This window comes from Haemaphysalis longicornis, unplaced genomic scaffold (genome assembly GCF_048455015.1).
Source record: "Haemaphysalis longicornis isolate Haplotype H1 unplaced genomic scaffold, Haemaphysalis longicornis Haplotype H1 scaffold_2, whole genome shotgun sequence".
NCBI classification, from domain to species: Eukaryota; Metazoa; Arthropoda; class Arachnida; order Ixodida; family Ixodidae; genus Haemaphysalis; species Haemaphysalis longicornis.
Genome location: NW_027526295.1, coordinates 142,938,522 through 143,010,610, shown reverse-complemented (window position 1 = coordinate 143,010,610; position 72,089 = coordinate 142,938,522).

The window sequence follows — 72,089 nt, the reverse complement described above, 5'->3', positions numbered from 1 at the left end:
TGTGCCATATACTCCACTACAGTACTTTATCTTGAAACTTTTTCATGACTCATCTGTTCACTGTAGCATTTAAACTTGCATTGTCATATTGTATGTGTTGTGTGCATGTGTTTTTGTACGATAATGAAAACGCTTCCAGATTTTTGGCTGTATTACTCTCTCTTTTTTATGCTTTGTCTCGTGCACGCATGGCCAAGTTGTGTTATGCTTCTTATTTCGTTTGTGTTTTACTGCTCTTGTACCACAACCCCTCACTAATGGCCCTGGGGCCATGAGGGTATCTAGAATAAATAAATAATATATAAATTGAAGACACGACGGATACATCCGCGAAAGGGAACGTGTGCCCAAGAAAAACCTTTTTTTCTCAGACATTTATAGCCCTTGTGCAATTTTCCTGATGAGTACGACAAGTGACGCTATTAGCTAATAATGAAAGCGGCCACTAGATCTAAAAAGCAATACTATATTAAAAGGGATACCTAATAGGAATGATAGGAATGGTTGCAGGCCTACCGAAGATGACAAGAATACTCATGGAAGAGTACCATGAAGTAGCTTGTGTCACTTGCATTCTTTTATTGGTGTGGGTCACCCTCTCCTCATTCCTAAACAAAGATATATAAACCGAGGATGAGAACTCGCATTCGGAGACGATAGGCAGCACGTGTCCCCTCGTTAATGCACGAAGAACGTGACCTATCCGCGAAAGCGCATGCAGGGGTAACGCCCAACCAAGCGAAAAGGGTTCTCCGGATCTCTGAAATGTCAACCAAGCTCTAGGAGCACCGAAGAAGTCGCGAGCCATTCGGGCGTTTTTTAAGCAGCGCGCTAGAGGTCGAGCGTTCCCGTTCGCATCAAGGAAGGTCCTTGTGCTCAGCCGCTGGGATGATGCAGTGGTGCCACGACTGCCAGGAAATAGATGTCTGCAATACAGGTAGCCGGCCAAGTGAAAGAAGTGCGTTAGCTAACGAGATCTTTCTTCCTGCTCTCCTTCGGACCAAGAGTACCAGAACAAGGAAGGAGACTCAAGAGAGTAAAGTGCTTCGGTGCTTGGACAATTTATCAGGTTGCTTCGCTTTCAGGACCCTGAGACCTAGAAAGCGAGCACAGGTGGTCAACCCAGTCCATTTTTGCGTGCTCCTTGTTTGTGTGCAGCCCTAACGCTGTCTTCAAGACGTCATAAACTAGGAAATAGAAAGCAACACGGAATCGTTGGTTCGTAAGCAATTTTATGGGAGAGTAGTGACTTATGCTCCGTTTTTTGTCAGGCTCAAGGAAGGATGGCTTGCCTGCGAGCTTAGATAGCGGGGCCCACCCCATGATTGATCGCCATGAAGACGGCTTCCATAGGTGCAACCAAGGTAGATGGTTTGTAGCAGAGTAAGGATAAATAGCGTCCTAGCATTTCACTGCAATCACTGTGCGAGCAAACATATTGCTGTCATATAGACTCTTAGGAGCACCGACAAGTGGGCAAGTCGGTATGCAAACATCTTTTTCTACCAAGGCGCTTGTCTTCATTTCATCGAGAACAATTCACCACAGTTCTATGGCGGGTTTTAAGTTCTATTCTGGGTACAAGACTACAGACGCTAACATGTTTTCTAAATATTCAATTCTGAACTGATCAGGGTCCTTCCCCGTTCATTCGACAGCCTATTAAGTGCTTGTATTCAAGACGAAAACCAGTTTCTTTCACATCTACAATTATATATGGCATACTGTAACGCCCCACCACAGCTTGTTAGCAACAGCGGCTTGTATTCTAGCAAACACTATAAAATCAATTGTCTATGAACGGCATCACATCTTGACTATATGTCGAAGTTAAAATGTTCTTGTAACTTCCTTCATGTATAGATAATTCTTTCAGCATGATAAAAGCGCGAAGTGATGAAGTTCAAACTACTTACTGTAAGTCCCTAAATCAAACAAATTGTTTATTGTGACGCAATCAATCATTTTACCAGTGCAACATATGGTTAGTGTCATCAGGTGTTATTGCCGCAGAGATTTTTAAAGCAAAGCTTTTTACCTCTACCCCCCAAGAGTTCTTTCGCGACCGTTGGTGTCACCAGAAAACTCCAGCGAACAAATAAAAGAATCTATTGGCACCGCCGGGAATCGAACCTGGAACTAATAGACTAACAAAGTGAGAGCCCGTTGTCTTACCCATTTAGCTACGAGCCTACGCGAAGAATGGGAAGACAGGTGGTGTACTCACGAAGCACATCTACGGGTTTACCCCCTGCGTTCTCGCTGAATGCCACGTGAAAGCGTCATGCGACCACTCACGCCCGTCTAGCGGCCCTGTGCGCACCTTTGTCATGTGCTAAGAGTTAAGAAAAATTAAAGGAAGCTCACACCAATGCATGGCATCTCACTTCTATTACGCCAATGTGCTAATGCCTGTGGCCTCCAGTGTTCACGTTAACAATCACAGCTGCTTGTCGTCCGCCCTCACGCCAAACCAAGGAATACATTCAAATACTCCTTGATGACCAGGCCATGACTCCAAGCCCCAGCATCAAGATCCTGGGCCTACATCTCGAGGCTAACACCAAGAGTGACGTCTCCTTGCAGCGCCTTAAAAACAGCATTAATCAAATCATACACATGATCAGGCGAGTTGCCACAAAGAATCGAGACCTAAAGGAATCCGGTACCTTTCGATTAATTGAGGCTTTTGTCCTCTCGAGATTTAGTTACGTCAACCCTCCTGTCTTCTTCTCGACAAGGAAGACATATACATGCTTTATATAAAGATTAGAAAGGTGGTCGAGCAGGCTATTGGTCTTTTCATGAGTGCGTCCACACAGAGGCTGCTTAGCACGGGGCTCCACAACAAGGTGGAAAAGCTGATAGAAGGCCATCTTTCTAACCAGAAGGTCCGACCGACGGGTAACCGCATGCTTCACCAGATCGGCTGGGCAGCCCAGAATGTCACTTCGCTTGACGTACTCCCATACTCCTGGCGACAAAAACTAAAGATACTCCATTTGCTTAGAAATATGAGCACCTCACATGACGAGGGTAACCGAAAGGCACGGGCTAAAGCGCTAAACACCTCCCTCGGTGGGGATCATGCAGTTATCTACACAGACGCCTCCAAACATCGAGGGCAGCAATACGCCATCATCGTGGCTACCTCCAGAGCCAACCTCCTTGCGTGTACCTCGCTTAGGACCCAAGAAATGACGGCAGCAGAATAGGCAGCCATCACCTTGGCTTTCGCTCAATCAGGGGTTCGGAGGGTAGACATCCACTCCCAGCAAGCCTACTGGAATTACCAGTAGGGTTGGGTGTCTTGACCTGCACTGCGCGTGCTAAAAAACCTCTCCCCAAACGGTTCCATTCAGCTCATCTGGACACCCCCTCACGCTTCTATGGAGGGCAACAAATACGCCCACCCAACAAGCCTGCGCTTTTACCTCCCGTGCTATGGAGCTGCACGAGGACAGTCACCCGCCTGTCACCTTCAGGGAGATAACCCAGCATTACCGCCTTCTGAGACAGACCGTACCTTCGCCTTACCCTGACCTTTCCAGTGAACAATAAACTACATTACGGCTCATACAAACCGGGCTCCTTCCCACAGCCTACGCGTCTTCACTTATTGTATCCGAATCGCTACGACGCGGAATGTCAATTTTGCTCAGAAGTAGGAACACTCCGTCCGGTAATCGGGGTGTGCGACTTTAGCCCTGAGCACCCTCCTCTCTTTCCGTCAACTACCCAACAAGAGCAATGGGAGATGCCTCTGTCCAGGCCCTCTCTGCCTACCCAGCCTCAGCGGGTGGACAGAACACAGGCTGCGCGGACTGCATATGGGCCCCACAGAAGAAGGAATCACTTCCCAGGGCTGCACTCTGGGCCGTTCAGAAATCTGAACAGAAGTAATTCTTTCTCGTCCTCCTCCTTCTCTGCCGCAAATCTCGTCGCCTCCGTCCGCGGCGCAGGAACGCAGAAGTCAGATCGTCTTACACCGGGTTAGAGCTTACATTAATTTTATAAAAAAAAGTTTCCACGCTTGTGCTACACCAATACAACTCAACCAAACACCGTTTATGCATCGGGCTTTGATTTAACCTAACCAAGAATACCTCTTTGAAGTAATAAATGGTGTGGTTAGGTTCATTTCACTTCTGTCTGGTTTTGTTATTTGTAGAGCGATGTGATTGAATTTAAGTGACGTGGCATGGGTAATCGTTATCACTGCCGTTTACAGCTTTGCTTTCCAACCACATTCACGGGGTGGATTGCGCGATTTTTTTTTCATACCAGATAAATTCACAGAACCTGCAGTAGCTACGGCAGACGGAGCTTTTAGGACACAAACTCGCAAACTAGCGCAGAAAACAAACGAACTAATTGCGAAATGTAAGAACATGAAAGTGTCGAATACGGCGAAATAAATTAACTTAGCCTACCTGTGGAAATTGATGAAGCGCCGTAAAACAAATGACAATGGGGCGTACACCAAAGGCAGGGATTAAAGAATGCTGAAAGAGCAGGAAGCTTACGAGGGACTAAAAAGAAGCTAGCTATTCGCAAAGACAGACCGTACGCACTCAGACACGAGCAGGGTAATACTACACACAACATGGACGAGATAACAAAAGTAGCGGATTGATTTTACACCAGCATAAATGCAAGCGTCGTTAGACCAGGGGAAACTACAAAGAGTACAAGCTTAGTTCGCGAAGCCCCACTAGTAAAAAAAGACGAAACAGATAGGGCTCTCAAGGGAATGGAAAGAAAAGCATCTGCAGCTGAGCACGACATAACCGGGGATATTTTAAAGAGCTGTGACGTATGGCACTCGAAAAGCTTGCTTAAGGACTCTAAAAGTATCATATTCTGGAAATACGCCGATTTAATTCTCATCATCAAAAATGGGGACAGGAAAGACCCTATGAACTACAGACACATGAACATACACCCAGTTTTATGCAACCTGTTTACCAAAGTAGTAGTTAACCGATTACGTTACAGCCTAGATTTCCAACAACCCCAAGAGCAGCCTAGGTTTAAGAAAGGATACTCAACAACGAACACATCCTTGTCGTCAATCAAGAGATAGAAAAATCGGCAGAGTATAATTAACCCCCTTTACGTGGAATTTATGGGGTACCAAAAAACGCTTCATTCAGTAAGCACCACACCACTGCTTGAAGCACTCAAATACCAGGAAATAGAGGAGAGCCTACATAAGACTCCTAGACGACATATACAGAGGATGTCCGGGCAGGATAATTCCTCACAAGGAAAGCGACTACTTCTGGATCTGAAAGGGCGTACGACAGGGAGACGTCATCTCGCCAAAACCGTTCGCAGCATGTCTGGAGCGAGGTATTTAGCATGCGTGGCTGGGAAAACACAGGATTACGGATAAGCGGAGAATGCTTGAGGCATTTAAAATTTGCAGATGTCATATGAAGTTTACAGACGACGGCAGACGGCTAAGCGAATTTTCAGAACACCTGGAAAAAATGTTTAGGTGCTAAAATAAGAACGCATGGCCGTAGCGGTAAAAGTATAATAATAAATCGAAAGTAAAGATCCGTAAACATCCCGACAGCGTCCTATGCAGCATATGTAAGGAATTTTCAGAACAAGTAGAAGATTACAACTACCTCATTTGGGTTGTATGTGCTGATCCCAGCCACAAGAAAGAAATTCGGCGCAGCTTATGTATGGCCTGTGGTGCAGCGGCCAACACTCCCAAACAAAAGAAAAGCCAACTACCGCTATCACTGAAAACAATAATATACAACCAATGCGTCTTGGCGGAGATGACATATAAAACAGACACTTGGCGCCTTACTTAACAACTTGAAAGCACACTACGACGGGCCATGAAAAAAGAATAATCGGATTAACGTTAAGGGAGAGAAAACGACATCCCTGGATCAGAGTACAGTGGAAATCATTGTTCAAATAAAGAAAATGAAATTGTCTTGGGATGGCCACGTAGTTAGGCGAAATGACAACCGGTAGACACGCAGGGGAACAGAGTGGCTACCGAAAGACGGTTCCAGGAGAGGGCGATGAACAGTGACTCGATGGAGGGACAAAATAACTCATAAGCGAATTCGGAGGCTAAGAGTGGGTTCGAACAGCGCAGGACAAGAGCGGTTAGAGGTTGATGGCTGAAGCCTTCGTCCTGCTGTATACCCAGTAGCGTGTTGATGATGATGAGAATGTGTGATTTCCCTTGTAGGGACCGGCATTAACGACATTTATGTTCCCCGCTAAGGCTAGGGATACCAGGCAAGATTAGGTATCTTTACTGAGCATTCTTGCATTCGCGATGGCAGAAAACGTTCACTCAAATCCTAAAGCTATTCGAATCAGGATAGTGCGCGGCACAAATTTTAAGTGTCTTAAAACCACCCACGCAAACCTGCCTGCACAGCCTAAAAAATTCAAACGGCTAAAACGCATACTATGTCTAAAAGCATTAATTTGCGGAGGCTGCGCTTCACGGGCAGGGATTTATTGAAGCTGCATATTTGAGCAAAAATACTGTTTCAGAAAAATTTCAAAAATGCTGGAATACAAGTTTTAAATAGGGACGCTAACAGATTCGTGATTGTTATGATCAAAGGGCGCACGTAACACCGACAGCAAGAAAACTCCTACGCCACCTAAGCACTTTCCACGACCTCTGAATGCGAAAGCAATAAGTCCAATCGAAGACCGCTGTTTGCTCCTTCCAGTTTAGCTGTTGCACTACTTAGAGCCGTTGCGCCACTGTGCCAGATCTGCACGCGACCATGATTGATTATCAGCGAAACCCTGCACTAACAGCCACACTTGCAACTCTCTGCTTTTGTTTTGCAGGTGGCCCATCGTCGTCTAGCAGCGCGGTTCTTAACTCGTGTTCCTATTTCAGTTCGCGCTGTACTGCTCGCTCATCACGGCACCACCACGCTTTCGCTTTCTTGTGCGTCACTGGGGGCATCTCCGCGCTGCTTGAGATAAGAAGGGCAGTTAGGTTCGCAGCCTTAATGTCAAATAAGTTCGTAGTTCATTGGATCATATTTCAGGGGTAGTGTAACCCTACAAATTGCAGCCAAACAATCAGAGGGTGTGACGTATATGAACGAGAGCGCATGTTTTGTGTTCTAAAAGACCTTAACACGTTTGGATATTACATTACGTTTTGTATTTAGGACTTGTCGACGTAATAGTTCTTCCAATTTCCAATGCAGGAAAAGCCGACGAAGTTTGTCACCATCCATTTAGTCTTCGTGTTAGTTTTACACTAGAATAGTCTCAGTTCTCGGCCAAAATATTAAGGAGTATTTCTTGTTATCTTGTAGCCCTTTTTAAATGTTTGTATGATGGGTTTAAAAGCCCTATTATTACAGTTTGTGAATACCAAATATTGTGGCGACCTTTGAACAGCTGCTCTCAATGTGAAAAAAATAACACCCGCGGGAGGGATGTATGGCCTCACTGCATGTGAACAATTGGGGCTCACAAAGGCCGCGCCTCGGCGGGCTCACTTGCACTACCACAAACGTTTTCGGCTTATATTTGAAACAAGGCATGTGTCGGGAACTTGTCAAGGATCAGCCATGGCTGGGTACTTATACAATGTAATTTCACGCTATCTTAAGTAATTTTCACCATGTCCTGCTCATTTACGATGCGAACCTTGTTCTAGAGTTTTTCTTTCTTGGAAAATCTTCCCATCCCAGCCCCAGGCATACTCCCATGGGAGTATGCCTGGTGCTGGGATTGAAGCTGGCTGCAACCAGCTTGCCAGCTTGCTTTTTTGGGGCACTGTCATGCAAATCAGTCGTTTCAACGGAGGGAAAAGATATTCATTGAAGAACACCGGAGCTTTTTCAGTGAACCCGATTTCAACTTCGGGGATTCGCGCTTCCCCTGTTTTTCACAAATCGAGCTGGCTAGGATCGATGTTCCAGTTGTGAGGCGATGTTAAGCTGGATGGGACGTTTTTCCTTGGTACACGGTGACATATTTCAATATACCCAGAATTGACCGGTTCCGCAATGGCCTTTCTTTTCAAGCAAGCTAGGGAGGTTTTCACTTCGCAATGGAAATGTCCGTTGGGCATTGTATTTATTTGTCTACTATACAAAACTACGAATGTAGGTTAAATTAAAAAAAAACGCAAAAATATATTTACCGTACCCACAGCAACTTGTTAAAATCAATGAATTTGTGGGTAACTATAAATATTGCAACACCTGCTTTCCTCATTTTTTCTCGCAGGTACTGGGATGAGCGGAAAGGAAGTGTATTGCATTGCTTTGTTATATTAATAATCCACGATGAGATGAAACGGTATAGTGAAGCCTACACACCAAATGAATTGCGTGGGCCTCTTTGATCAGCCAGCCAATCAATTTTCTGCAGTAATATAAGCGCGTGCCGATATTTGAAATAACGCAGGGCCGCATATGCTGTTGTTTATGAAATAGTGGTGGCTTCACACCAAGCAGCAGAAATTGCCAATTTGAAACGATAGTGTTGTGCGTAACGTCGGAGCATCTCAACATCAGCAGCTGAACTCCGCGGAACAGATTATGGCCAATTGCTGAATGAAGTAAATCTGGTTGGTATGGAGAAGAGCCGTAGCAAATACGCAGCTTCATGTGCAAAAGTGCTAACGAGGCCAGCGGGTATTGTTCGTAATGAAGGCGCGCACTCTCTTGTCATGATCAAACAGATATTCGTTCTTGCAACAGCTTGTTCGAAGGGGGGGTAAGCGTATGTGTCATACTCAGTTGAGTTGGAAGCTTGTTTCGGCGCCGCGGGCGCTGCGAATTCTCGGTATAATTTGGCATCACAGCATTCATTCTGTATAAGCACACTGCGTCCCTGATGCATTGATATGAAGTAATATTATTCCCTCAGAGTGTGGTGGTTGTTAGAAAAAAAAACGTCTCGCTTACTGGGGAACCCAATTTTAAGTTGTGGGCATGCCTTCAAAGAAAGAAAATTTCATACCACGCAGGAAACATGCATCAATAGCACCAGATGCTGTTGCCTTTTGGAAGGGCTGCGAGAAAGTTAGGCAACCCTGTGGTCTAATGTCCGGAAACATCGGCACCAGGGGAGGTGCGCAAAAACGCTATTCATCTGTTATTTACATAACAACCAATCACATATTAAGGCAGCCCTTGGTGGGCGGTCACCGCATGTGGTTGTTCTGTTTTGTGCACCAAGGGGTTCTTTACGTATTCAAATTTTAGCGATGCTGCATTTATCACCCAGGGTCGGCATCGTATTCCTAGCCCAGTAAGGACGTGGTGTTTGTGACATAGCGCTGAACATTTTTAGAGTTTTTCACCTACGTAACATAGTGTCCGATGCTGTGGAAGGTCTCTAGCTTTTCGAGCAATCTTTCACCCCTTCCTAGCGAAACATTTTCTTTTTATTTGAAAATTAACCCACACGGCTGGGAAAGTTAGGCGTGCGGTGACTGCGGCTTGTCTATATCGCGTTTCGATGAGCGTTGTAATTATTCGACCCTTCCTTGCTTCTAATCATCTGCTTGATGCAGCGGAAGCGTTTTTAAACCTATTTCAACTGTTTAAAAGCCTCACCGGATGGATTTCTCACTTACTCGGTGATTTGCACTGGCGGCTTCGCCGATCCGGGCTATCGCGACTGTGGTTGTTCAGAGTCGGGCCTGTAGTTTTGCATGAAGTTTTACCAAAAATGGCCTAGCGAGCTCATTTAACTTCCTAATAATTGTATCGGAACACCTCCGAGAGCGTGCCAGTATGCACTTTAAGGGGCCACTTTCGCGCGGAAGTTAGCTAGGTTTGTTTTACTTGCATTGACACCTAACTCGACGCGGCCACGCCAACGCGACAAAAGAGAACGTTCATAAGTGTAAATGTATTGGTGCCAGGAGCTTCAAATTTCATATAAAGTGCTCTAGAACAGTATGAAAGAGGAGTGCGAAAGGATTGCATGGCAACATCGTCCGCTGTGAACTTCTCGCTCTCCTTCACTCTTTTTCGTCTGGCTCTGGCACCCCAACCATGGCATGCAGGTAAGGAGTGCTGCTTGCTTTGGAAATAACCATCATGCCGGATACCTTCGCGGCTACACCAGGAGGGTTCAATCATGCTAGAAAGGCTCTTGGGGACACAAGCAGCACTGCCTCACCAGAGAAGGATCTCGCCACCTTGGTGAAGTGGTTGGCCACCACATCCCATGATTAACCGAGGCAACTCTCGGCTCTCAGTCCCCAGCAGCTATAGAACACCTGCCCACGGCGGCGGTCAGAACTGTGACACAGCAGAGGTTGCTAATACCCTCTGTGTCCGGACAGGACGCGATTGGAGCTTGACCCTGCAGTTGTTCCACGCTCGCACCCTTTCAAGCGAATGAAGCTTAACGGTACTTCTCGAGGAGCTCTCGGAGAATAAGCGGGCTATAATAGGGTTAAGCGATGTTTTAAGGACGGGAGGAGGCTTCATGGAGCTCACTAGCGGGCATATTCTGCGCTGCGGTGTAACCCAAAGGAAGCGAGAGCACGGGGTAGGATTTTAAATCCACAGTGAAGTAGCGGGAAACGTTGAGGAGATATTCCGCATTAGCGAGAGAGTCGCGGCTGTTGTGATCAAACTAAAGAAGCAATAGAAGTGAACGATAGTGCAGGCTTATGCACCAACAACACGGTATGATGATGAAGCCGTAGACAGATTCTACGAGGTCGCAGAATCAGCAATAAAGACGGCAACAACAAAGTTCACGATTGTGATGAGAGACTGTAACTCAAAGGTCTCTAAGAAGCAAATCGGAGAAAGGTCCGTGGCAAACTTCGGTGTACACAATCGCAAGAGTCGAGGAGATATACTGGTGGGATTCGCAGGGAGGAATAACCTGAGGTTGATGAACACCTGCTTTTACAAACGAAAGAATAGGACATGAACATGGAGAAGTCGTGATGGTACACAAAAAGCGAAATTGACTTCAGTTTAGGTGACAACCTAGGTACTGGGCCAATGTATATATGCTAAGTAATAATCAGAGCAGCGGTCGCAAGATAGTTATATACAAGCTAAGGCCGCATCTCAAAAGAGAAAAGTGGAAACTCGTAAAAACTAAGAAACCGGGCATGGAGTCAGTCAGAGCCAGATCGCAGTTGGTTTAAAATGACTATTCAAAACAAATTTTCATCGTAGACGAGCAGAACGAGGTCAGTGCAGACAGGCTAAATAACCACCTAGCATTGGTCGTTACTGAATCAGCAGCTGCTGTGGGAAAAGCAACATGCAGACAACAACAAAAAACTAAGAAAACGAAGGAAATAATTGCTAGCATGAGAATATGAAAGCGCCAAGTACGGCAGATCAGATTGAATTAGCCGAACTGTCGAAAATGATTAAGTAAAACATGCGATACTCGTTTATATAAGATGGCAGTGATGGAGGAAACGCTGCAAAGACTGGGGCGCTTAAAAGCAACTAAGAGAAAGGTAGCCATCGGCAAGTACAGTATGTGAGCACATATAGATGAGCACGGTAACATTACGCCCAAGACGGACGAAATAATAAAGGTAGGAGAACAATTCTACAGCAGGCTTTATGCCAGCTACTTTCGACCAGGGGAAACTACTGAGATTACAAGCGCACCCTGCATTATCCCAGTAGTAACTAAAGAAGAGGAAGAAAGGCTCTCAAAGAATTGAAAGAGCAAACGCTGCTGGGAAGACGGCATAGCCATGGCTGTTTTGAAGGATGGAGGAGATGTTGTACGGGTAAAGCTTTCTGTACAATTTTCGGAATGCTTGAAGACTCAAGTAAAGTACGTTGTTGGGCTAGTTGGTCGATCATTATTACCAGATGTATAGCGCAAAAAAGACGAAGGACAAAGAATGCACGATGACGAAGCGCTAACTTGCAACTACTGGTTTATTGAAAGAAGCACACATTTATAACAGCGTACATGATAACAGACAACCTACGCGACACATATCGGAAGCAAGAAAATTTGATACCCCACTACACAATCTTATCGCCCCCTTCCCGAGCCACGGACTTCAAAATAAGCAATCTCTTTTGCCGATAAAGCAATTGATGCTCGACTAATGCATCCGTCTCTGGCTTTGTGGGTTTCGAGCACTTCCACTATTCCCCTGGCCGTTTGGTTCTTGCTTTTGAACAAAATCTTGCACTGTGAAAAGAAAGGCACGCATACACAATCGCGACAGTGCTGCCCAATGTGGCCTTGTTTCTGCCGCACATTATAGTTGTGCTCCCTCAACCTGCAATTTATGCATCGACCGGTTTAGCCTATGTATTTCTTGCCACACCGAGTCGGAAAGGAGTACACCTTACCTTCTGCGCATGGTACGAAGTGGTTTTCGTGCTCTATCGAGCACCCTTTCGGTTTTTGGCCAACTGGATTAGTCTGTTTGCAGAGCCGCAAAAATTTCTAGATCTGAGGATCCGTTTTTACCAAGATTATGTTTGCTGACTGTACGAACCGCGTGCCAAGAAGGCCCTTTTACCATTTAACTCTGCGCATTCGAAGCTTGTTAAGACAGGTATTGTGCGGCTGTGCTTCAGCAACGCTCTAGAAAAACCGTGCGCACACACGATAAAAGAAAGTTTCACTAAGCAAGAGGAACGTCTCTCTGCCCCGGGGTATCCAAAACCTTTACTTATCTCAGTGGGTGAAGGGTTGGCCGCAAAACTTAAACATGACGCTAAAACCCAAGCGCACGCAGAAAACGCTGACGAACCACGTAATAAGAGAGTGGCAATACCATATTTGCACAGGATATCCCATAACATTATAAAGATTGGGAAGCGCGCGAAGGTCGACGTTTTGTATACCGCGCCAAATAAGCTATCGCGGCTCTGCAAACAGACTAATCCAGTTGGCCGAAAACCGAAAGGGTGCTGGATAAAGCACGAAAACCAGTTCGTAGAATGCGCAGAAGGTGTAGTGTACTCTTTTCCGACTCGGTGTGGCAAGAAATACATAGGCCAAACCGGTCGATGCATAAATTGCAGGTTGAGGGAGTACAACTATAATGTGCGGCAGAAACAGGGCCACATTGGGCAGCACTGTCGCGATTGTGGATGCGTGCCTTTGTTTTCACAGTGCAAGATTTTGTTCAAAAGCAAAAACCAAACGACCAGAGAAATAGTGGAAGCGCTCCAAATCCACAAAGCCAGAGACGGATGCATTAGTCGAGCATCAATTGCTTTATCGGCAAAAGAGATTGCTTATTTGGAAGTCCGTGGCTCAGGAAGGGGGCGATAAGATTGTGTAGTGGGGTATGAAATTTTCTTGTTGCCGATATGTGTCGCGTAGGTTGTCTATTATCATGTACGCTGTTGTTATAAATGTCTGCTTCTTTCAATAAACCGGTAGTTGCAAGTTAGCGCTTCTTCCTCGTGCATTCTTTGTCCTTCGTCTTTTTTGCGCTATACATCTGTTAATATTGAAGACTCAAAAAGCGCCCATAGATTTAAAACGCCCACGTCATTCTGATTAATCACAAGGATGACCTCAAGAATTACAGAGTTATCCGCCTATACTCTCAGTAGTTTACAAGCTGTATGCCAAAGTTATAGTTAGCCGTATAGGTGACAGCCTCGATTTCCAACAACCCGGAGAGAGGGTGGGTTTATGAGAAGGTACTGGGCTATGGATTACATCCTCATTGTTAATAAAGTGATAGCAAAATCCGGAGAATACCAAAAAGCCCAATACATTTCACTTATAGGCTATGAGAAAACGTTTGATTGCGCACTTACCGCAGCCGCGGTAGAAGCACTCAATCACAAGGGAATAAAGAAACGCTACATGACACTTTGAAAAAACATTTATAAGGTATGCATGGGCAGGATAACCCTCCACAAGCAAAGCGATAAATTTCCAATCCGAAAGAAGTAATACAGGAAGATGCCATCTCGCCAAAACTATTGCGTGTCTGGAGGGAGTATATTTAAATCTTGACTGGGAAAGATAAGAATAAAGATAAACGGAGAATACTCAAGTCATTTGAGGTTTGGCTAAATATTCTTGCTGAGTGGGACCGCAGAACTGGGAAACAATGCTTAAGAAACTACAATCATAACGCATGGCCATGGGGATGAAGTAAATATGAATAAATCTAACGTAACGAAGAGTAAACATGCCAAAAACACCTTCTTCAACTTAGGAAACGCACCCCTAAAAGAAGTAGCAGGATAAAAGTATCTCGGAGAGATGGTGAGTGCTGCCCACACTTACGAGATAGAAATCCGGCGCAGAATAGGTATGGGTTGGGGAGCTGTCGCGAAATTCATGTCCCTCCTTGACGGGTTTTCTTGCCGCTCGCCATTTTTGGGCCGAGAGGAGGCGTACCGCGTAGCGAAGGAATGTTTTCGCCGCCATTTTAGAACCAGGGTCGGCTTGCCATGTGTTTCGGGGAGAGAGGTCGGGGAGACTGCCGCGGCCTATGAAAGGCTGCGCCCCGCGAATTCTCGGAAGACGCGCGGCCCGGTTGACTGTGTGCGTGGTGCAGCGCGCGATTTGCGGGGAGAAAGGGCTGAGAACTGGCGGTGGCTGGACGGACGGCCGGGACGCGGCGTCGGCCTTGAGGGCTGTGCTGGGGAGGCCGAGCCACGACGGCGGTGAACTCAGGGCCCCCGAAGATCGCCTCGAGGGGGTGAAAGTGCGCTGCCGAAGTTCGCCCGGATTGCGTCGCTGATGAGCGGCACCCCACCACAGACGACCGTCAGTCTCCGTCACCGCGGCGAGACCATCAGCCAGACCGCAGCTAAGATGTTCTCCCATTCTCCACCCTTCTTCGGACTCTTTCTACTCGTCTTCTCTGTTGTATTTCTCTAAGTAGAGTGCACGGGTTTCTTATCCGCCTCCTTCAGTGCACCACGCTGTATGTGTTCTTCGCGGGCCTATGTTAGCAGTTGGGGGAAGCCTCCAACACCGGCTACTGTACACTCTACTATCCGCTTCATTTACTGTCGCCTCCTTCTTGAGCTCGTAAAGGCGAGTACCGTTTCATTCATTCTCATCAGTGTGCTCAATGTCGGTCTCTTGGCAGCTCTGGCCCCGACGGTGTGTCAACTGCGGTGTGTTATTAAGTTGTCAAACATTCTGTCTGTCTGTTCCGGAATTCCTGGGTGTGGGGATAAAGTAAATCTGCCTTGTTTTGAGACTGTTAGCCCGTGCCTCGTCTTGTGCCTCACGCCAGTGGCCAAACAGGCGTGGACCCATCGCCGGTTAGCAGGTCCGAACCACATCCTGTATTTGTATCCAGGGGTAGTTGTTTGTCGCTCCTCCCGTCCGAGACATCGGCCACTAAATTACTTCTCAATTCTGTGGCAGGAGCACTTGGAAAGCACTCCCAAATAATAAAAATAAGCCACCTCTGCAACCAAAAAAAAATGTAAAACCAGTGCATACTGCCGGTTAAGACAGAAGGAGCCTAAACTATGCGCCTTACTAAGAAACAGAAAGCAAACTTATGAGGAAAAAAGCGTGCTACCTGGATAAGAAAACAAACTAGAATTAACGATATGCTAGTTCGGATAACACAAAAAATGTACTTCGGCTGGTCATGTAGTGAGACGAGCCGACAACCGGTGGACAATTAGGTTAAAACAGCGGATAATAAGAGGTGGGTTTAGAAAAATGGGAAGGCCATTAATTCAACGGACGGGTGAAATAAAAATATGGGTGCCATGGCCAGGTGTCTGGGACGTAGTTGGGGAACCACGAAGAGAAAGAGAACACTCTTGGTACGAGGAACGACGCCGCGAGCAGCGGCTGGAGTAAGAGCGCTGCCTGCATGGCACCAAGGGAACGACGGCGCACCCGTGCCGATTAATGTAACCGGCCACATCGGGACCATTCCGAGGGCTCGGAAGGAGTACGGGGCCACGGCGCCGAGCCAACCTCAACGTCGCGCCGTTCCGTCGCTACAGGAAGTAGGGAGGACTGGCTGGCCAAACGCAAGAGACGGCGTCCAGACGGCCACAGTGTACGACCAAGAAAAACTAGTCTAAAATGTGACTCGAATATAGTCGCACTTTCGTACCGTCGTTCCGCTAATACAGCTTCACTCGTCAGCCACCTTCACGGAGTGGAACTAGCTACAACATTTTACGAACTATTTACTTCTGAATCACGCTCTACTCACAGACAGCCGTGTCCTGCCACTGACCGTGGTTGTTCCGGTTTTCTTACCTAAAGAACTGAGAATTGTAACTGCAGCTTCGTCGCAATGCAACCTTGGCGTTTTCTCCTGATTATCTCATGTGGCAGTACATACGATCTACCCCCACCAACCTTTCTGAAAAACGTAGAGAGTTGGCACAGCTTCATATTCAAGCAGCACGACAAATGGATGACTGCATGAGCGCTCACTCTAGAAGATTGAGTGTTCGAAGGGTATGTTGACGGACAGCAGATTTTGTGGTGCAGATTTTTGTGAGTTACTGTTTTGGTGGTGCTTATAATACCTGTTTACCGGAACTATGCCGACGTAAAGAACATCTCTCCCACAATATAGTTTGTGCCCATAATTTTTTGGTGCGTAAAACTAAATATTGTCTTTACCTACAGTCGTACGGGCAGCTTTTTTATCTAAAATAGTTTGACATAGTTGTAGTGCTCGGCGTTTCTCAGAAAACTGAAAACACATTTTCGGTGAATTTGCTTGTTTGAGCAAATATAAGCAGCTGTTTATAAAACGCCAAACAGTACGAAACAATAAAAAGTAGGCAAAATGTTGCACATGATACCTAGTTTAAATTTTGAGATGTGGGACACGATAGCTTTACCGAAATTTCGACGGAGCGTTTGGTTACGGAGTTGCTGCTGTTACCACGTAAGCTTTTCGAGCGTTCAAGGTCTGCTGAGAGTGCGGTACTAGTTCCAACAGCTTTTAATTGCCGTGGCACAAAAAAAGGAGGGTATTGCGCGTGTGTAGCGTAAGATGTGGGTGCGAAAGGCCACAGCGGCGGGATGACGGACAGTTTGGGCGGGAAGGAAACTGTGTCAGTGTTTCAAAGTGTAACTTTATTGGTGGTGAGATGTTTGAGTGGCGCCCCCTGGCTGTGACGTCGGCTTAGAGACTCGCGCCGCTGTCGTCTGCTACCCTCCGCTAGTATTACACGTATTTCTAGTAATTCAGCTATTTTTGACCGCTTCTGAATAACTTCAAACTGTATCCCGCACAAGTGTTTGCAACACACGAGTTGAGAGAGCACTTTCTTGAGAGCATCGGCCAGAATATCGTCTCTAACTCGTGTTTTCTAGCTTATTTGCGTGATTTAGTGCTTAGAACTCCTAGGTAAGCATTAAAAATGCGTAGGCTTCCCTGCAGCATTTTTGGGATGCTCTTATAAAGACTCAATAGTCTAATGCTGCGCACCAAGCAGCGGGCCCATACATGCGCATCGCACAGCAGGAATTCAAGCGGCCGTATTCGATTTCTTTCTTTGTTGTTGACTTGTATCAGATGAATGTTTTTTTTTCTTCTGTGCCCAACGCATTAATTTTTCTGCACCATCACAAACCCCTCCTTGGGAGGTTTGGGGGTGTTTGGGAGGCCCACAAGGATCGTGGGGATAGTTTCTTCAGATTGTATGGCATACAATCCCTTCTTCACAAATTGGGTTTCGTTATGGCTGCGTGCAAGGCGGTGCATATCCACAGCGTGCGTTGTGTATTCGCATGCAAATACAATGAGGTCTGTGCTACGCCACCGCGATCGCGCCTCAGACAACGTTGTCCAGAGTACTCTAAGGCGGCTTTTGTGCTTTAATTTCTGTCGTCACCATCGTTATCATAACAAACTGTCTGTCAAGTCGAACGGGTATGTCATGACGTGGTGTTGAAGAATGGATATACTCGCTAATGAACTCCGTAAATAGTTTACGTGCGGGTTTCCAGAACAACAAAAAACAAAACCGATGACTATGTCCAAGCAGCTCTTTACTGTTTTCCAACCCTCCCAGAACAAACCCTGGCTTATTGTCGGGATAACGTTCTAGAAAGAAAATTACTCTTACTCCCTTGTCCTGGACTGAGGACCCCGCCCCCTAACCAGCTCGATTTTACTGATAAATAGTCTGTACTCCTCCTCTTCCTCCTCCGCCTGCCCTTGAGTGCAGTTTTATTATTACGCATATCTGAATATTGTGAGCATATGGCTGTAGGGAATGTAAAAAAAAATATCCCTCCAGGCTTAAACACACATAGTGTTACTGTATCTTTGCCGTAGACGTGACTCGTTTTGGTCAATAAGCCTCCATATTGGTTAGAAGCCTGCAGTTTTTGCGGCCCATAGTACATGTCGGCATACTTTGATGCCATAACAACGTAAACTGATGTGATACGATACTTTCGAGCGTTCGGCAAGGTTTCAAAAACTGTTTTACCTTACATAAGATTACTGGGAGTCGTAATGCCTTCTTTCAAAGCCGACAGCCCTTTAAGCCTAAAATTTGTTTTGGTCTTGCATTTCGTTAGTTGTTTTGTCGGTTGTTAGCAGCTGGCTGTCCCCTTTATTCGAAAGATTGTTTAATACAGAATCTGACGCTTAGCCTTCGCGCTCCGCACAGGACGGGCTTCGCAAGGAATGGAGCGACGCCGGCAATGTTTCTTCCGCAGCGGAATGCGAAATTACACTTCAAATCACGCCTTGAGCTGGTATATGCCATTTTTAAGTCCATTCATATGATAAAAAGCAAAAGGGTGTCCATATATCGCTCAAAAGTGGGAGGCGCGTTATAAAGCCCGAAAGGAATTACTTTGAATTCGTAAAAACCGTCTGGCGTTAAAAAGTCTGTCTTTTCCTTGTCGGCTGAATTAACAGCAATTTTCCAATAACCCGACCGCAAGTCGATTGAGGAAAAGTAGGAAGCGGGGTGGAAGCAGTCGATGGCGTCTTCAATGCGGAGAAGTTTGCACACATCTTTCTTGGTAATAGCATTTATTCGACGATAATCAACACAAAACCGAAATTACCGGAGCTGCCCATGGACTGCATGATTACTGTAGGACACCCTTTCCCAACATGTCTTGTACTTGTTCATTGATCAACTTGCGTTCAGATGTAGACACTCGCTACGGCTTCTGTCGAATCTGTTGGACGCTCCCGATGTTGATGGAGTGAGCAATGCGGAAGGGTGGAATCGGTGACAGACCTTCTTTGCATGAGAAATCGAGCACTGATGCGCACTTAGCACTGACATTAAACACTGCAGATCGTTCACACCAGGTCAGGCTCTCATTGATCATGTGTAAAAACAGCATGTCGCCGGGGGAAGGGTGCACCGACTGATCAGCGTGTTCGCCTAAAGAAGCTTCTGAACTCGTCACGTATTCTTCAAAGTGGGCGGGTTTCAACCCACACGGTATAGATGCCAGCTGAGGTGAGTAATTTGCCCCCCACAGCGCAGGCTATTCTTGTTCAACGGAAACAATGCAGCGAGGCACAACGATGTTTTTCGTAGCGCAGGACACGGCAACAACTTCAATATTAGCGTCGAATTCATTAGCAGTGGCATTTGGTGCGCGTACTGGGACAAACCCAGTGCAGAGCACCGGAATAATAGCGTCATTTAATAGGGACAACGTGCCGGACATTGCACTCTGACAGTCCTCCACAAGTTCCGACAAAAGAGATCCATTGATACATGTACTTCACCACTTTCACAATCAACAGTTACGTCACACTGATCTTAAAAGTTTATATCCAACATCACGTCATGAGTGGACCTCGGGAGCACAGTAAACACAGCTTTAAATTTAAAAACAGTGCAAAGGCCGTGCGGACGTACACATTCGCTGTCAACACAATGAAAAGTTACTGGACGGTCCCAGTCTAACATCACTTTGCGTCCCAGTTGATTTTTAAAAGCTAGACTCATAACAGAAACCGTCGCGCCACTGTCTACTAACGCCAATGTAGTGACGCCGTCAATAACCAGTTCAACTTTGTTTTTTAGCCTCACTACAGGTGGAGGCACATTGTATAGGTGCTGAATAGCGGCCTCACCCCCTTCGGCCGCGCCAACTAGTTTTCCGGAGGCGCAGAACGGCGTCGTGGTGGCAGAAGAAGGTGGCAGACAGGCAGTGTAACACTTAGGTCGGACGCTGGAGACCCAGTGCCGGAGGTTCAGGCGTAGAAAGAAGATTTTTCCGAGACCGGCCCTACGGCAACCGGAAATCAATGTAGTAATAGTTAGCGTTAGGGCGAGTAAACGGTGTTGGCGGGTCATATTGCAGAGCTGGTTGGCGTCGTCTACAATATCGGGAAATGCGCCCAATCACGCCGCAATGATAACAAACCGAACCGTCGTAACTTGCTCCAAATCCCTCTCTCGGTCGAAGTTGTAGAATCTAGAGGTGCTGTTGCGGTTGGTAAAACGTCGATCCAAGTTCGAGTTTTCTGGACGGATTGGCCTGTACGGAAGTGCGGCCCGCTATCGTATTTTGGGGTTGAAGCCTGCGGAATCGCGATAAGCTGGAAACTCCGGTTCTTCACGGCGAGGGTGTACCGGTGAGAGAGAAGCATCATGGTATTGATGCACGTCCCGTGTATGTGGACCGCTATCCCGACACGTAGTGTCCCGCAGGTGCGACAACTGTTCGCACACAAGGCGGCGTATTGTTTCAGCCACGTCGGCTTGACCCTCTTAATCGCAGCTTGCGACGGTAATCACATTTAAAATCCTACCAAACTTTGGAGCGATGTGGTGCATCTTCAGGGTTTCAAAATGTTGGCAGTGTCGAATGGCATCTGAAGCCGTGTTTATATTGTTTCGAGCAATCAAAACGTTATAGGCATTTTCTGGAATGACTTCAAGCAAATGGCCTACTCTATCCTCATCGGACATCTGGGAATCCACGATCCGGCAGTGCTTCAAAACTTACTCAATATACGTGATGCAAGTTTCCCCGGAGATCTGAGCCCGCTGAAGTAACGACTGCTCTGCCCGCTTTTTCTTGGAAAATGGAATTGTCAAAACGCGCTTTGCTCTTCTCTACAAAACGATTCCAGCTCGTCAGCGTCCCTTATTTGTTTTCAAACCACACCAACGCAGTGCCATTCAGGGAGAGCGCAATGTTAGCTAACTTTGTGGTGGCGTCCTACCGATTATAGCGAATCATGCGTTGGTAGTGGGTGAGCCAGTCATCAACGTCTTCGCCAGCTGTACCAGCAAACGCACGAGGCTCTCTGGGATACACCAGCTTACAGTAGGCGCCGGATGCTAAGGCTGATGATTCCCGTTCACGGTAGGATGCAGTGGAGGTAGTCCGAGATAAAGCTGTCCTTCATCGAATACGACTGAATGTGGCTTACACTAAGCATTTCCTTTTTAAACTAAGCGGAGTTTTCTCCCCTCTGTGCCCTACCTGTACAGTTCGCTAGGACCTGAAACACGTTCTCTGCGCATGTCCTCGCTACGAACTTGAGCGTACCACGGCAAAGCTTTCTCTGGGCCTGGATGCGTCAGCGCAGATCTCTTCGAGTCACCTCCTTGGGCCCTGGCTTGCAGCCGGCATGGGAAGTCGCGCAACAAAAGTGCTCTTTACGTTCCTCCGGAGCACTGGACTTCTCAGTGAGCTATTAACTTTCAGACATATGACTATATCGCCTGATTGTGTGTGTGCTTTTTGCGTGCGTCTGTGTGTTTCAGTATCCATGTGTAAGTGAGAGTTTTCCTTACTTTTCATCACACCTTCACCCCCATTCGGTGTAGCAAGTCGGGCGCCCAGCCTGGCTGACCTTACTTGCCCATTACAGATGTTTCTCTCTCTCTCTCAAGCCACCCGTCGGCTTAGGCGCAAATCTGGGCTTCCGTGATGACATACCCCACACCCTACCAAAATTGTTACGGACGACGAAGCAGCGAGGTTTATTTACAATCGGGATCACGACACAGCAGGGGTAGCAACCGCCGGTCAGCGCTCACTCCTCTGCCTTGTCTTCGTCTAGCGAATCCCTATCATCCTTGATATCAGTGCCATAATGGGCATTCAGGCACGTGTGTAGCAATATTACGAGGCGTCAGCTTTCGCCTTCACCTTAACTCATTATTGACCATAAATATTTTCGCTTGTATACTATAGTTTTACATACAAACGGAAATATCGCGTGTCAAACAATAACGACGCGCAGGTGATGCGAAGAAAAGTGTCTAAGGGAACCATTTGTGCTTAATATACCACACCCCTGTGCAATCGCATAGCAACTCCGGTTGAAATCACGGCATGGGGTTTTTGTAATTTGCCCACGCCTATCATTTCTTTCTCAAATGGTGCCCAACCCAGGATGTGGCTCGTTGGACCACGGCGCCATCATTAGGGCTCGATTGATAGGAGCGGATAAGCTATTGTTTACTGCGAGTATTTCTGGAAAAGCGTTTCAATAGAAGTCAACGCATTTTTATACTAAAAGTTTTTGTAACGCGTACTTCCGCGAGTCGGATACCCACGCTTCACCGTTGAGCTTCTGGTCCCACGTTCTGGCCTCCGCCATCGCCGACGTGTTAAATTCGCGCAGGGCGGCCGCAGCTGTAATATCATTCACTTATTGCGTCGAGTGGCACTGTAACATTTTTATAATTTAATGCGCCGAACCTACACCTGGAATATCAGGCGCGCCGTAGTGGACCGTTACGGATTACTTTTGACCGCCTGGAGATCTCTAATGGCCCCCGAAATCTGGACACAGGGTTGTTCTCGCTCTTCGCCTCTATCTAAAAAGCAGCCATGCGACAGGAATTGAACCCTCGTTCAAGAACATAGCAGCACAATTCGAGCCCATTGCAAAAAAGATGTCTTCTAATAACACGCACATGGTAGTAGGAGCAGTGAAATACCCTGTTTGCCTCTGTCATTGTCTTGCCCATACAGAATGCTTAAAGAAGAGAGATGACAAGGACGAGCCTTGGGAAAATATTCCTATCAGCGGTCAATAAAACACCTTAGTTCTAACGCGTTCAACAAGCACCCTCTGTTTTTCATCCTGAATTTATATTGACCCTTAGATAACCCCACATTCCGTTCCTATAGACCCGTAAGACTTTATTACACATTTGGATGTCTGCATTGCTGTTGGGCCAACTCAGCTGGATTAAAGAAATATAAAAAGTATTATATTATAAGAAATATAAAAGAAATATAAAATCTGCTTAACCCGGACGTAAGTTGGCCAACGCGACCAGAAAAACTCGAATCCGAAAGAAGAAAATGATTCCCGTCATAGGATTCGAACCTTGGTCCCTCGCTTTACGATGCCAGTACTTATCCGATTGATCAAATAACGCATTCAAGCCCCGCAGCATTATCGCTTTTGGATTATTCGTAGCGCTGGCTTTCAACAGCCGGGTCTCCGAAAAATGGTGAGGGTCCAGATCTCTGCTGTTTCTCCTGCCTTTCACCGCTAGTGCAAACTGCGCCAGTTTTTGTGTTTCTTTTAATAGGTAACCAATCCAATCATCCGGGTCATGGCTTGCGGCCTCCTACTTTTATGAGACTGAAAAGCCAGGGGGTCTATCCTAAAAGCCCACGAGCAGCGAGGTCGAGACACCTGCGCGCGCGATTAGAAAACGATGATTTCGTTTCTGCTTCCTCGTGGTCGATCATCATCATCGTTGCGCATCCCCAGCAAGAGGGTGTCCTGTCTTATAACACACATAAAAATGTTGATAGGGTTAAACTAGGTTTCCGGGAATGCTCTTTACTCTGGAAAACGCTTACGCGATTTTAGCGGAACTGAAGGGCACTGTGTGATTATTTTTCGGTTGAACTCCCCTATGGTAAAGAGCTAAACCTCTCGTGCTTTGTTACCTAAAAGCAAACTCTTCCGATAATTTGCCCTTAATTATCCTTTGTGCTTCCATGAGCAACTCCCAAAAATGGCCTCAAAGATAGTTTCTACAGGGTACTTATAAGATTGGCCGAAAACGAGTACAAGCTTCACAAGAAAAAATAGGAGACTTTCCCGCAGCAGCAGATGTAATATTTCATTGAACTTTTCAGGGCTCGCGCACAATAGTGGAAGGAAAAAATAACATACTGGAGTCTTCTGGTACCCGCACAGCACCGTGCAGTACGGCAAGTGGGTCAGATCGTTTTACTCCGTAGCGTTCTTTGCCGAGTACGTTCACAGACAGGACAGTGTAACGCTCTGCATTTCCACAATAACGCACATCTGCATTTCCACAATTATGCAAGTTCAACCAGTCATCGTTATAATATTGTAAATTGAGATAATTGGTCGAACTAAATTTTGAAAAAAAATAAAGTAGGAAATTTTTAAAAAACTAAGGAAAATTGTTACCCGCATGACGCGCCACATTTCCAAAATAAAGCAGATTTTGCGGAAGTTCCACCAGTAACCGTTCTAATAGCATAAATGGACATCACCAAAACAACAATTTTAAAAATAAAAGTAAAAAATATAACAAAATTACGGAAAATAGCCTACCATATAACGCCTTCCATTTCCGCAATAATGCGCATATCGCGGAAGTTTCTCATGTAACCATTATAATAGCGCAAATGGAGACAATTTCACGTCAATAATTTAGAAAAAACCAAAACAAAAAAAAATAAAAAACAAAAAAAATATTACGGACAGTATACCACCCTGTATACTCCACAATAATGCACATTTCGCGGAAGTTCCGCCTATAATAGCTGTAATAGCCTAAATGGAGATAAATGAGCCAACGAAATTTTGTTGAGATGATTAAAAAAATAAAATATGAAAAATAAGAAATAACGCAAACAGCATAACACCGTGCATTTCCACAACAATGCAGATTTGGCAATAGTTCTACCTATACCCGTTATAATAGCGTAAATGTAGATAATAGGTCGAATAAAATTTTGAACAAACAAAAATAAAAACATGCTAAAGAATTCAGAAAAATGGCGAACCGTGCAACGCCCTGCATTTCCACAATAATGCAGATTTTGGGGACGTTCTACCTGTAGTCTTTAAATTCGCGGAAATGGAGATCAACGGTCCACCCAAATTTCGGAATACTAAAAAAATCAGAAAAATTTAAAACTATTATGGAAAATGGCGAAATGCCGTGCATTACGAAGAAGGCCGATTTCGCACATATTACACCTGTAATCGTTATAATAGCGCAAATGGAAACAGTTGGCGGGATACGAGTAAGAAAACAAAAAAGAGTGGGTTTAAGGAACTAAATCTGAAGACAAGCGGCATAAGGCGTTTACGCATTACTAGACAGTTATATGAAATTCTTCTGATTTTTTCAGACAAAGGATCTCATTTTTTGATAAAATTCATAAATAAAACCGTATTCCCGCATTAACAGGACGCACTGGGCCATTCTTCGAAATGATATGGTTACCGAGTAAGCCTTATGATCTGGTTTTTTGGTTATAACCAACAATATTTTAGAGAGACAAGTTTTTGAAACTTCCCAATTTACCGTTCGTGGTAATTACGAAAACGTTTATCCTAATAACGCAACTCACTTTCTCATTCAACCACGTGCTTTGAAACAACTTCTCCCGTAACTAGTTTAATAGTTACACAGGCTTCTTACTCTGTAAACTTGGAAACTAATAAACCTGGAAACAAAAGGCCCTTTAATGGAAATAACTAAACGACTTAGATGTGTTGCGTAGCGTGACTAATTAAATCTTCAGGTGGCTGAAGTGCCTTACTTCTTAGGTAAAGTAAGGTTCCAGCAGATTTTCCAGTGATGCTTCGAGCCTGCGTTGCGTAAATAATATGGTTGAACGATGGCGGCTTGTGCTCGCATTCACAGTTCGTTAAAAAGCCAGGTGCAGCTGTTTCCGGAACTATTCTTGACGATTAGTTCGGCGCAGCGGTGTATGCAAGCGTTTCTCAAGGCTACGGCTTGGGTTTTGCAAAAGGGTCAAGGGTGAACTTTACTTAACTGTGAGGAGGAAGCGTTTGCTGAACAGATCAGAACATTAGGCACAGAGGTATCACTGGGAGCCAAATATCTGACCATTATTATGCTTCAGCTCCTCTTGGTGTGGCAGGGGAGGACCTTTGGTGCTAAATTTGGTCATGAAATCTTTTCATCACTGTAGACATCTCAAACGATGGCATTACAAATTAAACAATAAACACACAACTACACGTAATGAAAATGTACACAGGTAATTGCATGCAAGGTAAAAAAAATAACTTTGCAACAAGTATCCGATAGCAGACTGCGGGTGGGCGAGACACTGGCCACAAAGATATTCTTAAATGACACACCTGTTCGTAACATTTAGAGGAAACTTGTTTACGTGCATGATGTGCTAGTTGAGGGAACATTGTGCAATGGTGTTCCCCTCCATAAAATTTCCAAAAACGAAATTTCACTATATTCTTCTTAAATGCTAGCAAACCATCAAACGATCACCAACAAGGAACTTTCACGATTGTACGGTGTAACAAAACATTAAAACATTAATATTAAATCGCTTATAGCACACATCCTCGAACCCTGCCAGCATTATAGAGGAGCCTGGATCATCCTCTGCGCACGCAGACAGCCTCACTCGAGGAGCATTGCATATGTTCCGTACCCTGTCAAGCCCATCTGCTGTCAACATTAGCAAACATTAAAACGATTTTGTTTCAAGGGCCATCCACAGCCGTACATACAGTGACCTTAACTAAATCCTTTGCCAGTTTCATGCATATTTGAATCATCAACACGACACGCCGAATGACATCTAACTTGTACCCTTCCTTAAGTTCGTTGTAGATAGTTTATGAAGTGGGGCGGCAAGGGGATGCTCTTTAGCTCAACATCCCCCTTCTGCTTGCTTTTGGATGAAGGTTACTCGATCGCCTTGTATGTTCGCGCCGATTCTGACCTGGAGAAATGTGTTTTCTTGCCAGCCACAGCTACCATCTTCATTTTTGTAATACATGCCAGCGGTTTAATATACTCACAATGTTTGATACCTTGGCTGTGATCTTTATGAGCGAAGCGTCAAATTAAACTGCACGCCGTCATAGCTATACGCGCGATACCTCACTGATTGCTTATGTTGTGCTTGCGCCAAAAATGGCGAATTCATCGTGAATTTGTGCAGTCGATAGTAGGGCCCCTGGGCTCAGTGGGCTCATCGAAGTGGCGGTGCGGCTTCACAAACATGTCAAGTTTTCTTTTTATTTTTCTCCACATTTTATTTTCTCCGTGACTTTACCCTAGACAATGTTGATAACCATGTTAATACCCGTTTTGCCAAATGTGTCCACTTTTTCCCCTTTCGTTCTAATTTTGTGAGAGAAATGTTGCAAACAGCGGCTAATTTTTATTTATTTTCTGACGAAGTTGTTTGGACTGAATCAATTCCGTGCAGTGCACCGCGCAGCTGCTGCACTTGTTCGCCTTCCCCGGACCGGCTGCGACAACAGTGACAACAGCGCACCGCCCCGCGAAGGCCGCGCTCGCCAATTCCAATTTCGTAAAGTCGACCTGACACAATTGTGCAGTGCGCCGCACAAGTGCCTTTCTCGTTCGCACCCCGCGACCGGACGTGAAAACAGCGTATTGTCTCGCGTCAGCCGTTCTCGCGTATTGCGCACTCGTAGAGCCACCCGGCAGCGAGCTTGGTGTACTGTTCGCGCGCCGACGCATCGACCAGCCACGCCAACAGCGTATCATCTCGCATAAGCTGCAGTCGCGTCTCGAGGGCTCGTAGAGTTGACCGAGAGCGTGCTGCCGCCTTTGCCACTACAAAATCAGCCGTACTGCAACTTCTGTACTCGCTCGCCGACCGCGTACCGCCTCACATCGACTGGCTCCGGCACTCTTCGAATTTTCCTCTTATTTCTCGGCCATCCAGTCCTTGTTCAGCTTCTTGTATTTCGGAAACAGGTGAAAGTAATTATTCATGCAAAAGACAGGAATTACGCTGCTCACTTGCCTGAGGCCGTAAGTAAAAGCGCTACTGAGGAGAGACAGGAAAGATGAGCGCAGCAAGGAAGCTCCGACTGTAACATCACATCCGGAAGTTCGCCACACTGGCGGCCAGTTGCGGCGACACTCCGATAGGCGTTACGCTGGCTGAAGTGGCATGTTTTCAAACGGTTTTAATACAAATACTGCGGGCGTATAAAGTTACATATTGGGCCACAAGAGACTTCAGTGGGGTACACCACACCTTGAAACAGAATTTGCAGCACGTCAATTTTCGTGGCACTTGGTCATTAACAAAAGGTGAAGGAAAAGAATCCCAGGGCGTAATTCATGTCTAGGACCACAAACGACTACAAAATTTCCTTGATCGACCGCACGTAAGGAAGGCGAAAGTGGGAATAGGAGAGTAGAAGTTTTTAGGGTGATTAATATAGCTTTCTTTCAGCACATAAGTACGGGTTACTTCTAGTGTCAACCACAAAGATATGACGACGAACGCTTACCTTCAAAATCCTTAGTGCATTCTGGGATGTACTTTCTAGCCCATTACCTTTCTTGTGGTACTGAGGCGGGTGAGTTCTGCCTGCAAGACACCTTTCTCCGGCAGGGCATCGAGCGTGCGGATGTTTTATAGCATAATTGAGGTGGCAATGGTGTACCAACCCCTCGAGACTTCACTTCTGTTTCCTGTACATATACATTGCAAAAAACGTAACGAGCATGCATAAAATTTTGGGTATTGGTATAACATATAAAACAATTCCGCACCATCGAAGGCGGCCCCTTGTCAGAAGCTGGAAAACCAGCTTTAGCAATGCAAAACAAAAGTGATAAAAGCATATTGCATCTGGGGCAGAATGTGTCCATCCAGCAGGGCTAGCGTGAAAGCTAATTGTAACGTATTTATCATTGACTATTATAATTGTTTACATAAACAAACAAAGACAAAAACAACATGCCCAAAAGAGGACAAAAGAGGACAAGACAAAAGCTCAAAAATACCAAGTGCTTTTTGTGACGTATGCAAACGATTATTTCTAGGTTTGGGCCAAACGACTTGAACAAAATAAACGTCATTCTCACGTGATTTTTATGCAGTACTATTTTGAATAGGTGTATCTCGCCCTGAAAAAAAAAACAATGGAAGTTGCGGCGAACCATTCGTCCCCATTTGCTCTTGGTAATTAAGCTTGTATATTTCCCACCTTCGTCTGTTATTTAGCCTCTGCCACCCCCTGTGGATTATGGAACGGTGGCGTGCATTGGCATTACTTGCAGTGCGCCGCGAGCAATCGGTCGGCTTCAAATAGTTCGCATACATTGCAGTGTTCTCTTAAAACTCCTTTTATACATAGACTTGTGAGATAAACTATGATTTGCTGCATTAGAAAGGCATTTTGTCGAAAGCTTCTTGCTTGCCATCGGCATATTTTCTTAGGTGCTGTTTCACATTGCTTGTTACGAGCTTTTTTAAAAGCTTGATTAACTTTTGAAGTGCGTTTTGCCATGAACGGATGTCCTTCGGGTGTCCTTCTAGTATATTTTAAACATTGGGCGATCGTTTTCAATGTCCGTTTTACTACTGCTCGTTATAGTTAGGTTTATTTTAGGTTTAGGTTTAATGGCTTCCTGGCCTTTGTCAAGCTGTTCAAGCAGCTTTTAGCCAGGAAGTCGTCCAGTTGATTCTGAGTAAAAAAAACCTGATTTGAATTTTGATTCTACTGACATCTAGAAACCTCGCTGTGGCGTTGCAATAACTGACCCTAACAGGCTGTTGGGCTATCCACTTGTGCAAAGGCGGCGCATCTGGTCCTTTAGGCCTTTTTCAACAGAACGAAATTCAAAGATACCTACCGGGAAATACATGGCGAAAGACCGAAGCTTCTTCCGATAAAAATGCATGGTACACAATCTAATGAGACAAACAGAAACAAGCGCACTAATAAACACAGGGCGAGGTGTGGACAAGCGCATTTCCTGTCCATGCCTCGTCCTCTGTTTATTACTGCGCCTGTTTTCTGTGTGGCTATCAACCAACACGCCCAAACCTTTTCCCTTGTAATCATACAAAGTCCAAATATGCTACAATGGTTGGCTAATAAAATGTGGTCTTATCATTTTGGGTCTATAAGTTGGCGAATGGGTGACCTTATCGTGGTGACTCGGGAAGCTCAGCGTTGTAGTCGATTTGCGTTTTCCAACAGTTAAGCGTGTGGTGTCGTTAACGTGCCATCTGGTGCCTGGTATATAATGCTTTCATCATCATCTTCCTTGAACAGTATGACACTAAACTGCATTTTTCTCCCAGAATGAAACCCTTTAGGCATGTAAACAGATCCCATTGTTTTTGCGATGTGTGTATAATGCCCACTTTCTGAAAATCAATTGCGTAATGTTCGCTTTCCTGAAATAAATTTGGTTTCCCTGCAGTCCACCTTTGCTGACACCGCCACAAGTGAGACATTGCAAGCGTTTTTTTTTTTTAATAACAACGTTTTTAACGGCAGCGCCTGCGCGAATCAAGGAACGTGGCGGAAGAAATTGTCAGAATATCTTGACGGCCATCTCCAACTGCTGCCAATAGTTGACAAGTAAAAATAAAAGTAAATTCAGAGTGACTTACGGAATTTCTCAGGGTTTCCCACCAGTGCGCAGAAGTCGTGTTACCGAGTACCAGATACACGAGCCATTGAAGCAGTTCAAGAAAACATAGAATCGGAAGAGCAAAATGCTATCTTCAATGTGGCTTCAGCGTTCCCAGTTGCACGCAATTTTTAGAATGTGCGTGCCCGCGGTTCACTGAGTTTCTAAAGACCTTCATATTTATATTTATGCAGCAGTTTGACGTAGAAATTTACCTTGATTTGCGCGTACGTTGATTTTCTGGTTTATTTCAAGATAAGGCCAGATCCACGGGAATGCAGCAACAACATACTTAACACATTTTGCAACGACTTGAAACGGCTTACTATTTGCGCATGAATACTAGAACACGGCCGCTTAGAATTTGTTGACGTAAACCTTAAGGGTAGTGAATTTGCACCACCTGGGGCAAATTAAGAGAAGAAGGGAAGAGAGTTTGCCGCAATATGACTCTGCGTATTCTAACCTATAGCAAATAGGAAATTGTCAAGTCTTGCCCGGCTGAATCGCAAAGGGTCTGTGTTTACTCTGCACTGGAAACATTAAAGGCTAGGTAAGACAAGTGCAAAGAAGCGTACGTCACCGTTGCAACCTTTTAGTGCCGCTCAGCAATGCGCTACTGCCGCATTTCCCGACTTCGTGAGAACACAAAAGCACTAGTAAAAAGGACCAAGGTACCATAACATAGGCTTGTCTTGCAGGAATAAAAAAATAGTGGAAAGATAAGAGATTTTGGTAGTTCTGTTAGCCTCGATGAAGTAAAAGAGGGTATGCCGGAAGGCTGGTTACCTCCAAAATTAGTTGAGCGCAAGTGAGGTGGAATTACAATCGAGAAAAATAAGCCCACTTGATGTGAGAGGTCGTTACCCAAATAACCCTTTACTATGACAAAGTACGCAGAGACCTTTCGACTGACAGGCCGATGTTTATCGGAACCATTATTTGAGCACTACGATTCTACAAATCTGTACAAGCCCAGAGAACTCTCGCGCGGGGCTGCAAAGAATATAATGGCGGATCATGGTTCGATAATGGCGACGTGCCAGCAAGCGCTAAAGAGAGCATAAAAGTGCAGATTATGGAAGGTTGCTCGATATGCATCGAAGCGAAGAGATTGCAGAGTGCACCTATTACTGGTTCGTCCAAGCAAGAACTCCAACTCACCGGCAATGCTATGGCATAAAATATCACACGTGCGTTTACGTTTTATTTCCGTCTTGTCCTTACAACCCCACACTTACCTATACAGTTGCCGACGGTTTCTTCGGACCTGGAGGGAAACAAAATAGTTCGAATAAAAAAGCAGTCAGAAAAATCAAGTCCGACTTTTTGGAGTCGAAAAGTGCGGTTGGCTACTGTATATAATCCTTTGTATATTCTGTATATAAAGAAATTGATAGTTCGCAAATGTTTCTGTATGATCCCTGAATGCTTCTTCACTGCATGTAACCAGTTATCGCACTCAAAAATGAATTGGTTGTTGTTTAACTACCGAGCGGATAAGTATAAAAAATTTGCCACCCTGGAACTTGCCGCATTACTGTGGTTGAGCTGCATTGAACAGTTGCATGCAACTGAGGGAGCCAAGCTGTATTTGTTCACTTGATTTTTTCCCGATGTCTGGCAGGTGCGCATTTATTAACGCCAGAGCTTAGGCTAACGGTATGTCCGCAATCCATGTTCTTTGTTTTCAGAATTCAGTGGCTTGAGTGACAACGTTATTATTTTGGAGTGACGTGCCTAAGTGTCTTCGATTATTCTGAATGTACTAGGGTTATTATTACTGAGATTGCCTTCTCATGACCTGGCGGTATGAGCGCGTTTAATGGAAATATTGTAGATAAATAATGTGGTGGCTCAGTGGTTTCATTAGGACTCGCAATGATGAACTGGGTTACAAACAATCAGCCCCCCAAAATGTATTTCAAATCACTCAGCAGTACAATAATGCTTGACAGAATACGGGCAGTGTAAGGCATTTCGTCTGGTCAATACGTCCACACAGTTAATTAAAATGGCCACATGTTGAAGGTTCCAGCAGTCATCCTGGGGAAGGGAGGGAGGGGGTCGCAACACATTTTCTGCACAATAGGTTTCCGAAAATCTGCGAAGGTATTTTTAGTATCCTCAATCCTCCAGAAGACTCAAGAAGAACGCACTGTCTTTGTTTAGGTATGTTGGAATGAGTACCTTAAGTATATGTAGCACACCAAAAAGATGGACGCCATCAAGTGCATCTCGTGGGTGGACATGTTTGGAAGCTAACATATAACAATTTTTTTAGAATATTTTATGAGATTTGTTGTGCAGTAATCTTGACTACAATGACTCCAGGCTTGCCAGGTGTCACTTGCTGCGATTTAGCGCATGGCTACCCTCTGCGTGTGCGCTGCAAGTTTTGTGTAGTGCTCCGTTACTATGTAAAAAAGCCTGCCTTTCTCAGACAGGCTACGACACGCCGAATAGCGGACGCCACGTGGGCGCCTCGCTGTCAATGACTCAACCTCGGCGGCTGCGAATTACGAAACAAACTGTTCTTCGTGTTCAGGCTTGCACATGCGAAGCGGACGCCGCAGCCTACATCTCTTCTTCCTCCTCCCTTAGACTCAACTATTGCCGCCACTGCCGGCCTTCACAGACTCGGGAAAGAGTGTTTTGTTTGAGTGGGTCGTACTGTGTTTGTGTGTCGTGCAAAGCACTAGCAAAGCTATTTGATGGTTAGCGCTTTGGGGATGAATACGCGGTTCTTCCGAGAGCAGATCGCATTCCATTGGCAGCATCGGATACCGCTGTCGCTCTGTTCGAACCACGCTGCCAGCTTATCCGGAAGTGTGATAATCCGGTATTGTCGCTGGTCACTTCCCGCTATGCAGCAAAACCGGTTAGGTTTTTCCTTCTGCCTTTGTCGTCTTCACCAAGGAAGCTGCTTGTCTTTCGCGTTCGCCACTACGCTATCATTACATGGCGCAGGCTACGTGCCCGGTTCAGAGACACCTTCTTGAATGTAACACATTTTTTAAGGCTAACAGCTGTAATATTGAACCCTATCCATTCGCAAGCGAAACATATGTTACGCAGAACATGTTACGCAGTTACAACGTCGACCGGGGGAGTTTTTTAAGGAGAACACCACGTCTTCCTCGCTTTGTTGTTGCTGTTAACTTCCGCGAAAGCGTATACAGTATACAAACAATTCCTCAATGATTCCATCCCCCCACTGAGCCCTCGACATCGTACATTTTTAAAGAACTAAGTCTTATAGTAGCTAGTGAGCCGTCGAATGGGTTCAGACCACACGGGATCACTGATAATATAACAAATGGTCTGTTTGTGCAAAGCTCGGGACGTCCGTCCAAAGCACGTTTCTTGGACTAAATTTCCGATTTTCTTGCAGACGGTTGCTCAAAAGAAAACGTCTCCAATTTTTCTGAGTTTATTTTTACTGAACGTAGCATGTTTCCGACACAAAATCCTTGCCTCTTCAGTTTACCAACCGTTACTCTCATAACGCTTTTTTATGAATTTTTGAATTGATTGAATCGTTTTTTCGGATTTTTTAATACGACCCAGTTTGAGCCCAAGTGTCTATCAGCGGCCGTATCCGTCGTCTGTGTGGTGTTAGTGTACTGACAGAGGGCACTTACTGTTTATCGCTCCAGACAGGAGTGGTCCATCTGGATGCGCCAATGATCATATTCTTTGTAGTGGTTATTTGTTTCTTATACTACTCGCAAATTTATTCTAGGTTTATTGCAGAAAGCTTGACAAGAATGGTGGCAAGAATGATGGAAATGCTTGAAAGAGCATGGACCGTGATAGAAACTGGGGTTATAGTCTGCATTCTGCACTGGGATGGCAGATGCTGTCGTGTTGGAAAATGGGGTGGGACCAAGGAGGTAAATAATCAAAATGTAGCGTCATAGCCATCCCAGGCTTAGTACGCTGATATAAAAAACGGGTGTTGGACGAGCGTGGAGAAAACGTCCGTTGAAAATTTGCTGGCTGGGAAAAATGATAAAACGTAACCACGACAAAAATAGTAGCGAGGCATCTTCCATTCTGAAGCAAATGTGCTCGCAGTGGCAGATTGAACAACATAAGCATCATAGAGAAGTGCACTTATTCAGAGGTAATTCGAAACAGTGTCTTTTTTATTGTGCAGGTTTGGTTTTGAAGCGGGTTCCATCTTTTTAAGCCGCAGACGACAAGTTCACCAAGGCCTTTCGTTGTCGTTTTTTTCTAAAAAAAGCGTTTCCGGACCTCGCATTCGAAGATAGGTGCTTGCGGCCGCTTTTGATCATCCGCAAGTAAATACTGTAAAATACCGGTCAAGGTCCCCTAGCCGAGCAAGTGCCCCCACCCATGCTCTGAGTATTTGAAGTTTTTGCGTACATCAAAACAAGCGCCTTACACCCCGCCCTCGACCCCCCTTCCACAACTCTCTCACGCCGCCCTAAACTAACGAAATCGAAACGACCCAGGAACTTTTGGCTGCTCTAGATTAATCCAAAATTCAATTCTAGAAACTCCGTACAAACTTGCCATTTTGTTATTGCAGTTTGACAGTGCGGAATGTGCGCGTGACATTGTGACCACAGTTCTTTGTGGCATAGAAGTGGTACAATGATTTCGCCACGGAAAAAAAAGCGTGCACGCGACATTTGTCAATTCGGTGTAGATCAAAACAGCGTACGCGAGCGGTACAAAAGCACGGGAGTCAAAACTTTGGCAAGGTCAAGCTTCGGCGAAAGTTGAGTAACAGCACGCCGGTGTTCGGTGTAGGAGTGGATAAGGATCTTTTTAAGTTTATTGAACGAGAAAAAAGCGCAGCGCGTGCTGTGTGTAACAGTCTTCTGGATGAAGCAGCTGTTAAAGAAGCGCACAGCTTGAAGCTCGTCAACTTTGTTTAGTCGAACAAGTACATCAACCGATGGAAATAACGCTTTTGCGTTACACTTGGCCATTCCACGAACAAAAGCGAGAAGAGACCAGAAGATTATTTGGAGGTGTTTCTCTTCTAGAAGCACACCCTCCGAACATATCACGAGTACACCTTGTTCATGGGTTAAGAATATTGGCCAGATGATGACCAAATGATGATTACCAGAAACAATGACCAATAATGACCAGATGTCGTTAGAACGGATTATCCTGCTAAAAGGATCAACAATGTGACTGGCGAGAACACCTTGCGCATTGAAAACACTCTTTGCGCCAAGAGGGGCTTCACGTTGCATTTTCCAATGCAATGCAGTATATGAATTTTTGGGCGGAAGGGTTACGATTTTGCGTCACCATTTTGAAATCCGGGGCAGTTTTTAACAAAGGCCCCCTCCCCAGAAATTTATGAACAATCCTCCCGTCGAGGGCGGGCACTTGCTCGGTATTTGGCAGTAATTAGTTTTTGTTTCCACTTTGCTTTATTTTTATTTCACTTTGGCTTTTAAGGCATGATACTATGTTGCCCTATCTGAATTACCAGACGAATACGGGACGAGTGGTCGCCACTTCTGCGAGGCTGCGTATATAGCTTATAGACTGTGGACGCTGTTGTAATACGCTTCTTCAAGATACTTTGAATTCAACCCATTTCGGTTTGAAAGATAAAATGCACGGCAAGTGCAATTTAGTGGCAGCTTATACTTTAATCGCAGTTACCATGGCTTGTGTAGTAGTGATGAGGGTTGTACAATAGCATTTTGTAATTAAAGAGGGCTAGTATACATTCTTCGCCATATTTGTCAAGATCCCTAAACTGTACACTAGCGGTGTGACTGCCCGGATGACTTAAATAAACACTGAATACTCATGACAAAATTCGTTTTTGACAAGCTTCATGTACTCTTTTAATGCGTTACTGGTACAAATGCAGTTCAGTGTTATTCAAGCCTGCGGGCAACTCTATTTTCGCTTTTAAAATATGCAGACAATTTCTAAAAGCAAATGCGAGCGTTTCTCGCTCCGTTATCAACCCGAAGTTATACTCTTTGACAACACGATAAATGTAGGTGTGTCATTTTTGTAACGATTGCTTTTCTTTTACTTAATCAGCTTACTCAAGTACAGAATATCACAAGTGCGAGGAAGTCAGGGTTTACAGTTTCTAATGGGAACATCTTCCAAAAATAATGGCTAGACAGAAACTCTATGAACTCTCAGAGAGTTTAAGAATAAAATGCAGGTGATCATCCAACACCCTCCTCCAACTTATGAATCGCGCTGGCTCTTGTGAATCGCGCTGGCTTATAAATCGCGCTGGCGCGCTGGCACACCAGAAGTGTTTTCTTGTGGGCTAGTTGGCACATTGTGCTTACAAAGTGCCTAAAATACTGACCAGAGTATCTGTTGTGGAAATGCCTTCCTTCTTCGGTTTGTTCTTTGCGCTGGTTCTTTTTTTTATTACGTGCCAACACCCCTCCCCCCTGCTTAAGAAATATATCACCTTGCTATAAACCTCTGTCACCTTCTGAACCTCCCCGGCCAACTCGGCCACCCACCACCTCCTCGGCCAACTACCTACATAAAAATACATACATTCAAAATATGCCAGTACCCAGACACCGGCGCTGCGCAAATTTTAACGGTTTTGGCATAAAACAATTTTTTGTGCGGTCATCGATATGTTGACTGAATGGTCTCTAATCTTATTCTGTTCCTGTTAAGCAGGAAGGTACTGCGCCCCAGACGGACACCAGAGGCCGAAAAAAAAGGGAGAAGCGCTCTGACCTGCTTCCAGCACTCGTCCTGTTTGGGTGTCTTTGTGGTGCGTCGCCCGTTGCGCCTTGCGTGAACCATGCTCGAAGGGAGAGCGCTTTATGTATACGAAAATGTATAAACGCAAAAAAAACTGAACACAGAGGACTAGTCAAGTAATCTTTACTTGTTCTGTGATGCTCAAAACTGCAATACTTATATTAACATCGCGAAAACGTTTTCGTTATCTAATAGGACTCCAAACATCCCAATTATGCAGTGAGAACAAAAATTGGCGGAGCCTGCACCTAGCTTTTCCCCACAGTGAGAGCACATTCCAGGAAAGAGGGAGCAGCAGGACCCCAGCAGTGGAAAGCCGTCTTGGACGTCACTGTAAAGCAAATACCATTAAAGCACGTACAGTGGTTTATCCAGTAGCAATCGTCGTCATCCTTTTGGTCATCGCCTTCCGATGGCACACCCCCATAGGGCAAATCCTTTCGCAGAGCGTCGTCGCACCGGTAGACCTCGACTTCTTCGTAAGCTGGTCCTGTTGGCTGGTTGGTTGGTTTGTTGGTTGGTTGGTTGGTTGGACCCTTAAATAATGGCGCATACCCACGCGGTGCATTGACTAAGAAGGATGGCTTGACACATCCGTCGTCGTCATTTGCGGTGCGGCGGACCCATGGTGCGCCAGTAGCTACACTATGGCAAAGAGGAAGGCAGGAGCTCGTCATGTGGAGTAAGCCCAAGCGCAAACCTGGACGGTGCCGGATGGTCGCCACGAGACACGCGATCACTTGGACTCGGTTTTTCGACACAAAAGCGTTTTATGCCGGATAACACATCAGCGACATCATATTTGTCATGGAAATGACATCGTCCGAAAACGTTCCACTGGCGCGAAGGCGCTAGGTTTCGAGCCCACGATCCCACTGGCCGCAACGGGAGGCGTGTAACTATTTAGCGACTGAGCTATGAAATCATCCCCGGGTAGCTGTACGAATGATCCTTATGTCCTTCCCTCTAACTTGTCCATTCAGATGATGTTGCCGTCTAGGATAGGTGAAGCGAAGTTGTGCGTCATGACGCTAATGACCGCCGATAGTTGGCGCGGCGATACGGCAGCGTGTAGCAACTGGAGCTGCTTTGTTTACCCTTCCGCCGCCTATGTGCAACGGCGCTCAGCTTGTCGAACGTCGCCGCCGCGTTCCACAAGCTGAACTCGTCGCAACGCAAGAGCCAGGCGTACACGCCACGGAGCAAGACGAATTGGTAGCACCCTTGCCTAAGCGACCCGCCAGAAGGACATCGCTCGCCAAGCACACCCACAAGACTGCTACAGACCCGCGTACTGTGACTTCACCAAACGATTCGCTGGCAATCCGTTTGGTTTCATTCGCACGGTTTGCGAGCGCCTGGGGTTTCAATCGACTTTACGCAATGCTCCGGCGCGTGTAATTCATTGTCTAATATTGATGCGTCTAACGGTGCCATACCGTCGAAATATAAATAGCGATGTGCAAGTTCATATCGATGCACAATAAAGATTTAAATTCTCCTGTGAAGCCGCATTTCACTTTTGTGTTTTACCGATTGCTATGAAAGAACAATCAACCACATTTCTTTTTCTTTTGCTAAAGCCACCGCGCAACTGTCGTGACCTGCGCCTCGCGCCGGGAGCCACCCGCTCACGTGCCCTCGGGATCTTCTGCCTACGCTGGATGAATTAATGTCGGCATAAACAGCTCTGGAGTTAAAAGCTTAATTAGGTAGGACACAATGAGGTGTTGCTCCTGAGCAACACCGGGCAGTTGCTGCTCCATATATCAGTTAAATAGGAATGCTACCTTGATCAGCATCAACACGCTAATTTAATGGTTCAAACTATGAATATGAATCTATAGTTTGAATTACTATCATTTGTAATAACAACGGAATAGCCCAATTTCATTTACCTGTCATGCACACATCGAGCCGGCGGGTGCGATGCGAGTCAACAGGCAAAACAAAAAGTCTGCCCGCTAAAAAACCAGTGTGCTTCGTTAGGCGGGAAAAAGTACGTGCTGTCCTCTCTTTTTTCAGGCTCTCAAATCACGAAGGTCCGCGTACCATCGTCTGTCGACAGAACGTTCAAGGTCCAAAGAACCACAAAGCGCGGGAGAAATAAATTGTGCCTGTTTTTGTTCCTGAGCAACGTTGGTCGTTAAAGGGTTAAATATTTTGGGTGCTTGTCCCCTGTAAGTTGAAATTGCTCTCCCTTTGACTATGGACGAATAACGTTAAGGTCAATATCAAGACCTACTGTTCTTAACCCCAGACTGCGTGACAATTTGTCCAGCTGGAACAATGATTTTCCAGAATGGTGCAATAAGAGCAGAAAAGAAGTTACGCCCACCTAAAGAATGACTGCCTGATCTGTGTGTAGCACCAGTTTACATACTCGCGTAACAACCACGAATCGTTTATTCTCATATCCTAAACAGTCACGTGGTTAAATTTGGCATTCAAACCGAAGAAAATGGCGTTTTAGGTTTTTGCTGAGACGACCTAATTTACCGAACGTAAAGTTGCGTATTTCGCTAGTTGTTTATTTATGGGTTTAAACTAAGAATTTGAAGAAAATAATTGTGCTCTAACAATGAGAATAGACACGTAGTGTATGAAGGCAATACATTTGCAAATTAGGAAAACCAGTGGCGAGGTTCGAACGTCGTGACAACAATAAAGTTTATTAACCTTTCACATATTGTCACAGCACACCCAAAGAAGACGTCTAAAGAAGATGCTTTCTTGCGTGGTCGGTTTGAAGAATCCAATAACAAACGTCAGGAGGTTCGTACTGTGCTAGTCAGCGATTTTGAAGGCCTGCCGAACACCTGTGAGCTCATTTTAAGTGCGAATGCACTTCTTAAGCGACCCTGAATCACGCGTCCACCGCCGTCCGTCCGTCCGCACCACATACCCACTTAGTGCGATTGGCCAAGAAGAGTTCCTAATTTCTTTAGCACATACCCACTTAGGGCGATTGGCCAAGTAATCTGAATCACGCGTCCACCGCCGTCCGTCCGTCCGCACCACATACCCACTTAGGGCGATTGGCCAAGAAGAATTCCTAATTTCTTTAGCACATACCCACTTAGGGCGATTGGCCAAGAATCGGACGTGAGAAGGGCTAATGCACCCGCTTAAAGGAGTACTGACACGAAATTTCAAAGCTGAGATCCGCTCTAGCAATCAAGTACAACGACAACACAAATAGGTGTCTGTGCATGGCACATACCCACGTGGGGGATTGGCCAGGAATCGGGCGTGAGAAGGGCTAATGCACCCGCTTAAAGGAGTACTAACACGAAATTTCAAAGCTGAGATCCGCTCTAGCAATCAAGTACAACGACAACACAAATAGGTGTCTGTGAATAAATGCATCTTTCTTTCTTTGTAGTTGTGTGTGTGTGTGTGTGATCTCTCTTTCGCGAACATTACCGAACCGCGCAAATTCAACTCCTGCATTCGCACTTTCACATTCTTCCCCTCGGGGAAATGCGGGGAAATTTTTCTATACAGCGGCGCCTTGTCTGTATGCAGGGCACATGGGTGAGTAAACGCTGAAAATAGCTTACCTAACACGGCCTACCTAAATGGATAAACATAAAAGATACTGAAAGCTACGTGCTGCCACTGCCCCCATGAGTAGTGTTCTTGACGTGATCCAGGAAGTCGGCCTCATTTCATTGGTGCTAGTGGCTATGCATGGTTATATGACGGCTGAGGTAGTTGCAAGCATACTCCTGTGACTTTTTTCTCTGTCTCCACCGCTTGTAAAGAGTGACTCTACGCTAATTTCAGCTCAAGAAAATGCACACCTACTATTTATGCTATACGGATCTGTGGTATCAATTGACACTACCTATTCCCCGTCGTGCCTTTAAGCAGATAAATATGTTCTTTGCATCCGGAGACACCCTCCCATTAATCCGATAGTATTTTTAACAACTGGCTTCAGCTCCACAAAGCCGTAGAAGAATCAAATCATCCGAGTGTAACAAAAAAACGAGCAACCTTAATTCATTCGGAACATTGTAAACACCCGAATCAAATGCAAACTAGGGGAGAGATTTAGATCGTTTCTTGCATGTCCACCTTGGCTCCGAAATTTCTCAACGAACCACTAAAATTCAGGTCTATCATAACAAGCTTACATTAAACCCTCTACATGGAAACAGCGTCTGTGTAAAAAGAAATAAATCCCATACCGCCCTAGATCCTTTCAACCCTATCTGTAGTCGCGATAAAAATTAGTACAGAAGCGCCAATGGTGCCGTAAACTTTGGAAAGCCGGCGCTGCCTCGATTTTATTGACCCCCCCACAGATCTTCCGAGTAGTGCCTCAGCAAGATCGCGTTCCTCGTTCGAGATGTGCTCAGGAGACGATGAAGATGTCGGCATTACTATAAAAAAAACCATGCGTGAGCAAATGCGGGATGAATGGAAGTAGGGCTGGCGAAAAAATAAGCCTAGAAACGATCGATCTGGGCCCCTACGTGGTCCCGTCATATCTCTAAAAGATTGATCACTCACCGCAGAAAGATGCGGCTGCGTTTGACGTGAACTTCCGGAGAAACCTCACTAGGCCTGTTAATATCGATCCAGCCTTGGCCTTCATGCGACCTCAGGTTGTTGCATAACGAGCATGCGTAAATAAATACGAGCGGCTCCACAAAACTACGCGTTAACATTTTTAGTACAGTGCAAAATATGAACAAGGACGAGAAATTCAGACGAAAGCTATGCGGGGAATCCTCAATGCGTCCAATGTATCGTTGCTGTAGGCGTCTCCACAATAAAGGCCCACTGCGCCGAAAGTCCGAATAGTGCCGAAAAGGCACAACTAGTGGCCGCCTGCCAGAGAGGTAGGTGGTTGTGCCGGTAGTACCAAAAGGCATATTACACCTTTTCAAGGGGCCCCTTCGCTGTATGTTTTCCCATATATTTCCACTTAGGAGAAGTATTCGCGTTTGCGTAGCGAGTTGCAATTTGAAGTTATTGAAAATTTATTATTGTTTTGTGAAACCATTTGTACATTCTGTGGCATGCGGAACGATGATTGCCTGTGTTTCCAACGAAACAAATTCTTAGCCCGGACTCTTCTTCTCTGCTTCTCGCACACCAACCTTATGAAGCAAGTTTTACATAAAACATGCATAAAAACAACAAATTAAGTCATATGACTCATAAAATTTATTGCATATTTTAAAGCGACATCGTTCATTTTATCCTTCAGACATTATAAAACGAATTTCCACTGACAGGCATCTGTTGCAAGTGGCGCCGGGAGGCACTTGACGAAATACAAAGATCACTTGGTTATTGTTCACGTCCCTGCCAGAGAAGTGCAGAATTGGGTGTTAACCCGATTACTCTGTACCCACATTATCCAACCAACTGATGCCCCTTAAACTCACAGGTGCTTGTGTCCTTTTTACTTCCGGCATTCTCATAAGAAGAGTCGAACAGCGCTGCAACAGCTCTTACGATAGTCTTGAAACTCGTCTTTCACTCACCCGATCCTTTGGTGCATGATTATACACCACAATACGGCGGGCTGTATCAGCGCTATATTTGCTGAAATGGCCCTGTTGTACTTACGATCACCAAGAGAATCGCTGCATTCGTATGAAACCAGTTTCACCGCGTGTCCACCGCTGGTCATCGTGGCCTCACGCGTCTGGGCTGGCCTTTTGGTGATCCGCGAATACAATTTTGAGAAACGACAGAAACGGCCACCAACGCCGCCTCTTGATCCGTTCGTGTGCAAGAAGCGCCCGAGAAAAACTTTTTACGAGCGTTGACATGGATTTTATTGGCCTTCTGCCACATTTCTAATATAAAACAATCAGCTGGTTTCCAACAAGTTCTAGCGAATTTTTATACATCAGGGCACTCAGAGCCACCTACGGGACTATATTGGTAGTTTTCTTCGCGACTTCGTTATATAGAGATGCGCTACTCGACAACTGTTTATAAACGGATTTCGGTATTTTTATATCATAGGCCCTGGACCAATTCTTTCGGCTTAGAGGCACTCACGCCTAGGCGCACGCATTGTGGCCTGACGTTAGGCACACCAATTTCTTATAATTTCCCCCTTCCACATGTTTCATGGCATACTAGGCCACAGCCTGGTTAAAATTCATGACTTTCCTTTATCTTTTAAAGACTAAAATTTCTTGGGCAACTTACACCCGAAGATTTTGATCTGTCTGTCTGTCTGTCTGTCTGTCTGTCTGTCTGTCTGTCTGTCTGTCTGTCTGTCTGTCTGTCTGTCTGTCTGTCTGTCTGTTTGTCTGTCGATTAGGGCTTTTGTTCGAAAGTTACAAAATATTTGCAGACAGGTTTATATAGGCAAAACGTATTTAAACAGCTTAACCTGTAAACACATGTTATACTTGGCGGCATTGTCTACGGAAAAGAAAACGTTAGGAATATTTAAGGAAAACGTAAGTACATGAGTGTATTCGCAGTGTTCTTTTTTTTTTTAATGTGCAAGAATGGTTGCTTTTTCGATAACGAACAAAAAATACGTGTTAAAGCAATGTTTTCACCCCAATACACAGAGCTCCTGTCAACAGGGAACTCGTGGGAGTGGTCCAAGTTCAAAAGAAACGAAAGGTCCCAGTAGATGGCGCGAGCAGTGAAACACAAAAAAAAATTGAATGCAGTTTAGCAGATCTCGTGTAGTGTTGATCGTGGTAGGGCTGAAAAGGACGGGAGGAGGATGAAAGTTGGGCTGGGCGGAGAAGAAAGGCATTTACGGGGCAGGAGTGGCAGAAGACTATCATCTTTCTACGTCATTTCAAGCGAAGTAATTAAATATGTGGCCAATGTTTTTTTCTATTCCTTTCATTATAAATGCCAGTAACAGACAACAAGAGCTGACGGACAACTCCGGGGCAGTAGGACTGCGTATGTGGTTTGACGCATAATTCTCTCGATTATGCCAGACTTTACTGCCAGGTTTTGTTTGTGTCTGTGTATTTTCTTTTAAAGCAAAGCTTTCTACGTCTACCAGCCAACGGTTCTTTCGTGGCGTGCGAGACAAGACAGTCCCAACGTGGCCGGGAGGCGGAGGGCGCTTTTCACTAACGGAGCACAGTGTAGATGGCGCAGCGATAGGGCGCTATTACCCAGCTTTCCCCGTGCTCACCCCGGCGCGCGCGTCGGTGGGACCCTTCTGTTGGCTTGTCGTCTGCTTTAGCGACGGTGTTGGGCCTGTTTTAGCGCAGCTTCGCGTCCATTGCGCGCTTACTTCGCACGGCCTGATTAACTTGTTCCACAGAACTTCCAGGGTAACCCGAACCCGACGGAATTAAGGGGTCGTACTGCAAAGATACGTTAAGAATTGGTTTGCAGGGGGGGAAACGAAATGTAGAGACCACTTCCAGACATTTGCCCGCTAGAGAAACGCCACCATTTGCGCACTGCTTGTCACGAATGAGACTGCCAATACCCATTCGGTTGTACTTTAACAGGAATGACAAAAGGCAAATGGAGCAACTGTTTCTGATAAGTCACGACTAGAAAAGTTTCGTGAGATTTCTTCCGATTCCCAAACTTACGAAATTTTAGTTTAAATCTGTATAAAGGGGAATCACTAAGCTCATATTCCTGATTAATTCCGTGTCTGCGCTTGTGTCGCGCGGTGGTGTAGCCCCGAGCTAGCACGTTAGGATGGCTAGGTTCCGCTGTCTCAACCTTCTAAACACGCTCCTCTCCCTTTTATTTCTTCCGTCGCACGGCCGGGCTCCAGCGGCGGGGTTCACCGCTCGAGCCCGGCCGTGCGACGGAAGAAATAAAACGGAGAGGAGCGTGTTTAGAAGGTTGAGTGGCCGACGCTGCTGCGTTCGGGACGGCGCTACCGGAAATCCCAGGTAACGGCTGGCACAATCTCTGGTTTCACTCTTTCTAGAACAACGTGTGCGAATGCAAGGGACGTCGTATGTGGAATTGTTGTGGAGGTCTTTAACAGCTTTGCTTTCCAACCACCTTCCCAGCGTGGATAAGAGCCAATTTTTTTTTTGTTTGGGACGAACTACTTGGACAGGCACACTACGATAACCTACGCAACAGGTCCCCAGATAAGAGCTCTTCATGGTTGGCGCTCCCTGTTCCTCTCTCTTTTCTTTATGGTCAAATGTCACATGGCACACACCAGCTTTTGTTCACCCTCTGGTACGATTCCAGGTAGCGAAGGGGTCGGAAGATTGGGATTTAAAGCCCACACGAGCCCACGCGTGCCTCATTTATTTATTTCTACTGCAAGGTCGACCATCGCTTTTCGCGTTGATGAGACATATGGGGTTTTACCTTCAAGCTTTAAAAAAAGAAGCGGCCTACTAAGGGTTGCCGCTGTGCTTGCGCGACATTGGTTGTCGCACCCACTTACGATGCCGCAGATTTCAATGCGCACCGGAAGGTGGCGCTAGGAAATTTTTTGTTCAGTGCAGTGCAAACTTTGCAGAGAGATATGGACTTGGCTTCGTTTGAAGTTCGAGAAGCGCCGAGTAAAATATGTTTTGAGAGGAGTCTCAGAGCAATGGGTCAACGTAGGTGGTCAGCTAAAATTTTTAGATACGTGTACATAAAAAGCATGGACACGTACCGTATTTACCCGATTCTAACGCACACTTTTTTTCCAGAAAAATAGCCCGAAAAATCGCATGCGCGTTAGAATCGGATACGAAACGAAACTGCCGAAACAGCAGAAATTTCATCCCACCCATCACCATCGCCATCTCAAGATGGCGCCAAAGCTTTTAGCAACACTTTTTTGAGACGCAGGAAGCATAGGCGCTTAGGCTTTTCTATCAGCGGTCACACAAATCGTGAAATCATTCCACTTGCGCGCTTGATAATAGCAATGGCAGCAGCGGCTCTCACGTGTTCAAAACGAGCGGTCGGCTGAAGCGTGCGCCTCTGGAGAAGCTCGTGGGATGGGCGTGCGAGGCGTGGGCCACGATCCCATCGACCATGGTTGAACATTCTTTCAGAAGTGTGGCATCACGAATGCGCTTGACGGCACCGAGGACGAGATGTTGTGGTCAGCGGAGAGCAACCAAGAGTAAGATTACTTTGGGAAATAAATCGGCCGTTTCTCTCGAATTCGTTTGTCTGGGTCACAAAGTTCCGTGCGCGGTACAAACGGAGGTGCAGTTTTTTTTATTTTTTATCCAGGAAAATCGGGTGCGCGTTAGAATCGGGGGCGCGTTAGAATCGGATAAGTACGGTAGGGGCTAACGAAGACTAGAATGCTAACGATGAAATACGGAAAGTACAGTGGAGAATCCAACACAGCCAAGATAACAAAAAAGAGGCAAGGCATATAGAAATGAATATATAGAGAGGAAAAATGGAAACTAATACTTCGTTAGAGATGTACAGGGCTGAGAAATTGGACATGAGAAAGGAAAATTTATACGATAATTCCAAAGGCAGTGGTTTGCTTTTTCTGGCTAGAGCAGGTTGCTTGCAAACTAAGAGCTTTGTGGGGAAGTATACACAAAATGAAGGGGTATCCGTGGTCTGCGGGAAAGAAACAGAAACTATGCGGCACATAGTGTCGGAATCTAGAGAGACATATTCGGCTTCCGGAAGCCCTAGGGTTTAAGGGTAGCAACGAAGCAGGTAAATTCAAGGCTGTCAAGGCGACAAAAAGGAGATTAGAATGCTGGTGGACGAAAAGCAGAGAGGGGAATATTGCCGAGGACAGTTACCACCTGTAACAGAAAAAAAGTAGTATTTTGTGCAGCCCTAAGAGCAGTGCTAGTATTAAACAAACAGTGTAAAACATAGGTGTATTAGTTTTTTGAGTTTTTTTGCTAAGATGACGCGTCAACACTCCGCTACAAAGGGGACACCACTATCATTCATCATCATCAATCATCTTCATGATCAAGGCCGCCGATGGTGCAGGGCCTTCTGTTCTACGGGCTGTTAAGGCATCTATGCACCCATACCCCGTAATATGAACCGTACATTCCACACAAAGAAAAAAGCTTCCATAGCAAGAGCTCTCGACAAACGCCATGCAACAATCTTACTACCCTATACACCCACGCAACCTTCATCGTAAAGACAAGGTATACAGCTTCATCAACGGCGCTAGCCAATGGCTGACTGCCTTTACCATGACCCTGACATCCACTGAGACAGGTGAAAAGAACGCCATAACTGTAGAACCCAGCACAGACAACGAAAATGCTGGTATCGTAATACTATTCGCAGTTCCCATGCCGAAGTTTCCATCCAGGAGGAATTTTGACACCTGCCTTGCTTATACGTATCTGCAACAAGACACTACCAGAAATTTGCCTGATATGGTTACCAGGCAACACGGCCATCGAGGGCTTTGAAGGTGATCATACCACGGCTAGGGTATGGATACAACGGGCCATTTTCGAAAACGGGAACAGATCGGTCTGTGAGTTCCTGGAATCGCTGCAGCCGTAGCAGCGGCTTGCACCGTACACATAACTGCTGACATATTACTGACATGAATGCTGTAAGTACCAACACCCAAAAAGTAACTTCACAATTGAAGAATTCATGGCATAGGTGCACTACAAATCGAAGCCTCCCGCCCCCCAAATCACCCCCCTTTTATTTTGTCGGAACACACAAGAATCTTTTTTTATCTCCACCCTCAACCTGATGCCCTGTACCATTGTCAGTGTGATTGCCAGAAAAATGCCAGGCCCTTCTTTAATGTCCTAAACTTGTAATGATCAGTAGACCATTTTCATAGTAAGCACCAATCCCTACATCCAATTATTTTAGCTATAAGTGGAAAGACTGCCAGCAGATGTCAAGGTATTGAGGAATATGAACTCAATCTACTCGCCGGTACGCGTAACAACGGTTACTTTTTTGTTTTAATAAAAATGTATTCAATCAACCATAAAAAGTGTCGGGTGATTTTACGTCTCGCCCTGGTGCGCACGGCCTCGCTGGACCGAAAATAGCGCAACAAAATTTCTTATACAGTAGCCCTAGCATATTTTTAACATGACTCCTTAAAACCTGTATTTTATATATCTCGAAAACAGGCAGGAGAAGTTGTTAACTATACATTTTTTTATGTTCAACTCCAAAACGAAGGTCAAACCTGTCCCTTGATCCTTTATCTTCCAAGTGTCGGTTAAAACAGTATAATTAATTATTCCCGTTTTCTGTATGTGTATATATTTTTCCCGCTTCTTTCAACGTTACCTTTTTTCCAACACCGCCTAAAAGAAATCGTGAGAACAACAAAATTTAAGACTCAGAACATGTTTGCCTCGTGTCAGGTTACACGTAATGCTTGTGACAATGTTCAGGCAGGCTTGTAATAAAAATGATTCCTTATCACTGACCAAGTTTACGCTGAGCTCATGTAAATTTCAAATTCTCCAGATAAATTTTTTATCCTTCGGCGACGGCTTTCAAACGACAGAAATTTTCCTTTTCCTTCCGGCAGCTGTGACGAGGTTACAAAGGGGAGCCATGGCGATGAGAGCTATTGAAATAAGTAATCTCCGGCAACTCCGGGAACGAGTCAAGAGTGTGTTTTGTTACTCGATGCTAGGTTTGGGTGTGTTATGTCCTTCTGAATACCCTTCTGGGTAATTCATGTACGCGTGTTTGACTGCTTGACGCGCCGATCCACTCGTGTTTTACACAATGAGCGCTCTTTTAATGGCTCAATTATGGCAAGCCTAGAAAGGAGGAGAGAAGGAGGAGAGCCTGAAGGAGGTGTTCAACAGCATTAAAACCTTATTTTTCTCTCCGTACAAAGTAATACGCAATCGCAGATAATCCACGCCACCTCCCGCTTTTTACGCACCCTTTACTCCGGTGTCCAATCGCAAAAATACAAAAGTGAATGAAGTAATACGCTGCCAAATCGGCGCAAGAGATGACGGAATGAAAGGGGCGGTTACGCGAAACCGGTACTGGTACACAATACAGGTGTCACCAGCATCCTTTTCCACTCCTAAAGCAAGCAAACGTGAGCACTTGTCAGTTAATGTACCGAACAGCGTTCCAAGGGACGGCGTTCCTGGAGCTAGTTTGATTTGGGAGGGACGAAGGAACGTCAGGGTTCCGTTAAGGGTCGGTGGAACTGTAACGGTAGCTCGTGAGCTTTAGCGGCAGTGGGAATGGGGTTCCTTTTGAAAACTTTCCATCAATAGGATTTGGCTGCCTTATTCCAAGGCCTTAGGGCTCTGAAGCTAGTACAAAAACTAAAGCAGTTCCACTCAGCGTGGAAGCAGTCGGAAGTATAGAGGAGTCATTAAGACGCCAGAGGGGCTGCGGTGTCGTTATGCGCTCATTGCTGCCACCCTTCCCGCTTTTACTCTCTCTTTCTTACTGCTCTATTCATGAATTGAACAAATGTTTCTTCCACTGCATTTAAAATTTCCTGCTTTAGCAGTGCGGGCGCGCCCTTTGCCTGAAACAGTACGAGCGGGAGCTCCGTTCTTTTTGTGCTTGCTTTCGTCTCCCTCGTGCCTAAGCCTAACTGCGCAGTTTTGAACGTGCCAGTTTGTTGTCGTCCGCGGCCACTTTTGTAGCGTAAGCTACACTGGCCGAGGTTGAGCAGTTTCGCGTGGACCTTGAAGGGCCGTGCTGCGCAAGCGCGAAGAGAATTGGAATGGATTGGATTGGATTTGTATAAAACTGGATTATATAGGATTGGGTTAATTGGTGTATTAATGGGAGGTTGTGGCCGTTACTACACCAGGGGGCCAGTCCTGCTCTGGTGAGAGAGTACTTTACCGGCTATGGTCGCCGGGGACAGGCCGCCACCAGCACTGGGATTCGAACAGCGGTACTTCTGCTCGCGAGGCGGATGTGCTACCTCTACGCCACCGCTGCCTACTACTAGGAAACTATTGTGTGTTGCGGACATATTAGTAGAAATTACGATGAAGTAGACGTGGGCAGGGCATGTAATGCTAAGGCAAGATAACCGTTTGTCATTAAGGGTAACACAGTTGATCCCTAGAGAAGGCAAGCGTAGCATGGGGCGGCAGAAAGTTATATGGGCAGATGAGATCAAGAATTTTGCTGTGATAAATTGGCCGCAGTTAGCACAGGACCGGGGTAATTGGACATTAATGGGAGAGGCCTTTGCCCTCAGTGGACGTAGATAGGCAGGTGATGATGATGCTGCTGCTGCTGATGATGATATTAGATTGGATTAGAAATTCAATCCAATTGGAGTACTGGTGTGTAGAGAATTGGGTGTAGAGATTTAGGTCCAGAGGAGTTCGTCATAGCCCCGGCAGACGCACTGGCGCCCGTGCGTACCCAGCTGTGTGCAGTATCCAGTTCTGACGGTGCGGCGGAGCCGCTTGATAGTCGTTTCGCGTGGCTCCTGGAGATCCGGGCTGCGCATGCGCCAGGAGCAATGGCTGGACTGGACTGGACTGGACTGGACTGGACTGGACTGGACTGGACTGGACTGCACCGGACCGGACCGGACCGGGAACCGGACTGGACTGGACTGGACTGGACTGGACTGGACTGGACTGGACTGGACTGGACTGGACTGGACCGGACTGGACTGGAGTGGATTCGATTGGATTGGAAATCCTTTTAGTAGCAGCAAGCGTGATAATCAGCTAATCCTAGACAACCAGGAAACCTAAGAATAACCAGCTCAACCTTACCTCACGCAACGTAAACCTGGCATAGCGGAGCTAAGCCACTGCTGTTTTTTTTTTCTTACTATTGTAAATAAAAAGCCAACTAGCGTTCCTAACAAAATGGACGCGGGTGCTGCCGATTAATTACACAGATTTTGTCTCAGATGTACCCAGAGTTTTCTTTGCGAAAATAATAAGGTGTGTGACAAAAATGGTTCTGGAGCTTCGGAACAGTTGTGGCTACGCAAACCGCTTGTTTAAGTACGCCGTTTGGCCGGAAGGCTGAATCGAGGGTGAAGCGAATATCTTTTCGAAGCTTCTTTGCGAAAATAATAAGGTGTGTGACAAAAGCTGGTGCTGGGGGCTCGGAACAGTTGTGGCTACATAAACCGCTTGTTTAAGTACGCCGTTAACTCTTGGCCGGAAGGCTGAATCGAGGGTCAAGCGAATATCTTTTCGAAGCCTCTATTTGCTGCGTGACGCCACGGGGCTCTCTTTGGGTCCGTTACGCCGCTACTTGGCGTGATTGCGGTGGCTAGATAGCGTTACAGCGAACGAGCTATGACCACAAGGCGGGCCACTAAAGTGCTCTGCACTTAAAAGCCACAGGCCGCTGCTGTGTTTCTATTCCTATAAGCTCCCCAATTTGCCCTCCCTTCAGCGAAACGCGCTTCCGCAGAAGGTAAACGCAAGAAAGATAACCACGCCGTGGGCCGCAGCTTGTCGGGCAGGCTCCACCGATTCCCACAACCTGGCCTCTACGGCCGCTGCAGTCACCAAGGAGACAGGTGCCTTGCCCCTCCTTCGATTCGTCTTCCCCCACGAATTATTGTTTTGTACAGTCGGAGCACAAAAATTCAGCAGAAATTCAGAGAATTATCTACTAACGCGTAGCATTCTTATGCCGCCTGTCGTGAGGGTGAGTTTTTTCCAGCCAATTTGTTCCAGTTTTTTTCTATATCCTGTCCGACCAATTATCTCCAATTACGCTATTATGACGATTACAGGTGAAACTTTCGCGAAATATTCATTATTGTGGAAATGCGGAGGGTTACACCTTTCACGATTTTCCGTAATTATTTTATATTTTCGTTATTTTTTAGTTTTTCAAAATTTTGTTCTATTAGTTAGCTCCACCTAAGCTATTACTACGATTACAGGTGAAACTTTCGCCAAAGCTTCATTCTTGTGGTAACGACATGCAGTATAAATTTTGACATTTTCCGCATTTTTAAAATATTTTTGTTATTCTTTAGTTTTTCAAAATTTCGCCTCCCATTATCTCCATTTACGTTATTGCAACGACTACATTTAGAACTTTCGCGAAATCTGCATTATTGTGCAAATGCACAGCGTTACACGGTTCGCCATTTTCCTTAATTATTGTACATTTTTCTTATTTTTTATTTTCGAAATTTCGTTCGACCAATTACGTCCATCTACGCTTTTACAACGGTTACAGATAAAAATTTCGCGAAATCTGCGTTATTGTGGAAACGTCCTGCGCTATACATTTGACGTTTCCCGTATTTTTAAATGTTTCTCTTAATTTTTAGGTTTTCAAAAATTTTTCACCAAATTTGTTCATTTACATTATCACAACCATTACATTTAGAACGTTCGCCAAATCTGCCTTATTGTGGAAATGAAGGGCATTACACTGTTCGCCATTTTCATAATTATTTTATATTTTTCTGATTTTTTTATTTTTTCAAAAATTCGTTCGACCAATTTTCTCCATCTACGCTATTACAAAGATTACAAGTGGAACTTTCGCAACATCTGAATTATTGTGCAAATGACATGCAGTATACGTTTTGACATTTTCCCTATTTTTTAAATATTGTTCGAATTTTTAGGGGCGAAGCTCCTCTTGGTCGGGCCTTGTCCCGTCCCTCGCTGCTGCCGTATACGGCACGGCACATTAATGATGATTGTGGCAAGATGCCCCTAGGGATTAGCCAACCAAAGATTGGCCGAAGACGACAAAACGTTCAACGCGTTCGTTGCTACCCAACAAGGAGAGGAGGAAGAAGAAGAGGCTGTCGTTCATCGCCTGCGAGCTCAAGACACGTACCGGGGGTACACGACACAAGACGCTCTGCAGAAGGCGACGGCCAAGGTGGCTAAAATGCCACACACCGAATTCGCCAACTTACCCATGGAGATTCTCATCGTCCAAAACAACCCCTACATAACAACCACAAACATCGACGCCTTCTGCAATCTCCAAATACAACTTCTCATCCAAGATCCTCTCGCCAAGTACTTCACCGACCACAAAATTATATTCTTCAGAGGAAAGCGCTTCCCACAGCTCTGTAATCAGTAATGTAATCCTTGTATATCATTTCATCGACATGTACATTATTACATCTTGTGTGTATACAAGTGTATATAATTGCATCGATATGTAAATAATAAACACCATGTATATAAGTGTACATAAAAACAACCCTACAACAACGTGTCGAGTCTTCAAATGATGTGCGGGCGAATGTTTCATGCTTTTACCGATAAGCATTGGAGCTTCGCCCCTCTCATCATCATTCACTTCGTGGAGATGGCGGAATGTTTTTTAACTTTTGCAAAATTTCGTTCTACCAATTATCTCCGTTTTTCTTAATACAGTGATCACAATCGGAACAATTGCGAAATCTCCATTATTGTGGAAATTTAGGGTGTTATACGCTTCACCATTTTCCCTAATGTCTTTAGAGTTCCGCGATATCTGCATTTTTGCGAAAAACCAGGGCGTTACACGGTCCTCCTTGGGGAGGTATTCGCCAAAGAACGCCACGCATTAAAACCTGGAGAACGCTTAAGGTTCGCCTTTAAGAGGAACGCGAAAGCCGAGCAGAAGCAGCCGTGGATGCGCCATCCGCAATTGTAGAAGATGTCATCTCGGAAGAGCACCTGGCACAGGTGGACTGCACCGCTTTCATCGCACCCTTGTTCTCTACAGGCAGCCAAGCCAGCCAACGGCGCCGCGTGAAATTGCTCTGCTGTCAGTCAATGGACACCTGGTTGGCCAGCTTTGCACTCACCGCGTCCAAAAAGAAGGCGTGAAATCTCAGCCTGGGATTCTTGATATATTCCCGCTGCCAACCAGAGCGAGGCAAGATCTAGATCTCATGCGAAATTGCAAACATCCTTGGGTGCTGCAAGCCGAATCACACCTCTGACGTTCAAATGCAAACAGCACTGGCATGGCGCCCGAACGCGCCGCCATAAACATTCTCACGCACCGAGTTGACCTACGGTATTGTGATGTTTGAACGTTTGCTGCGACGAGTGGTTTAGCATTTTGCTGGGAGTTATTGCGCCATTTTATCTTCGCATCATAGCGGCGCGACGGCTACAGTCTATTGTTGCGTACCGGCTTCGACCGTTCCGGCAGCCGGGCACCCATGGCGAGCCCAGTTGTAGTAGCGTGGCGGGTGGCTGCTGCTGTGCGTAGAGTTCCTCTCTTCCGACGACGAGAAGCCAGAGGTCTAACTAAAAAAAAATAAGGAAGTTCGCACTAACGCGCAAGTCATAAAGGTAGCGAAGCTGCAAGGAACCTTCACTACCATAACAAAGGTATAGTTCCGCGATTGAAGCCGATTTGCTTCTTCACGGCAGCAACGACCTTTACTCCGCCATTTTTACTAACAGTGTGAGCTTCTTTCAGTATTTTTGAAGTGGTTATCATTACAATAAAGTTCATTGTCTGTACAATAAAGTCCATTGTCTGTCTGTCTGTGGTAATCATTGGACACCACCTTGGAGGGGCGCACGCTATGACGTGTCTTTCTCGTTCCGCCCAAGTGTTTCCATGACTGCGTCGAAGGCTTGAGTGGTTTTTTTTTTTTTTTTGGGGGGGGGGGGGGGGGGGCAGGACAACTTTGCCCAATCTCCCTAGGCGCGTATACTTGTCTTGACAAACGCGCGACGGGCGGTCGTCGCAGAGGCACGCACACACGAGCGCTCGCAATTTTCTTGGTCTTTTTAACTACCAGACGGTGCACCACAATATCGGCCAGTCTCCCTAAGAGGGTATGCTTGGCTTGACGAACCTGCGCAGTGGACGCTGGGAAGTTGTCACGAAGCGGACACACACCAGCACTGGGCATTTTCTTGGTTTTGTAAACTGCCGGGCGGTCGCCGCGAGGCCCACGCCCACGTGTGCGCGCTCGGAAATGTCTTGATATTTTAACAGCGGAGTGGTTTTCGCTGGCCGTGAGTTCGGGGTTCGAGCACGCCGAAAACTCCCCGCGAGGAACGCTAACGCGTAGGCGCCGCGAAGCTGTCGCATTACCTACTCCACAACGGAAAGGCACCTGATAGCGTCCGCCGCAACACTCGAGAGAAGATTGCGCATGCGCTCGGTATCGTAGGAGAGCACTTCGTAGGGGAGCTCGGGTCGTCGTGCACATGCGCTCGATATCGTACAAGAGACCTCATGCGCAGTGGCTTGGCCGTTCTTGGCACGGCCCGGCCATGGCTCACGCCGGTACGAAAGGCAGGGCGTGCTACTGAAATTAACTACGTGTCCGTCAATGATCACCTATAACAGCTCCACCATTCGAGTGTTGCGCATGAGTGCAAGCTTGCACCGATTATTACCTGAGGACCCAAAAAATAGGGATTTGCTAAGCATCTTTTCTGTTAAAGAGGTTAGTGCATGTCTCAGTGACTAGCATCAAGTTGATTGATTGTAGGGTTTAACGCGCTGACGCAGAGCAGGCGGTGAGGTGGGCCGAAGTGGAGGGCCCCGGATTAATTTTGACCAAGTGAGGATCTTTAACGTGCGCGGAAATCTCGTACACACGGGCGTTTTTGCTTTTCGCCTCCATCAGAAAAGCGGCCGCCGCGGCCGGGAATCAAACCCGCGACCTTGTGTTCAGCAGCGCAACGCCTTAGCCACGGAGCCACCGCGGCGGGTGACTAGCATAAAGTTACAGTAGATAAGGTTGCAATTGAAGCATCTGCGATTGAATAAGCTGCCTTTCTGAAGAATGGTTAGTGATTGCAGGTTTGAGAGCCTCAAAGGAATGTGCCAGGCCGTTCTCGCCAGTTGCTTAATACCACGGTTAAAGCTATCATTGATTTAAGACAGTTTTATGCGAGACCAGAGTACCATCAATATAAAAACAGAGATCGCGGCGGTGTCCAAACCAGCCAGCGCAGATATTGCCACCTCGTCGGCACCGGAACATTTCTTGTTGTACGGGCACCGAACCCCTCCAGCCAAGGCACAGGATGAATTGTCGCGGTTGCTGCTAGTATCAGTTGACTACCCGCTGTCGCAGACGAGGAACTTCGAGGGACTGAACGAACTTCTCCTCAAGTACAACGCGGCAGTACCCCCAAGCGCTGAGGGGGAGCGGCCGTTAAACATTTCCAACCAAGTCTTCACGAAAAAAAATAGCACTGGCTTAGCAGGGCTATGCCAGGATACACTTATCATGAGCTAAGGTTCAGCAATCCAATCCAATCCAATTCAATCCAGTCCAGTCCAGTCGACTCCAGTACAATCCAGTGCAGTCCAGTACAATCCAGTCCAATTCCAGTCCGGTCCATTCCACTCCCCTCCAGTCACTGCTCCTCGCGCATGCGCAGCACGGCTTTCCAGGAGCCACGCAAAACGACTATCAAGCGGCTTCGGCGCACCGTCAGACGTGGCTACTGCGCAATGGAGGCGCAGAGCTGGGTACGCGCTGGGGGCAGTGCTTCTGCCGTGGCTATGACGTCACTGCTCTGTAATGCGCAGACCGGTGAATGTAAAGACCAAATTCTCTACACACCCTACTCCAATTGGATTGAATTTCCAACCCAATCCAATACAGTCCAATTTTCTCCAATCTAATCAAAATTTAATCCAATCCAATCCAATGCTCCTCGCGCTTGCGCAGCACAGCCCTTCAGGGTCCACGCGAAACTGCTCAACCTCGGCCACTGTAGCTTGCGCTACAAAACAGGCTCGTCGGTCCGACCCCAACATCAAGATGAATGTTTGCCGAGCTCAAAGAAGGGACTCTACTAAGTTGCGAATATCTATCAGTTTTTTCGCACCCATACTGTTATCTTGAATCAGCATTCATTAAACGCCTATGTGTTGTTCTTTCCGGTGTGGTTTATTGTGCAAGAAATTCAAGTATGTCCGTGCGTGTGAGTAACTTTTTTTTGCACACCTCAACCGCAGTACCCTGACTGCGCATTTGAAGACGAAGTGTAAAGTGCCATATGTGTCGCACATGAAATAGACGGGCATCGAAGTCGCAGTTAGACACGCCTGGAGTACTTCCGGTGCTCCTTGAAAAAAAAGGTATAGGAGCGCTTCTTCGGATTCCTTTTTATGTCCAGGTGAACTTCGTCTGGCGTTGTTCATAATAATACAATATACGTAGGTCGATGTAAAGTTTGCATTACTGACTTTATTTCGCCCCTTAACCGACATTATATTTTAATTAAAATAATGAAATGCAACGTTAATGTAACGTCGTGTTGCAAATGTCCGAAGTGTATCACGCTTTCCATTCGCAATAAATTCACTCGTAAGGGAACTCGTTTCAATGGTAGGAAGGAGCCACGAACAAGCTTCCGTTCGTGTATTAGAGGAATTTGTACAACACTGCAACTTAGGCTGCTCAAGTTCGAAGGTATTTCAAGCTGTGTGCTAACAGTGTGCCGGAAACGCCGTGCTGCTCGTTTTAGCACTGCTTGACCCCGAACGCGTCAAACCGACCCTGAAGTTCGTGAGGGAAACCGATGAGATGCTCAGGCATTATGAATGGTTTACCAAAGAATCGTGTAATTCTTGTTCCCTTACCTGGTCCCTCCTGACGGACCCCGTACAGCAGTTTGGTAAAAACAAGCCTGACCGCTTACGTGCCAATGCCGGATGCCGCAGTTCGCGCTTCACCCCCTTGTGTTGCTGTCTCTCCGGTACGCTCTCATGCCATTTTGTGCTTACGTAGCACGTGGCCTGTGTACCTTCGGTTTCCCTGACGGGGCGTTTTGAGCCAGTCGTGGTAGGCCTGGTAGAAGATAGAGTGTTGCATTTTGTCTTGGGGACCCTCTGACATTGTCCGCCAACCAACGGCCCAAAATACCAAGGTGTCGCAGAAAAAAAAGTGTGGTGTTTGGGAAGTTGACACTCGTTTAAACAAGACATAGCAGCATGAAAGAGCCATGAATACTTACAGAGACCCACAACGCAAACGCTGGCCCGCTGCTGAAGAAAGTTTCTGAAAAAGAATAGGTTGTTAGCTAAATTGGTACCCCACTAAACGAGATATAAAAAAGAGAAATGTTGAATATTGCTTACAAAGTCACCAAGAAGAAGGGCTGGTCTACTGTCAGCGAATGGCTTGTTGGACAGGTTAGAAGATGGGTAACCAAGACATAAGAGCACAAAAGGTTTACGAAGGCAGAGGTCAAGCCGTGCCTCACTTGTGTCTTTGGCCACTCATGTGTCCTTGTAAGTCCTCCTAATAATTCGCACCATTTGTGTCGTTTAGCGGAGTACGAGCCGGCCCAACAGTCTATTCTTCTGCAACACATTAACTTACAGTGAGCCACAGGTCACCTCTTCTTGAGTCAAAGTATCTGGAGCTAATAATGGTATTAAGAAAAGTGCGCCTTTAAAAGTGGGCTTAGAAAAAGCCCTTTTAAATAATTGTCTGCTATTTGAGCCTTTTAGGTGCTGTATATTAGTACCTTGAGATTCACTACGCCGGGCCTCACAGCGATGGTGTCATGTTAGTTGAATTTCAATTTGAATTTAACCGAACTTTTGTAAGTAACGCTCATTAACGCTGGAAGAGGAGATATTTTATGTTGACGTCAGTTTTTACAAAAGAGAATAATAGTTGAATGAAGAATGGGAATGAAAGAAATATAAAGCCCAATGTGTTAATGTTGCGCTCTTGACGACTTCCTTCGGACAAAGTAAAACCGCTTTTCAGATACGAAGCGTCGTCCCCAACTACTGGTGTTGCGACATCGCATAGTATTACGACTTTACACCAAATTTACACACCAGTCAGATGCCACGGTGTTTACGCACGAAGCGAGCAAGCCACACCCTGATCTCCTATCAACACCGGCAAATATCTTCGTAGTAAAAACTGACCGTCACTACACACAACGTGTAAGGAAATTGCGGCGGCCGCTACGCAATGTTCAGTGTTGCCGCGTCATTGTAGGCGACGGCGACATACGGCGCTTCACATTTAGAGTCTTGGCTAACATGTTTTGCAGTAAAAAGGGTGACGCACCCACCGCGGGGGGCTCAGTGGCTAAGGCGTAGCGCAGCTGAGCACGAGGTCGCGGGTTCGACTCCCGGCCGCAGCGGCCGCTTTTCTGATAGAGGCGAAAAGCAAAAACGCCCGTGTGTACGAGACTTCGGCGTACGTTAATCTCTAGGTGGTCAAAAATAATCCGGAGCCCTCCAGTACAGCGGGCCTCATCGTCAGCGTTGCGTCGGCATATTGACCCCTGCAATCAATCAAAAAGGGTACGCTGCCGCTATGATGGATCTACATGCTTAGTTTAGTTACATTTAGTGATTTGTCAATCGCATGCGTTGAAAAAAAAACAGGACGCAATTGTTAAAAGAACCATTTCTTGCTCACTGACTGACGGTCGAAGCGGACGAGCTAACTCGGAACAACTCCAATCCCTGCGCCGCGAAACGGTCTGTTGTAAAGAATTTTTAAGTTGCAGCAGAAAAAGCGACGAGTAGAAAGGACAGTGAAAACCAGAACAAAAAGCGCCAAACTGATGGGATCTGAAAGGCCAATAAAGGGAGGAACAACGAAAACCGCCAAACTCAAAATTGAAAGAGCTCAAACTGGACGCAAAGTATTATGCGGATCTACTTGAAGGGTAGAGATAATTTTAAATCATTTTGCGTTACCCTAGAGCGCTAAGAAGCTTGTCTTTTTTGCACAAGATGTTCTCCAGAAACTACCGCAATGACCTGAAATTGAGCCCAGGAGGTCCGTAGGAGCCGCTTCACGCGTTAATAATTGTTTACCACCGCACGAGAGCCGCAAATACAGTGAAATCAATCCCTCTGAGGTCATTTGTGTTCCGACTGCGAGGCCTACCGCACACCATGACGCCATAAAGACGCGGTGGCACTACAGTTAATCCTGAAAGTAACGAACTCTATGTAACGAATTCCTGGATTTAACGAAGTTTCTTTAATTCCCCATTGCCACCCCCGTGCAAGGCTATATGTTTGCATCCTCTTTTTAACGAAGGCGTTGCGGCGGTTAACCTTGACGTAACGAAGTCGCTACGTTGATCAGTGACCGCTTTTTGCAGTGTTACTGAAAAATAGGCCCAAGAAGCGCACTTATTCAAGGAATGTTGATGACGAACGAAGCGGCTAGCGCCGTCCCGTGGTTAACGTAGCAGCCCCTTCTGGTATTGCTTTTTGAATATGACCCTGCACCAGGTGGCAAGGGTAATTACACTTCTCTTTTTTTCGCCCCCATTGCGAAGTACTGTGAGTTTCCACGTGTGAGTGCGGTCTCGGTTCGAGGCTTAAGTTTGAGATGCGAGACCGGCCTGTCAGCTCACGCCTCTCAACTGCTGTCGGTGGTATCGGCTCATCGTTGATGAGTTCTGCTGCCGGAAAACGTAAAGGTCGGTCTTTTCAAGACACGCTCACAATTTTAAATGCCATCTCAACCCGTAAGAAACAAGTGTGTCGCCGCCTGCTACAGTGTGCAGCTAGCACCCTCTCAACACTTCGTGGAAGGAAAAGCGCATCAAGCACGCGAAAAGGCAACATTTTAGCAGATGTTTGGTTCCTGAAACGGGTTAAGGCACCGTAAATTGTCAAGACGAAAACGTAAAGCTTAAGTTAGTTTTGCGAACAGACTGGTTAAGTTACCTTGCGGCTTTGGTGTGCAGCGTAATGCCTAAGCTAGTGCGGAAGCAGCAGGCGCTAATAACGAAGTTTTTCCCTCTGGAATAAATCCTTGAGTGCTCAGTTCCCCTTCACTGGTCTAGAAATTTGGCTTTTTTGATGATGAATAAATCTTTATTTGTCAAGCTGGTGCACACGTTAGGGCACCCGCCCGGTATGGGGCTTCCCTATTCCGGGATACCCTGAGCTCGGCTGGCGGTCCAGGCCCTCTTCACCAGTTCACGCTGGATCCCAAGGTCCGGGCTCGTCAGGCGGTTCTCCCACTGCTTGTAGGAGAGGGAGGTTATTGGAGCAAGGCCTGGGGTCTTCTGGCACTCCCAAATCTGGTGGTACAGTGTACCAGGCGTTGGACAGAAATTGCAGGTAGACGGGTATTGGGTGGATTAAATCGCATGGAGTAGGGTTCTGTGGGGGTACGTATTTGTCTGTAGTCTACGAAGGGTGGTGGTTTCTGCTCTTGTTAATTGGGAGTGCGGAGTCGGGAAGGTTCTTCGGCCTTGACTGTAGTAAATGAGAATGTCAGCATACCTGACAAGCGGTTCTGTTTTGGGGGTCGCAAGCGGCGTTTGTCCCTCTATGGTAATGGCCCGGTGTATAAGCGCGCGGGCAGCGGCGTGAGCCGCCTCATTACCTTCGAGAGACTTGGTCTCCAGGTTTCCAGATGAGCCGCGTTTCAGGTATGTGGGCAGTATTCTTAAGAATTTGCAGTTTCGTTTTGCTGATGCGGCCTCGTTGGTAACTGCGGCACGCCACCTGCGAATCCGTCAAAATTGTAATTGCATCTTTTCCCGTCGTGATGGCCAGGGCAATAGCGGCTTCTTTAGCAGCTTCCGTTAATGTTGTGCGCATGGTGAGGGCCGTTGTTACTTGCCCTGCTGCATTGGCGACACACACGACGTGGGCTGGCTTGTTTATGTATGGAGACGCGTCCGTATACCTTGTTGTTGGATTGTCGCCTTATTTATTATTCATGGCTCGTACTGTTGTTATGCGTGGAGCCTTGTTGTGTAGTGGGTGCATGTTTCTTGGAATGGGGGCTACCCTGATGGCTTGTCTGATTTGAAGTGGAACCCGCTCCTTATGGTCTTGCAGTGGCGGTATGGCATATCCCAGCCGTCGCAGTGTAGCTTGTCCCGTTGGTGTTAGGCGTAAGCGTTCCAGTTGAGAGCTATGATGCGCCTCCTGTATTTCCTCCCATGTTTTATGTAGTCCAAGATGCAATATTCTCTTCGTCGATGTGTTTTGGTGCAGTCCTGAGGCTGTCTTATATGTTTGACGAATTATGACATTGAGCCTAGATTTTTCGGATGTTTTCAGGGCCCAATAAGGGGTTCCGTAAGCTACCTTGCTTATGAGTATGGCTAGGACAATGCGCACTGTGTCTGACTCTTGAAAGCCAAATCGGCGGTTTCACACGCGTCTTGTGAGGAGGATAAGCTGATTGAGTGTCTGTTGAAGCGGTGCAACTGTATGAAGGCTTGATCCATTTTTGTTAGTGTGAGACCTAGGATGCGTAGTTTAGATACATTTGGCCCTGTCTGGTCGTTGATGGTAAGCTCCGGGTCGGGAATGCTGCGATTTCATTGGTGCGCCGTCCCGATGCAGAGAGTGAGCAGAGCCGACTTCTCTGGAGCACATTCGAGCCATTTGTCATGAAGGTAACGTTGGGCTTCATCTATGGCTGCTTGCAGAGCATCTTGTTGTTTCCCTATTGATCCTGTTGGTGTCCACAGGGCTAGATCGTCCACATAGAGAGCATGTCTAAGATGCGGGGTATCTTTCAGTAGGTGAGGACGGTCCTTCATAGTAATATTGAATAAGAGCGGGGAAATAACTGAGCCTTGGGGAGTGCCTCGGGAAATTGTATTGAATTGTGTTGAGCGGAGGTGTCCGATGCCAATTGTTGCCGTACGGGCGGTTAGAAAGGCTGCGACGTAGTCGTACATGCGTTGTCCACAATCAATGGTCGCTAGACCTTGAAAGGTGGCCTTATGACTGATGTTATCAAACCCGCCCTTGATGTCCAGGGTTAAAATGCATCTCTTGTGGTTATTGGTGAGGCGATCAATGATCTCTTCTTTCAGTTGCAGCAGGACATCTTGCGTGGATAAGTGTGGCCGAAATCCGTATATAGTGTCTGGGAAGTGTCCACCATCTTCGATATAAGGAGAAAGGCGATTGTGCACCATGTGTTCCAGTAGCTTTCCTACACATGTTGTGAGAGAGATGGGCCGTAGGTGGCCGGGAGCGAGCGGTTTTCCAGGTTTGGGTATTAGTGGGATGTCTGCATGCTTCCATGAAGAAGGGAGCTTGCCGGTCGTCCATTGTTGGTTGATGTAATTTAGAAGAACCTGTAATGCTTCTCTATCCAGATTCCGGAGTAATTCGTTGGATATTTTGTCATTTCCTGGCGTTGTATTTTGGGTTAGATAGTGCGCTGCTTACTCTATTTCCACGAGGCTGAAAGGGGCGTCCATGTCCAATTTTGGTTTCGTTCCTGATTCAAACTCTAGAGCCTTAACTCCCTTAACTCAAAATCGGCATGTAAGAAAACATTTCGAACTTTTGTCAACATCGTTACATCGAGGTTTAACTGTATTATTGGAAGACGGTGAACTAAAAATGTCGCAAACAAACATTATAAAACTTACCCCGCCAAAACGACTACAAGGCTTTCCGAAACATACAATATTTCAAAACAAGGTTGCGCAGTTCAAAATGATACTGTAGACAAAACACCATACTCCAGCTGCTACAATACTTAATTCTCCCAATAAGTACCTCATTGTCCTGCCCCTGTCCCTGCTTCCAAATGTGGAAGAGCTGTTCGGCCCTAATGATGCCCGGTGGTTATATTCGATGCAGTACTGGTGATTGTTTCGTAAGGAAGCGAACGATGACAATAAAAATATTACCTATTTTCAGGGCCCAATGGAAGACTCAAGAAATGAAAATGTATCGTCCATTCGTTTTCCTGAAGTCTGCAAAGCTCCGTTATTTTTCACCGTATTCCCCCACAGATTTCTTATTGGTGCCACTTATTAAAGAAACTGTCGCGCGAGAAATGGACACCTTTAGTAACAGGAGAAAACATACCGCGACTTCCATTTGGCTGCTATTGCGCTATAGTCACTGTTCGTGGAAGAAAATGACGTAAATTTAACATGCCCTTACTCTTTGCGTTTGCATTCTTCCTACTATATTACATGAAATTAAGGGCACACACAACCAGTCCTTATGTCGAAGGTCCGAGTGCGTGAGTATGCGGCGGTCGAACGTTCTCTCTAGTAGAGATAAAACGCCAGTTTTGTGTGCAACTTCCTTAATTGTGTGGTGGAATTCCGCGGCGTTCCTCAGCCTCCAAAGGGGGCTGGGGCCTCTATCAGGCTTTGTAGCCTTTAGTCCCAGCCTGCCTCCTCGTACTTCTGATAAAATAAAATCTTTGAATGTTTGAATCTTTTAAAATAGCCGAGCTTTTTATTGCTCAGTCCTGGTTTCTGGTGCTCCGCGATTTGTTAACAAAAATAAAACATGTAAAGTCGCCATGCTAAAATAACAATGATTTTAATTGTTTTATGAAAACAACAACAAATTGTCACGCCCTATACTTACCTAAAGCGTCGATTACAAAAGATACTATTACGACAATACCTTAGGTGTGTGTACTTAATTGTTGCTGGCGTTATTTTCTCTACAACCTTACGAAAAGAAGTCTGAAAGAGCCACTTCGAATTTACAACTCTGTGCGTGTTCTTTTTCTGCCACGCTGGAAGTGGCACTGCAACAGTGTTTTGACATTGTCATACATTAAAGTTTTATCGTTGCAGACACGCTATTGCTTAACCTGAGTCATCTAAATTTGAAAGTACCTCATAACCTAATTCTGTTCTGTGGGCCGGTCGTAACACAGAAAACATTTCTCGTCTGGCAGTGGCGCACACGTCGCAGAGTGGACAGCTTGTCACCGTCAGTTATTAAAATGAGAAATGAACGGCAATTACGCATACCGACGGCTATGACCACGCAGCGAAGAGTTTGTGCTGTGGAGGTCTTCACTTCGTTAATGGACAGCATAAGTGGGGTTTTGAGTAAGAGACTAGGGCCCAATGCCTCTTTGCGTTAGGTCACCATACGATAACGCAATCTATATTCGTTGCCATAATGAAAGGCATGTGAAGGGCACACACGGGAGGACGGCACACGTAGGGGGATACTTGGGGAGTGCAGTTTTATGAGCTATGCTTCTTTTGCTTAGCTTTTAACGATTACTTAGATCTTGGTATACTCGCTTGCATGTTCATTTGCATTCGTATGTGCATTCGTATGTGTGGTTGCGTCACGATTGTTAAAGCGAACCTTTCCCTGCCTCACTGATGGCATTCCATGTCGGGCTAAAACGCTCTGCAGGAAAGTCAACTCCAAACAACGAGTTTCAAAAAACGGTGATGATAATAATTACGATAGTCATCGCTTATAGGCGACCCCACATAAAGCGCCGACAAAAAAAAAGGCTTCCCGTGTTTGGAATTGAACTCGGGACCCTCGCATTAACATGTCGACGTCCATGCGATTGCACAATTCCGACACGGTCGAATCACCCTAAAGTTCAACCATCTTTCCTCAAGAAAGGGGCTTCGACTTCTTTTAAGAGCATAACCCATCGTTAAGTTTGTGAGATCACAGTCGTTCTTAGAAAGCCCAAACACAAACATTTTGACGTTTCCGTTTGCCTGCGGCATCCGAGAAATTTGACCCTGCATGTGCTTTCTGCGCTGAAAATGAACAACTGCCGTGGTCTATGCATGTACCTATTATCACAGGGACCCTGCAACACTGCCAACAAACGCTTTCAGTACTTCCTTCGCGTCTGCAAGCACTGCGAAGGCCACAGTTATTACCAACCCGGAGTGGCACTACGGGATTTGCTCGCCGCAGAAGGTGCACCTTCCGTTTGTGCTTCGCTTTTGTGATGTTTTGTAAAGTGGCTATTGAATGCGCTTGTCGCTGCAAATGATAGAAAGCAGGCCAATAGCGGCTACATTGCTGTAATGACATAATTCGGACGCTCGAATAACGCCTAGATTGGGAAAGGGTGAAACTTTCTTGAGCAAGTTTTTAAGTTATCGGGTTGGCATGGATAAGTTATTTTTGGCTAAGGTACATTGTTACCCCTTAACCTCAGTACTGAGTGTGTTTATTCATTACTTTCTGAGAGCATTTAGGGTAAGAAAAAGTCACAAAATAGCGTTGCAGGGTTTCGTAAGCCCAAAGGAAACCCCTGGAGTATTTGTAGCGAAATATTGATTAGAATCAAGAGTACCAGAGTTATTTCATTAAACATTACTCGAGGATTCGTTTAAACGATGCAAATGAAGAAAAGATTGCGCCGGAGGTGCTGTGTAAGCAAGAGGAAGGGAAAACAATAAAAATCAACATGTCGCCTCCAGCTCCTAGGAGGACCAAAACTCACAGCAAACAAATAAACGCCTGCTGTCCCAGAGATGCCTCGGGAGTAGGAGGACAGGGAAGTCGAATTATTATAAACAAACCCCCACTGCATTTACCAAGGTAGCCGCGAGAGGGGAGAAGCATGAGGCATGGGTTAAAGGAGCCATGAAGAGGAAATGCAAGTTGGTTTTATTCGAAAGATTTCGTGTTTTATAGTGCCCCCAACGCTTGTCCGGATACAAACGGTGCTTTATTCACTGAGAAATTAAACAATGTAAGTTAAAATTTTGATTTTCCCGCTCAATCGTGCGTTTTCGTGGTCCCAAGTGACATCACGGGAACCGACCACTCTGCAGCCTAGAGTACCTTCATTCACGCATCCGCCGTACAGGGTAGAGACACGTAACGCTGGCGCCGCCATGTTCAGTTGCTCGCTCGCCGCCGAAGCAAGTCATTGTGTCAAAACCGCGCTAAAATTATCGCCGCAACGCGGTTTACTGAAGAAGTTTGAATCATATTGTCTGTTTCGCGTTGCTAGGTCTCGTGGGAAACGAAAAGAATAACGCGTTGAGCCCGTTGGCCCAATTGCGGCGGCACGGTACCGTTCAAAGGTTGTCTCCACCCTGTAGCGGTGTTGGTTTGTTCCCACGTTTCTTTACGTTCCGTAACCTAGATGGCGCCACCATACCGTGGCAAGCGTTTGGTTTGTTTTTGCCCGCATTTAAACCTGGCTTGTTTTTGTTTTGGGAGAAAATATTCGTTCCCTGAAACAGTGCTCGCTCGACAAATGGGGTCACGTAAGACACCGTTGCTTGCGTCAATCGGCCAGTGTCGTCTGAGACAACCCCAAGCCCCATAGTGCTGTGCAGCTAAACTAAAGCATGCTGTGCGCAGTACGAACAGCAGAACGCATCAGTACTTCTATGTTTAGATGTGCTTTCGTAACTTCCACTGTTTGTCCCATCATTCCTATTGCTTTGTAAATAATGTGCCCTAAATTTAAGCGCAAATCGCTCATTCGTCTAGTTTGTAAGCTCTACCTAATTTGCGTCTGCTTCTGCCAGCCTCCGCCAATCGCAGAGCTTAGCCCATGTGACATCACAGGTTCTGTTGCGGAAAATGAGCTGGTGGGTCGCATGACCATTCCCGTTTTTTCTAATTATGTAGCTTATTTGAGCGAAGTTTACGTTAAAAGTGGTGTCAGTATGATTCTAACGAGACAATCTTTTGAATGAACCAAACTTGTGTTTTCTCTTCATGGCTCCTTTAAGGTCGAGGGTAGGGAACTGCGTGCCAGGAGTAGCAAAAGGTTAGCGTCTTTTTACTCACTTGCTGTGGTTGAAGTAGGTTGGGTGCTGAAATTCACTCTTTTTTCGCTCATGCCTAGATTTAGCGGCTATTATCTCTTCATATCGTTTCTCGATATGTCCCCTCTTTTTCGCTACGTATTGCTGGCGGTGGATGGTAGCGAAGAGTTTGCTTAGCCGTAATGTCTTCCCAAAGCATTGTGCAGAGATGGAGATTTTAAGGTTGTGCCAAAGAGCTCGTTTCGCACAATAGGTAGACTCTTGGTCAGCAGTCTGGAATGCACACAAGCTGCTATTAGACCGCGATGGCGTTGGTCACATCACCTTCTTCTTTTTCAAATAGCCCCCACAAATACGCTGATGTACGGTATTTTGTGGGCTGGGGTGAATCACAAAGACATGCATGGTGGCGTGTGCGCCGTTCGATTTCTTTATTTGCATAAGGTTCCGCAACAGTTATTCTTTTTAAAGGTCGTGAAAGCCCTAGAGAAGCTCGGAAAGTCTCGCTCCTTTTTTCCAAAGATAATGAAGATTTTTAGAGGGGGAAAGACCGTTAATGCGAGCCATGCTTCAAAGCAATTAGCGAGAACCGCATACTTGGTTACTCGGTATAGACGACAGTGTGACCGATACCTCTCTGGACGAAGAAGTGAAACCCTCTTTATGCTCGCGCGTATTTTATGGACAAGTTACTTTCGTTTAGGAACCCACTGGCTGATTGCATAGTCAAGTTCAGGGCTCCAATAAATGGTTTACAAAGCCTGCAAACATAGTTTAAATAGCGTTCATCAACCGAAGTACTTAAATTGCGCGCTTAAACTACAGTATTGACGAAGCACCGAAGAAAACCTAACGTAGAAATCGCAGCTTCTCGGAGGAAGTTGAAAATCAAGTTTACGCGCTTTGAAGAACGTACTAATTATGGTTGTTTTATTCATTTCTCGTTGTTTCAATTAACAAGTCCCTCAAAGTGAACGCTCGGCCGAAAATGCACATTAGACACCACTGATGTCACGCTGCAGCGTTTTTCTCAAATTTCATGTGCGAGTTTGGTTGCGGATTTCATCTACATGGATGAAGACAAGTCGGCGTTACCGGCCTACTGTACGACCGACGAACGAAGAGATGAATCGACCGTCCAATCTTTCCGCGGCTGACAGAAACGCGAAGTTGATCAGCAATCCCATTTGTATGTTTATTTATTTCAAAGAACCCTAAATTGAGCATGCATTGAAGAGGCGAGTGCGCTGTTTGAGACAACAATACAAATTAAAACCGCCAAGAAAACTAACAGAAAATATACATGCTGGAAGCACAGACACAGACAGAAATGAGAAAATACGCAAATTGGTGTTCCGAAGTGACCTGTACAAGTATTCGGACTGAAAACAGCAAGCGGAGAGCAGTAGTAGGCTGCAAAAAACGAATACAATTCTACAGTTCTACACAAACGCATACACAGAACATAAGCTCACAAGCAGTTTTTTAGTGTAAATGTAAATAAACAACATCAGATCTAGAAGGTCAAGAAGCATAACTATACCCGAACAACGAGAAGAATATTCGGCGAAATAGATCGTAACTGACTATTGATGCCAAATCTCCGGTAAATGGGTTCTATTCAGTCGATATGTGTAGGAGAAAATAGAAAACGAGTTATTCTACCAAAAATGTTGCAACATTGTTTGCATGGTCGAGAAGTGATGTGCGATAAGCTGGCCCTAAGGTTAGTTGACTGGCTATAAACTGATAGTGATAAATTTTGTTCAATAAACGTAGGCGGAAAACTTTTCTTCATAGTGATAACAGCTACAGTTGCAAAGTTGACTTCATTACTGTTGCCTACCAGTTATGTTTTTGTTGTAAAGTATGAAACGGGAAGTGTTATTCTGCACACGTTCAAGAGTGGGGCGCAAAAAAGCTTGGTTCGTATCTCAGATTCAGGCGCCGTATTCTTGGTATGGCAAGAGTTATATAAAATCCCGGCTTTATTGATACCGGGGCTCCGTGGAGGTTTCGCCGCATGTAACTGTACCGGCGATTGGCGTTATTGGTCACGTACTCGATGTGTGCCTTCCGTGTTAGAATTGTTATAAATACGGATAAATAACGATAGGATGGAATTGATTCCAACTGAATGACACTGAGTTTATTTATCAAAGGGGCTTTGTTTCGACGAAAAACAGTGTTTAATTTGCATTATTTTGTTTTCACTTGCACTTGTCAAGTTTCCCACCGACGCAGGATACACTAGAACTCCGATTCCAGCGAAGCCTGGCCATTATTATTCCTTATTAAGTGCAGAGCACTTTGGGCCGTGCCTTTTCGTCGTAGCTCGCTCGCTGGACCCAAGTAGAGCTGGTGTTTCGTCCTAGCCGCCGTCGTAGTGGCGTAAGCCAGAGGCTTCTAAAGCCAAGCGGTTTGTATAGTCATAAGCGTTCGAAACTCGTGACCCGCTGGCGATTGTCATATTATCCCCATTGTTTAGCGCAAAGAAAAGTGTGCGTACATTTGAGCAAAATTTAAGTAATTACCCGCAACGCTCATTGGGGTGGTTCGTACGATAGTAAGCGAACAAAAGTGGCAGTTCAACACAGGCACGTGTGGGAGGAAAAGCCAGCACGAAAAGAATAGAACTAACGGTGGCTCAGTTTCAGGCATTGGGCGCGCGAACACGGCGAAGGCAAGAAATTTGGTTTGCATTGGATGGTAGCAGTTTCGGGATAACGGCGCTACAGCCCATTATGGCGAATCACTGCTCTGCACTTCCGACAGCTTTCCCATTGAGTGGAACGGCTTTATTATTTCTCCATAGAGGGCGCAGGGACCAGCATAGAGATGATAATTATGTGAAACGCACCTCGGAAGGACATTAGAATCTGAGCCCGTTTTCCTCTAGCGTTCGCTATTTGCGAGAAGACCATTTGGAAATTTTGCGCGGGTGACGCGCGGTTTCCGGCGGCTGCATCCTTTTCCAACATTGGGGCTTCGCACACGGCAAGATATGACCGTTCTGACTTAAATGTGTTTAAAATCTAGAACTACACCAAAATTATAAACAGGTGAAACAAATGTTTCGTTCTGCCGTGAACAAAAGAAAATTAGAGAAAAATTGTGAAATCGCGCCAGACGCTAGATTGTCGCTAATTTTGATGCTCCCTACCTTCGTATCTTTAATTCTGACCAACTTGTAAGTTATGAGTATTGTCAACCAGATATTTGAAAACATCTGTGGGAAATATTGCTTGTCTATAAAAATATAAATATATGAAAAAAAAAGCTTCGTTGTTGTGCTTCATCTAAGCAGGCGTAACATTAAAAATCGAAATAAACAAATCCCGCTCACGAATTTCTTCAACACTGGGGAAATGAGTTCTTCAAGAGGGGAAACAATATTCCGGAAAAACATGTTACATCACTTTGTTTGTACTGAAGTTATATGCGGCTGAAATCACGCGTAGAGACGCGTCTCTGTGCCGCGTGCTCCCCTTCTGCTGCTGCTTTTCTGGCTTCGCGCTTAAGTTAAAAAAGTGCCTTTTTGCATTCCGTGGCCATACCAGGAACTTTTCAACCTTTGCCGTCCTTCTAAAAGCTAAAAGAGAAATTCGCCTTTTAATATTTTTAAAGACGATAGTTTTTCTTCGGCTACCTGCACGCGAAAACTTTGGTCTGTCTGTCTGTCTGTCTGTTTCTCGATTCAGCCCTGGGGCCAAAGTGAAGCAAATGTTGTACCATAGGTTTACATACCCACAGCAAATTCTCAACGGCTAATTCCGGTGGTAGTACGGACCCCCATGAAAGGGTAGCCTAACCACTCAGCAGGCCTTTCAGAAAAGTTTCTCTCTCTTTTTTTCTTTCTTTCTGTCTCTCTCTCTCTCATACCAGTCACCATGTTTAAGCCAAAACAAAATATCACGCTGATTTAGGGCTAGACATAATTACATAAATGATATTCGCAGTGTTTTCAAAGAAATTAAACTTTTTCACTCCATGTGAGAGCTGTCGGAAGTGCAGGGCAGTGATTGGCCATAATTGGCTGTAGCGCCGTTACACGCTCACTGCTACCACCCAATGCAATTCAAACTTTCCGCCTTCGCAGTGCTCGCGCACCCCCTTCCGGAGTCTATGCAAGCACAGATCTTGAGACCCTGAATTGGTGTCCCGAAAGCTACCTCTACTGTGGGAACACTGACGGAATGCCCACGACTGTCACCCTTGGCTCTTCCCACGCAGGAGCTTCTTCTCGTGTGATTTCAGATTGTGGCAAGGCAATGGATCACCCTTTAGCGCCAAGTTCGGTCACTGAAGTGGGTGACTTCCTGCCGCAGCATTACCAGCCACCAGCACTTCCTCTCCATAGGGCCTGGATATTCCCGCCCATAAAAATTGACCGCGCTGCCCAGAATTACATGCAAGAAGCACATTCCACCTGCCGCTCTAAAGTTTTTTGCTCTAGAATTCATCTACA